The sequence below is a fragment of the Saccopteryx bilineata genome, chromosome 8 (genome assembly GCF_036850765.1).
Source record: "Saccopteryx bilineata isolate mSacBil1 chromosome 8, mSacBil1_pri_phased_curated, whole genome shotgun sequence".
Classification (NCBI taxonomy): domain Eukaryota; kingdom Metazoa; phylum Chordata; class Mammalia; order Chiroptera; family Emballonuridae; genus Saccopteryx; species Saccopteryx bilineata.
This window is the reverse complement of record NC_089497.1, coordinates 5,025,735-5,095,695: the sequence shown is the minus strand read 5'-3', so window position 1 is coordinate 5,095,695 and position 69,961 is coordinate 5,025,735. Positions and strand designations below refer to the sequence as shown.

General features: G+C 50.8%; 2 protein-coding genes across 3 annotated transcripts; one reads left to right on the top strand and one right to left on the bottom strand.

Moving 5' to 3' along the window:
• Positions 1–17,758: 17,758 nt before the first annotated feature.
• On the bottom strand, positions 17,759–24,591 carry ZIC1 (Zic family member 1). The gene is made up of 4 exons (XM_066241641.1): positions 24,521–24,591; positions 20,740–22,036; positions 19,128–19,291; positions 17,759–18,420 (listed from the first exon to the last, which is right to left on the bottom strand). Exons 2-4 carry the CDS (start codon positions 21,719–21,721, stop codon positions 18,223–18,225), a joined length of 1,344 nt encoding a protein of 447 aa, XP_066097738.1. The 5' UTR covers positions 21,722–22,036; positions 24,521–24,591; the 3' UTR covers positions 17,759–18,222.
• Positions 24,592–29,388: 4,797 nt separating this feature from the next.
• On the top strand, positions 29,389–45,727 carry ZIC4 (Zic family member 4). Of its 2 annotated transcripts, XR_010726900.1 has the most exons (5): positions 29,389–29,467; positions 35,680–36,297; positions 40,730–41,054; positions 43,241–43,363; positions 43,982–45,727. XR_010726900.1 is itself a non-coding variant. In XM_066241642.1 (4 exons), coding segments are annotated over exons 1-4 (1,014 nt in total). In that variant the 5' UTR covers positions 29,389–29,397; the 3' UTR covers positions 43,242–45,727. The 2 variants fall into 2 exon arrangements, 1 of the variants encoding a protein (XP_066097739.1); XM_066241642.1 differs by having other exon boundaries at positions 43,241–45,727.
• Positions 45,728–69,961: the final 24,234 nt, after the last annotated feature.

Sequence of the window (69,961 nt, the reverse complement as noted above, 5' to 3'; positions counted from 1 at the left end):
ATTATATAATGTTAAATGCAGATTCCTGGTCAACACCCTATCCCAGACATTCTGGTTTATTACACCTGAAGTGAAGCCAGGCAATATAAACTTTTACAAACCTCTCCCTAATGATGCTCATACAAGCCCAGTGACAGCTGACCTCACTGCACAAGCTGGGCCGCATTGGTCAGTGAGAAGAATGGATGGCTTTCTCTGTTTGGCATGTTCTGGGATGGTTTGGTCCCAGAGGTCTGGTGCCACAGGCATAACACGGTGAGGAGAAAAGCCATTGTCTCTGAGTGACGTCGGAAAAGCCACTGCTGCTAGAGGAAGACGGACCACGATCTAGTCCCAGGGAGGGACCATCCGGGAACGTTTTGATGTCCTAATCCCAAGGTACAGTCTTGTTTGTACCCTGGGGGAGATTTGAATCCCAGGCGGGTACACCTGGCATCATCAGCACATGGGATAAAAACAAACAAACAAACAAACAAAAACTAAGAATTCCAATCTGTGGGAAGAAAAGGCTGAGGAGAAGATCCTTTTGCCACTTTGAAAGATTTACTTCTTCTCATTCCGAATGTTCCAGGTCTGGTTAACAGATGGGGAAGGGTAACAGAAGCTAATAGTAAAGGCCCCCTCTGAAAACCCAAGTCCTGATTCGATCTCAAGTTTCGTAGCGGCGATTTGTTTTCGACCTTCAGTGGAAAGGGCCCAGAAATGACGTCTGAAGGGTGTTTTATAGAAAGAGAAACAGTGAGTCAGGAATTCACCCTGAAATGCAAGAGTCTATGTCTCTCGCCAGGAAACGGATGACCTAGCATTATCCCGTCTCATTTTAAAATCCAAAGCCATCCTTGCTCTCCTCACATCCCGAGAGAGGTGCGATCGCCATCAGTGCACAGAACAAGTAGAGCGTTTATTTTTCCACAGATGTCAGAACTCTTCGGGGGCACACATTCAAGTGACTGCAAGCTCACATTAGTCAGCAACATTTTGGTTTGCAAGGTGATAGGAGTTGATACCGAATATATCAGGGCCTCTGGAAAATTATGATCTGGTTTATTTAAACCAGAGGGAGTATTTTTGAACATGGGAAAGCCAAAATGGAGAGGAGTTCGCTGGCTCTTTCAAGTGTGCTCACGCGCGCGTGCGCGCGCGCACACCGGTTGTCCAAGGTGAAGGAAATAAGCTATCTTCTTTCACTTTAAATTCCATTTTTATTCTGCCTTCTGGCTGCCCTGCTGATGGGTAAATGGCTAGGTAGACACTTTAGTGGGACTTTTCCTGACATTTTTACAATTTCATGAGGAAAATCATTTTAAATATATGCAGAAGTCAAATATTATCATGAACCTCAAGTAACCATTAATAAGCAAAAAAAAAAAAATCATTCTTCTTTCACTCACTCACCTCCCTCCAAGGTTATATGGAGCAAATTATGGGCATCATATCATCTCATCCGTAAATAATATATAGTTTGGCTCAAATCTCTAAGAGATCAGTACTCATTTTTTTAAATGAACTACAATGTATGGCTTTATGTAACTTGCTTAGATTAAAAATATTTAAATTACAGTGCATTAATTCTTATTTATTATTTTATTAATGATCGGGGGCCCTGGCTGAGTAGCTCAACTGGCTAGAGTGTCACCCCAATACACCAAGGTTGCCGGTTCGATCCTTAATCAGGACACATACAAGAATCAAGTAATGAGTGCAGAAACAAGTGGGACCACAAATCCATGTTTCTCTCTCTTTTTCTTCTTTTCTCTCTATAATCAATAAATACAATTTTTTTAAAAAATAATTGAGGGTGCCTTTGGTGGTAAGAAGCTGAAATCCAGTGGGTTTTTAGAGATAGTTTTTTAAGTGCAATAGCATTATCAGATTAGGTAATTTTTTTTTTTCATAAAAGAAATTCCTAGTCATTACATTTTCCCCAACTCAAAAACTTTTGAGTGAATTCGTCTGATTCCGTTATGACTCCTGGGTCCTGGGAACTGTGAGATGTCCCACTTGAAACTTCTATCATCATTGATTGTGATGGTAATCAACTGAAGGATACTTTTCCTCTGGAGGAGGACAGAGCTCCTGATTCCAGCAGCTAATAGAGGCTGTGGCACTGGAAAGAGCACTGTCCGAGGATCCAGGACGGCGAGCAGAAAGGCCAAACCAGGCAGCAGTTCAGAAAAACAGAGGAATCGTCTTGGGGGGGGGGGGGGGAGGGGAGTCACTCTGCTCTTAGCAAACATGAACTGTATATTAAAGAATAACTACTTACATATTAAATAATATGATGTCTAGGCTTTGCTTTAACATGCTCTTGGGGGAGAACAGTGAGTGAAAGCACAGAGAAAACTGAAGGGGCTGTAAGTCGATGAATGTGGAAGTTGAGTGATAGAGCTTTATTATTCTGCTCCTCCTTTGTATAGGTTTGGGCTTGTTCAGAATGGCAACTTTTAATAAAGAGTACAGAAATCACGTGGAAATGGCAACGCAAAGACCTGAGACACTCTTCGCAACCTGTTCTGTCTGAACGGACTCACCCAAACAGCCGGCCGGTACTAATCAGACTGGTCTGGGTGACACACACCACTTCCTGATTGACCCAAAGAGCAGCAACGAAGCAGAACGAACAGGAGCCTGGCTAATACACAAACTGGGCAGTTATTTCTACCCCTTTGCTAGTTAGTTACAGGTTAGTAACTAACTGAACTAACCTGAAGCGGAGCCTCTGAAGAACTTGGGTGCAACCCGTTTTAGAAAACGTGAATTATCCCTTGGTTTCGTGGGGGGTGATTATCAAATATTACAAGGAGGACCTAAAATTCCTTTGGAGCATAGTACCAGAAAATCAAATCAGCCTCAGGGTAGAGAAAAGTGTGGCTTACTATTTCAGAACCGATCAAAATTCACATACAAAAAAAATATTTTTTTAATGGGATGTGGATATTTATAGTAAATATTTTTAAGCTGAATAAAATGAACCATAATTTTTAAAAATATGAGAAAGAAAAGAAAAAAAATGGGCTTACTTGTTAGTGACAAGGGAGTCTGGATTTAGATCAAACCATTAAGAGAAGAGAGTGAAATTCCGCACGGGGCCGCGATGCGTCAATGTCCTGCTGAACGGGGCATTGTCCTCTCTCCAAATATTAGCCTGCAGTTGCCAGGACTCGGTCTCTGGATGAGTCTGACCCACTTCCACCATATAAATGGGCGCCCTGTTGCCCTCAAGCCCTGACCAGCCCCGAGGCCCACAGTTCCCAGAACCCCCCGGTTACCCCCGAGAGCCCAGGCTCACAGACTGCAGGTGGGTGGGCACGCTGAGAAAACTGCCCCAAACCACAAAGGCCTAGCGAGAAATCAGGCAGCCAGCTCACGCCACCTCTGCCATCACCCTGAGGACGTCCTGTTGAAAATTTCATATTGCCTTAGGTTCCGAAGCCAAAGAGAGAACAGGAGAGAAAAGAAAAGGTGCCCAGGGGCAGGGACAGGAGGGAAGAGAAGGGAAAGTGTGGGACGGGGTATTTTGTTTTGATTTTCTAAGTCAGCAAGTGACATCCCACATCTTCTTCAGAGAATCCAGAAGTTAAGCATTCCCCAGTCACATTTTGTTATGCCTCTCTGATGACCAGTGCCACGTCCTACCTTATATATTCTGGAGCACAGGACCTGTCTCTCTTTTGATATTTCTGGAACGTGTGTGTGGGGTGGAGGCATTTGGAATTCATTTTGGAAAGACCAGAGTCTCAATAGCAATGACCATATTTGTCTTCAACGTTTGTTGGGTTAATTAATGAACCCGTCCACTCAAGTGCAATCAGCTGATAGGTAAGTAACAAGCACCCTCTGCAGAGCCTGTGGACTGAATAATGCACTCACTATATTTAGCTCCTCACGCGGATCCAGCAATCAGAGAGCACAAGGAGACTTGTGTCTTCTTCTTAGTTCTGATACTTTACACGGTCGGATTTATATAGCTGTCAGGTAATTAACACATGTAGCAAATATATTTTACATCTATTTATCTATGACTAGAACTTTAAGTTCTGCCAAAATGCATGTTCATTAAAAAAAAAAAAGGAATTTAATGGTGTTTTCATCTCTTATGCACCCTCGGCCCTCTGTGCATGAATACATTCTTTAGACTTTCCATAAGCAAAACAATAAAACAATGTATTTTATTTCCTTTTCAAACTAATAAAGAAAGGTAGGTTTCCTGTATCCTCCCTTGTTTTACAGAATGCACATGTCTGAAACAGGACTCTCAGAAAAGGGGAAAAAAAAAACCCTTCAGATGAGATTACATGATAGAAGTGGTTAGTCAGTTGCATTTATAGCCAAGTGAGGTAAGTAGGATTCCCTGATTTAACTTCTCACAAATAAAATTCTACCTTTAAAGGTTTTGAGTTTTATCTCCAGACAAGAGTAAATGAAATCACTGCTTTAGGACTAAATAAAACTGGAGCAAGCATCTTGTCTTGGGCATTGATACTCACAAGCGAAAAATGCTGGAAGCCAAGGATATCAACTGACCTCACCAGGTCAGCAAGTGAAGTAACTGACGGAGGCAGCATCAAACATCACATAAACATAACCTCCAGAGGATATTCTCTAAAGCACACAAATCACTTATTTGAGATACACACACACACACACACACACACACACACACAAGGACCTTGACATTTCGCACTTCCATTTAAGTATTGCCGTAATTCTGTAACTATATACTGACTCAGAAGCTACAGTAATGCTGGCTAACTCTTTAAATCTAACGAGGACCCTGAGACTTTTCTCAGCCAAAGCATTAGAGCCACAGTCTGACATGTATCTAGACCCATCAAGTTGACCCTGCTGTTCCAAAAAGAGCAGAGCCCTCTGTAAGGATGTAGGGTATAGTGAGGAGGCAGTACACAAAATAGAAACACAGCTCACAAGCTGCTTGATACTGATTAACAGTTGTTAATACTCAACTCCAAGTATTTTTTTTATTGCAGATAACACACATTTTTGGAATTTTAGGTAAGTCTAGATATTACAAGCCATAAACATAGGTATTAGTCATCAAAGGAAAAACAACCATTTCATACCCTCTACTGTTGTTCGTTTGGTTTAATTTACCACAAATAAGATTCTTTTTCCATTTTCTTTCTGTGTGTAAGTTATCTCTTTTCCTGATACTTTTAACAAACAATTCCTTTGAAAAAAATGTATGGGTGCCTGTTTGTAGAATGTTTTGTGTATTTATTAGTGTGACCTTTTAAACTTTCAAAATTCTTCTTTGTAAAGATTTCGGTACTAGAAATATACGGGTTCCATGTTTACCCATATTTTACAAAATAAGTATTACACACTTCCGAGGAATCAGTGTGTATTTGCTAATTGTTTACCTTGTTATTATTGGTTAAAATAAATTACTAATTTCAAACTAAAATGGTCACCATTCCAGTTCTAAATCACAAGCTGCTTACAGGGCTCTCAAAGTCCCGAAAGTAAAATTAAAGTTCAGTTGCTTGTTTTTCTCTCTGAAACAGTAAACAAATTATCTGCTTTTTCGTGTACTTTTCAGGATGTTTCTACCTCCTATAGATATAACAAGAGAGGCTTTTTAATATGGCCCTATGAGTATTGACAAATGCATTTTACATTCATATGTATGAAGAAAACTGTACTTTTTTTCGGAGCTGCTATTTATGGACTATATGCTATGACTCATGTAAGTTATGTACAGAATCTACCAAATGGCTGACTCGGTTAAGGAATTGCAAGGAAAATATTAATGACAAAGAAGACAATATTCAAGACTTTTGAACCTGAAGGTTCTTGTTTCCACCTACATAAAAATTGCCTTAATTTGGATAAGGGTTATGTTGTCTGTTTCATTCTAATTCCGCTTTGTTCTTTTTCTAGAAAATCACTTCACCATTACCTGTGGCGTTCCATCATCTATGGCATGATTTTTTTCTTCCTTTTACAGGGGAGAGCCCAAGGGCCAGTTCCCCTCACAATGTCCCTTGCTGTGCCCTCTGTTCCCCCCACGGTGATACTCGAGAAGGGAGTTTGCAAGGATGTTAGAGTTGGAACCCAGAACTGGTGGGATTTTAAAGGTGCCATTGATGCCTAGAATTCTAATTTTAAGCCATATATAAATGTAATTCCTTTAAAAAAAAAAAAGGTATGCCACATTTGATGTTACAGATGATACTAAATTTCACTGTTTGTTTCTTTTGGCCCTATCTTGTGTAGCACAAGCTGGTTCCTCCCTCACCCCCCCCCCTTTCCTTGTACTCAACAACAGCAGTAATAATAACAGGCGGCGTGGACACACTAGGTCTAGCTTTATAAAGCAGTGCGCACCCACCCCTTTAGCTGGTGGAGATGATTAAGCTCCTCAAGCTTGAATCTGCAGGAAGGTTGTAGCGATTTGCAGGTCCCACTTGAACAAATATTAACACTTCCACCAAGAGTCCTCCCAAATCACATAGGAAGTGAGAATCCCCAGATCTGCAAATGAATGGACCCAGGAGGCAGACGTGGGCAAGAAGGGTGCAAAGTTAGGTAACATGTTGTGAGAAACAGAATCACTGTTCCTCATCCAACATGCACTTTTTTTTCTTTCCTTCTCCCTATTCAAACATATATACATGTGTGTGTGTAGAGAGACATATATATGTATATATCAGCTCCCACCTGAATTTGAATAGCTTGAGCCGTGAGCTTTCTTTTCTGCATTTAGTGCCTGATAATCAATCATGCCCGCGCCAGGCGCCCTGTGGCCGAGGCCGGGTTTCCAGCCACCGGAGCGCCTGACGTCAGCGCCCCCCCGCCCCCCCCCCCCCCCCCCCGCTGCCTCCGTCAGGTCCCCTGTGCGGTCCCCCGGTGACCTGGCCCAGGACCGCTGGGGCTGCAGAGAGGGAGCTCCGGGCAGGGTTGGATGACACCCCAGAAGGGGGGAAACAGGGCTTCCCCTTTGCCCGCCAAAAAGTCCGGTCTCAGAACCGCAGCGCCCGCGGCTCCCGGGCACGCGCGCGCTCACTCCAGACTCACGACCTTGTCTGGAGGCCCCCAACCACGTGGCGTTCCCAGGGTTAGAGACCAGGGTGGGGTTCTCGAGAAGAGAGCCAGAGCGATTCCGGGCGCGTCTGCAAGCTATGCGCGCTGTCTTCCTTCCCCTCTTCCAAGAGGCCACGTTGTATTGTTTCCACTGGCTCCAGAAACTGGACCCTTATAGAGAAACAGACCCACTGCTTTTTACCTCCACTTGACACCGTCTGGAAACTGGCGGTCCTGGGGAGTTTCTCGCCCCGGCAGCTGGCGCTGGGGATGGCAACGTGGGCGAGAGAGGGATACTGGGACCCGCCCCTGGGGAAGATGAGCTCGATCCAGGCACAACCTTCCCTCACTCCTTCCTCTCAGAACATATTCCTCCCCCCCCCCCACTCTCCTCTGCACCCTCAGACCAGGTTTTGCAAACCTATCAAAGCCGAAGGAGTTCTCAAGTTTATGGAAAGGTGTCCTTTTCCCAGAGGGGCCAAGGCCATATTGTGTCACAGAAAAGTGCTCAACCGCGCGCACCTGCCCTTGCCCTCGGGTGGGGGCCCGAGTTCGGCGAGCGGTGGGCCTGTGCGTGGCACGGAGTCCACAGAACTCGTCTGGAATCAGTCCCGTAGCTCTCTCCGGGCCCTGTCTGGATTTCTCCCGCGTAACCTTTCAGGGAATTATTTCTCTCCTTTAGAATCCTTTTTTTTTTATCTCTCCTTTTGTTTGTTTGTTTGTTTGTTTGTTTGTTTCCCCATGTGAGGTGGTGGCGTTCTCGTGTCATTTTCCATCTTTTCAGCGACACTTAGAAGAGACAGGAGAGTGGAGCCAGAGTCCCCTCGTGCGAAGAGTTGAGGCCAAAAAACTGTTTCTTGTTACGTTTCCGCCTGGAATAAACTGGGGTCCTGGGAACAGCCTCTGCTCAGCCGCAGCAAAACCTGGGCGACGGAAGTCAATGCTCAGGTCCCCCAAACGGCCACCGCCGCTGGGGTCCTCTCCTCGGGACCCACGCGGAAGGAGGGATCGGCTGCAGGGGCGCGGGACACAGACCCAGAGCAAGGGCTGGGCCCCGTCCTCTCGCTCGCGCCTTCACGGTACCGAGGAACTCGGGCAGGAGCGAGTTTCTACACCCTCTCCAGCTGACAGCAGTTACCGGGTTCAGTGACCAAGAGAAAGAAAAAAGAAGCATTTTCTGGGTGCTTTGCGGGGGGAAAAAGAGAAGTTAGGACTTTAATGTCAACTTAAATAAAATGACACCTTTCTAGAGTCTGTCCGCCAATGCCGCGGGAGCCGCCGCACTCCCGGGAGTGGCCTTCAGTCCTGCGGGCACAGCGAGCTCCCCCACTCCAGCCTCAGCCGCGAGGCCCGGGTGCTGCGGCGCAGCCGCGGCTCACCGACCCGGGGTGCTTCTGGCCGGCCCGCCGGTCCTTTCTGGGTTCCAAAGTCTGGAGACAAGTCGAACCCAATTAAATCCGGACGGGTCAATTTTGAAACGGCTTTTATATCAGTGACACTCCCCTTTGTGTGTGCCCATTGCCTGGCGGATGTAAATTGTCACACTCTAGAATCTCCAGATAGTAAACCAGAATTATGTGTGTGTATATATATATATTCCCCCCCCAAAAAAAAAAAATCTTGCCATACTATGACACTGAGGAAACAGCCTTTCCTGGTGTTAAGAATGAACACAACAGAATTCATTAGAACAACGTGATTAGCCTTATTTATAAACGTTGCCTTGAAGTGGCAACTTGGAGAATTTCAGGAAAGAGTCAGATATGTTTTGTTTGTTTGTTTGTTTGTTTGTTTTATTTTGTTGTTTAAGAACCTGGGAGCCTGCCTTGTACCCCGGGTTCTTCGCTGCCCTTTTCGGGTAGCGATCGGCCCTCCTGACATTTGGTTAAGCCTCCAGACTTAAAAAGATCATTTCCTCATACACAAATTTGAGCGAAATCTGGATGCAGAGTGTGCGGTTTTACACGCCCAGCTCGCATGTCTAATGTATCAAATCCTCGTTAAGGAAGGGCCCGCTCCGCGGCCGTGTCAGCCAAAGGTCAGCCCTGTGCAACAGGGCAGCGCGCTTCAAAAGCGCTCTCCCCGTTCCCGCCCCCCCCCATCCATCTTTCACATTTCAGTAACAGCGCGGAGTTTCAACGAGAAATGCCAAGGCTGTACGTCTGTCCTTCTCTCTTCACATTAGTGACACGTAAACGACGTGTCCTAAGGCAATGACTGAAAAATTAAGTGTTTTTTTTTTTCCAGTGGGAAGGGAGTGGAGTGAGTGGACAAAGTTAATTGTCGAAATGGCCTCAAGAGGCACGAGTACTAGAGAAGCTGTGGCTCTTAAAAAGCTTCACTTAAAATAGTGATAATAACAATAATTACTAACTTCACAGAGCTGACATAGAAACCATGAGTAAACTTCACTGGAGACCTTAGGGATTAGACAGGACTCGGGGAAAGGGACAATCCCCCTCCCCCGCTACCCCCCTTCCGTGTACACACACACACACACACACACACACACACACACACACACTTTAGAGACCAACAGAAAGCTTATTCTTAAAAGGCGGCTTTGGTGTCCACAGGGACAAAGAGGATCCAGGACAGGAGAGCGAGGTTGGACCCTTCGCGCTCCCGCCTCACTGAGGAGCCCCGCGACATTTCGGACTACCTCGGGGTCCTCGGTGCTCAGCACACCAGCCTCCCAGGCCGGACTGGCGCGGCTGCGCCATATCAGCCCAAGTTCTCGGCGCGCGCCTTGAGCCACGCGCGCGCACGCAGTCGCAGGCCCAGTCGTCTGGGAAGGTGACTGGGCCGGGTAGGGAGAGAAGGAGACTTACCAGTCTGGGGTCTAGGTTTCGGGCAAGGTTGGCAGCAGAGAGAGGCCGGAAAGCTAGTCAGTCCTACTGCAGACGCGCGACTAGGGCAGGGGCTAAGGCACTAGCGGGGAGAAGGACCGCGACTCTCTGGTTTGGGGTCCTTCTTCCTTTGGCTCGGGTCCGCACCCCACGCTGTCGGCTCCGCAGACTGAACTTGCCCTGGCCTGGGGAGGCCCCAAAGCCCGCCTGGCTTGCGCCGACCCCAGGAGCACCAGGAGTGTGGGGAGGGGGGTGGGGGGGCGGGAAGGGCATCCCTACTGTCAGACCCAGGAGAGGGCAACGGCACGGCCCTGCGCGGGCACTGGCGGCCAAGTCCTCCGCCCAGGTCCGCTGCCTTGCAGACCCCGGCCCGCTCCCGCCCAGCCCCTCCCTTTTCTCAACCCCCTCGCCAAATGAAAAGGGTTCTTGGGCCTTGGCCTTGGGGGGGAAGAACGCGGGAACCCACGCTGGGTGTGTTCTTTCTGCCCAGAGCCAGCCGCTCCGGGTCTTCGTCATTAGCATGGAGTCAGTAGACTTTCGATTGCACCTCCCTCAACAAACCAAACACAAAAGGACCCAAATTGGGAAGGGACTTCCTGCGGGGTGGCCCTTCTGGCAGGGGTCTGGTGGATCAAGAGACTCCGAGCCCCTGACCGGAAGCCTGAGGATCAGGGTCGGGGGACAAGAGAGCCCTCGTGCTCCCTCCCCTTTCTGGACACTCGCAGGGAGCGGGGATGAGGAGTTCTAAGCTTCCGTGAGCCCAGGTCCCCATGGGTCCTCTGGGGCCATTGTCGTGTGACTGAGCACTGAGACTCAGAGGGTGTGTGTCCTGGCAGGAACGTTTCCAAAAGCCCTCGGCCTTACCCTCTGGTTCCAAGCTGAAGACTTGGCGTTTGGCAGCTGTCAGGTGAAATGATGTTCTGGCTTCCTAAGCTAGCCGGATTGGAGCTGGCCCCGGGTTAGGCCGCAGTGCCAGCTGGGCAGTGACCCAAGGCCTCTCCTGTTGGCACCGGGGGAAACAAGGGGGTGGGTCTACCATGGAATGAGTCTACCCAGAGAGTTTAAAGTAATATCCAGAGGAGGATTGGAACCTGTGGGCAGCCATTTTCTCAGGTCCTGGCGCCTAGAATTTTGACTAAAACACCCAAAGGCAAAACTAGTTACTCAGTGATCCTCCCCCCCCCCCCTTTTACTCTTCCCTTTTGTTTACAAATGTTGCTCACTTTATCAGACTGGTTCTACACTGCTCTGGAAATATCAGTGCTCTGGCCACAAAATATCCTGCAACGTGTAGAAACCTCAGGAATGTCACCAGGAGAGAAATGCAACATAACTGCGCCGGAACCTTTCCAAATCCTCCGTTTCCCGGGTTTCCGGGCCAGGGCCCTTCCTCCAGCCGTCATCAGCGTTGCCCTCTACACAAGCACGTTCGCATTTCAGAGAAGTAAATCGGCTCCTAAAGCATGAGAGCTGACGACTATCATTTGAGATGGGCCCAGCGAAAACCCCTAGAGAAGCCATTCAAGCGGCTGCTAGTTCTCCGAATAGGGTAGGAAGGCCCGGGACACAGCCAGAGACTGGGAGAGGAACAGCGAGAGAGCAAGCAAAAGGAGAGACAGGAGACGGAGAGATGGATGGAGAGATGGATCCGATAAGATAGATGACAGATGATAGATAGATAGATAGATAGATAGATAGGAGAGGGACATAGTCAGATGGACACTCAGGCCTGGAGATGTGCAAAGAAAGAGGCTGGACGCTAGGACAACCACTAGTGTGCTGTTCCCCTCACCCCACACACCTCACTCAGGCCTGGGCTCCGTCTAGGGGTCAGGTGAGCGGGAGTGGGAGGGGGTGTCCCCTTCAAGAAGCCGAGGGATATGAGGACAGCCGGGGTGCCGCCCGTTTCCAGCTTGGAAGAGGACAGGAGGGAGAGAGAGGGATTTTCAGTGGCGTGGCTCGGGGTCCACGGGGGCCCTCGCAGCCTTTGGGATAGAGGGGTCCGCCGAACCCGCTTGGCTGGCGATGCCGGCGACGGGAGCCGCACATTGTGACAGCCTGCTGTCTACCTGGCTTTGTGAACTCACTTTTAAACCACTGCGGTTTGAAAACAAGCGCGTGCAGCTTCACCGCCACCCTATTTGGGCAGCAGGGCCGGGGGATTGCACAGGCCGGAGCCTCTGAACGGTTCGCCCCGCCGCCCGCGTGGGCGGGGGGCGCCTCCTGCATATTCATCAGCACGTGGAACCGCGGGTCGCGGGCTGCGCATGCGCAGTGCCCTCCCAGCAGCAGCTCCAGCGGGTGGCAGGGTCTTGGAAAACACACCGCCCGGCTGCAGGGTGGTGCAAAGGGTCCCCCAATAGCTGACCGTCTGGCCTTCTGTGGACCTGCTGTGGGGAAGTCTTGCCGTGTACACACAAACACACACACACAGCCTGAGTTTATGTATCTTCAAGAATTTCTTCAGAACAAAAACCTCCATTGAGGAACAGACTCACCCACCCCAGACCCTTTCTCGCGGTTTTATCTTCTTCAACAACTTCTTCTTTGCCAGAGGGTAGGATTTTCCCGGATAAACAGAAAATGTTTAAAAAGGAGAATCAGTATGTGAGTTTCTTTCACTCTCTTTAGTTCCTTATGTTTTCTGTGGCTTAATGGGAATTGTTACACAAAGGACAGACATGTTTTATATATACATATATATACACACATACATATACATACACACATACTGAATGTATGTATATGTATGTGTGTATATGTTTGCTAAGGCTGCTTGCCTTCGAAATGTTCTGTGTGTGTTGTGCTATTTTTAAGATGTGATTCCCATATGCTTACACCCACGCTGCATAGTTGACTCTTGTGTGTGCTGTAGGTGAAAATGTCACGGGGTAAGTTTCACACACTGCACGTACTTACAGAGATGCCCTGCAAAGCGTCAGAGGCAGCCAAAATATTGTTGTCAGTCGTAAGTCTGGCATCTTCGCTGCCAAGGTAATATCCATGCTAGACTTCTAATTCCGCTTTCTTATTCTTGAGAAATCCACCTCCAGTATAGCATCAACTGGAGACTTCATACTATTTTAGCTCCTCGCTCTAAAGTGGAAATACATGTTCGGAACTAATGCCAGGATTCAGCCAGCACGGTAAAAATAACCCCTGGTTTATCCTGATCGTATTTCCTCCTGCGCAGGCAAGAGGCTGGGGCGTGAACCAGCCTTGCATAGTTCAATGGAGAACATTGACCATACATCGTGTATACCATGCCATTACATTTGCAATAAACTTTGAGAAAAAAGGCTCAACTGCGACTGTGTTACAGAAACTTAACACGTTCTTTTTTTTTTTCTTTTTGGTCTCAAATCAGAAAATCTCATCTGAAAATCTATATTATTGTATAGTTAACCCCACAAAGTCTTATTCTACCCAGTCTAAGTGGGTACGTGTCCGTGAGGGTGAGCTGGGTAGTAAAAAGCTGAAAAAGAGAACACCGTGAATAATGTGAACCTCCAGTGGCTTGACGAGTGTAGAAGGCAGACATCTTTCCATCGACACTGTTTCCAAGAACTCTAGTGCCGCAGAGTTTCAGCTGTGACCATCTTTCTGAAAACAACATTTACGTTCCCCTAACATGAACACATGGTGAGGACTCTCCACCTGGAGAGATGAGTTTCTAATCCACATTTCAAGTTGAAAGAAAGAAAGAAAGGATAGAGAAAAGAGAGAAAGAAAGAAAGAAAAGAAAAGAAAAGAGAGAGAAAGAAAGAAGAGAGAGAAAAGAGACAGAAAGAAAATAAAAGAGAGAGAAAGAAAGAAAGAAGAAAGAAAGAGAGAGAGAGAGAAAGAAAGAAAGAAGAAAGAAAGAAGAAAGAAAGAAAGAAAGAAAGAAAAAGAAAGAAAGAAAGAAAGAAAGAAAGAAAGAGAAAGAAAGAAAGAAAGAAAGAAAGAAAGAAAGAAAGAAAGAGAAAGAAAGACAAGTAGAAAGTGGTGTCTGGAATCTGATGGCTTCATATCTAGTTCACAAATAATCAAATGCACATGCTCAGTGTTTTCATTTTGAGTTTGTCCAACTACCTATAGTTAGTCTTCAACCCATCCTAAACTGATGCTGCTTTTAAGGGACCAGGGCCTTCTCTGATCTGTTTCCTGGAAGGCACTGTGCTCAGGTACCAACTCTACCACACTTGTTTCACAAGGGGTCCAGGACACCGGTTACATCTTGGCCTTAAAAAGGGAACATCTGGAAGGTTTCAGGACTGGGCAAGGTAACTGGTAAGTACAGTTTTGTTGCCAGCCTTTATAAAGTTCTGAGAAAACTCCACAATCAACAAATAAAAACATCTAAATGCCAGACCCATCAGCAAAGAAGGTTAGTGCTATTTTCATTGTCAGCTAAAGCAGAAAGGGAGGAGGAGGGAGATAAGCAGATGGGGCAATTGAAAGGTTACATCTTTCTTTTGGAGGTGGTTTGCTTCTTAAAGGTTAACTTGAATGCTTGACTTTAAAAAATCAAAATCATCAGCTGCAGATGCTTAAAGCAGTTGGGGGTAGCTTGTGAAGAAGAAAACAAAGGGTCTGAAATGTTTGAAAATTACTTAGCCCCCACATAAATGGTGCTCGTATATTTACATGCTTACTCTATAAATGTACACGCCCACATCACAATTCATTTCTCAGATATGATTGCTAGCACTCAGGCATTTTTTTTTGTCGACACAATATAACTTTTTAATAACTTGTTAGCTCCTCTAATCATTTGACAGGACCCAGAAAACAATGCAAATCGAAATAGGAACCAGGACAGGCTTTCTGCCTAAATCAAAATCTACAGCTACACACAGAACCAGTCATTTGCAGCATCCTCAGCTTCTGCTAAATAGGGTCTAACCATATATTTTGCTGTTCACATTCATGTATTTCAGAACCTAATAGCCCATGAAGAAAAGTATGAAGAATACATCTCAAGAAGCAGACATTAAAGGTACCAGCAAAAATAATAGACTACATTGAAGTTTGAAGCATTATTTTAGGTGACCCACATCATTAATGACTTCTTCTTTGTGGTGGGTGTTACAGAGGAGAAGGCATAAGGCGGGTTGGCGTAAATATTGGCTTCTACTATGAAAGTTCCCTTTTTGTGTGAGAGGACTTACAAACACACACACAGTACTTCTCAAATCTTTTACAAAAAAAAAATAGTTGGCCTTCAATTTCTAAAAGAAAAAAACACACATTTAAAATATAAAGTATTTTAGAAGTACATATTTACCTCTAAAATTTCCCTTTAAAAGACCCTACTGAAATCATACACCATAGTATATTTAATTATTATACTATGATATTGACATTTTTAAAGGTACCAGACACATAACAAATAAGATATTCATATTTCCAACTTTACGATAAACTGCATTTAGGGAAAAATGCCCCATTCAGTATCTTCCTAAATGCACTAACAAAGTTATAGAAGTGCTGTTGTATTTTGTCCTTGTTATTATTGCCATCCTTGTAATCGCACTCCCAGACATTTTGATCTCTAACAACAACAAAAAAAAAAGGACTATTCATCGAGTTGTTTATCTTTCTTTCCTAGAAAGACGTGCTATCTTTATTCCTTTTTAAAATTTCTGTTAATTATTGGGCTTATGTCTGGAGTCACTTCCAATGCTACCCTGTTCATCAATTTCAAATCTCCAAAGCCAATTGGAGACAGCTTTGGGTCTCACAAATTTTTTGGAGCAAGCAGCAATCCTGCTTTTGGGTGTTTAACTTCCTTAAATCTGGCCAGACCTTGCAAGGTGGCGCTCTTTTCACGAAAGGTAGATACCTACTCTCACAATCACAGTAACATTTTTTTTTCCAAAAGTTAACCACCACCATTTTCAGCCTTTGATGTCCTGTAGAAAGTTCACCAAATCCCCTCAGCCACTAAAGCTTTGACGACTATCAGTGTCAAATACAAATAACGAGATGCCAAGACAAACCAACAAATAATTTTTAAACAGAACTTAACATCTTGGTGTTGTATATTCTAAAATAAAAATTGTCATTTTTAAAAGATACCAGGATTTTAAGGAGTTGTCATACTTTTTAAGGGCTTCCCCACTTGTTTTCGCCCCCCCCAGAGCCATTTCCTGAACTTTCACAGCATGTTAAAGTCCCAGGTCCGGACTCCCCCTTGCCCACAGTGAGGTCAGTTTCTGCCTCCTGCTCTGACCACATCCACACGCCTGTGTGCACAACAGCCAGGCCCTGATTTGTAATCTCCAGCTACGCTGTCTGCTTAATGGGGCGATCATGCAGACTACAACCAGAGACAAAGAAGCCGGCGTTCCTACCAGCACAGATAACTTCGAGGGAGCAGCATAGCTTGCAAATCTATCAAACTAAACTGCAAAAAAAGACAATCTGATTCAGAGAAAAGGCGTTCCGCTACAGTCATTAAGCACAAGTAATTTAGATTTTTTTATATCGTCTCCTCATTTACAAATTTACTGTATCAACGCCAGCCAATGGAACGAATTTCTTAAGTAAATGAGAAATAAATAAAAGATAGAAAGATAATAAAATTACATAAAATAATTTTCTTCCCTGGATGTATTTTTTTTTTAGAGAACTAATAACAGTAGCAAAATTATAGTAATAATAACATATCATTGGAAGTAATTAATTTAAATTAGCATCACATTTGAAGAAATACAAGTCAAACGCTTTATGGACATTTACTTTGGTACGAAGAAAGAAGGCCTGGAAAAAGCGTGCATCGATATCCTGAAAATTAGTTATAGCCATAAATGGCCTAATTGAAGACAGCAGTTTAAAATATGATATTGTAAATCTGCAACTTGGTTTCAGCCTCGGGAATTTAATTTGGGAGCAGCGGAACCATCAGCTGCTAGTTCATTTGCAAGGCTGCAGAGTGAGTCCCGAGCTTCTGACAATTCGTCTACATTAATATTGATGTCGCCTGTGCAATCTATTTCTGTTATTTTTATGGTTGTTATTCTACGTCTGCAAAGGTCACTTAAATTATACTGCGGCCTAAAATTTGTTTCATAAATTTTGATATAAATACTAATTACACCCTCTCGGAGAGCCAGCAGGGTAGTCTTCATTTGTCACGGTTATACAGCCCGCGGTGACAGCAAGGGAAGGCTTTCAAGGGGGCCGGAGAGCTTTTCCCAAGAACCAGGGAGGCTGGGCAGGAGAGGCAGCAGGTTGCCGGGTGGACGGGGAAGAAGAAATTCCTACCACAGTCACTGAGATTGAAGAATCTTTAATAAGGTACGAAAGGTTACCAAACAGTTCTGGAAACTAAAGTGTACATAACGAGTTCTTCTAGCCATAAATATTGAAGAGCTGTAACATGAATAAACCGGCCCTTTACATGCGGATAAATATGGAAACTAGGAATTATATACATTATGTGGTTGTATCTTTTGCCAAAAGCAACTGACAGTTATAGTTTATATCTTTTTTTAATATCACTTTACATAAACAAATGGAACAGTGTTGACACGCAGATCCAGGCTCCTACTATACGAATTTTTTGACAGGACGTGAAACAACATTTTACTGCACTAAAAAGTACTTAAGACTTTGGGACAAAATGTTTGCACTTTATACAAAAAAAAAAAAAGAAAAAAAAAAGCACATTAATACCAATAATATTCTGTTAGGTCGACGTAGAGACTGTAATCGTACAAAGTAATTCACATTTTGGTACACATTTACTAGAACATTCTGGCCATTCGGTACAAACAGTCGGCTTTGGGCCGCCCGCCCCTCCCCCACCCCACCCCCCGCCCTCCCGGCCCCTCCCCCCAATGCAAAGACCACGACGCCACGATCCCACCCGCCCCGCTCCAATCGAGATATAACTATTTACAGAATCCAACAGTACAGTTTTAAGCTAATAATTCTGTATTTACAAGAATGCAAAGAAAGAAAGAAAAAAAAAAAAAGCCGAAGCTTAGAGAGCCTGTTCCAATGCTCGCAAGAAACTGGCCCTCGGGGTTGGCAGCGTTTGGTCGGGTGGCCGCCTTCTCCTCGACCCCCGGTCTGCCCCTGGGCTACCAAGCCTTTGCCAAAAGAGAAGGAAAAAAAAAAGAAAAGAAAAGAAAAGAAAGAAAAGGGGGGGGGAGATTAAAGGTTTGGTGCTCTCTCTCTCTCTTACTCGGTCCTGGGTCTACTGGCAGGTTCAGGAAATAATACGATTGCGGGGAAGGGAGCGGTTTGGATCCGCAGGGCTCTTTTCAGTAACATTGTGCATACGGGCTGCGTTCCGTCTCTTAAATAGGGCTCTCTGCTCGGCGCTGTGTTTCTGGATTTAAACGTACCATTCATTGAAATTGGAAGAGAGCGCGCTGTGGCCGGCCGTGTGGTGGACCGCGGAGGACGAGGGCGACAGGGAGCTGGTGGCCGGGTTCTCGGTGGAGGGGGACACGATGGTGGGCGGCGTGGACGACTCGTAGCCGGAGCTGGCGGCCGGCGAAGGCTGCGAGCCCTGCGAGGAGGATTCGTGGACCTGCGGGGATAAAGCCGAGTTTTTACGGAGATAGAGGGCCCGGAGCGGCGGCCGCCGAGGACAGGGTGCAGGCAGCGAGCCAGCCACCTCTGCCGGGAGCCCTGCGTGCCCTCCTCCTCCGGGGAGGCTTCACCCACGCGGCGCGGACTTGGGTGAAGAGCTTGGATGGGCTCGCTCCGCCGCGGCCCTGCAGGGCGTGGGGGGGGTTCCCCACCGAGGGTTCACGCCCCGCGCCCCGCGCTCCAGAACAAGAAACAGATCTGGTGTGGGGCTGGGGGTGGGGGGGACGGTTTGAGGCCGGAGCCCCAGGGGAGGGGGTCCCCGCGCCCGGCCCGCAGCTCGGGGCTGCTCACAGGACCCCGGCTCAGCCACCACCGCCGGGCGCCCCGCGGGCGCGACCCACGCGCCCTTGCTGGACCAAACTCAAACGCACTGGCTGCCTCTGCTCCAGCGCGCGCTTCTCTCTCCTTCTACTCTCCCGTTAGTTAACGCATCGAGAACGGCCGGGGACTCCCCACCCCCTTTTCCAGCCCCGGCCGCCTCTGCCCAGCCTCCGCCAGCAGAGTGGAGCGTGGCCTCCCGGCCTCCGCCCGGCCCTGGCCCTGGCTCGGCCCGGCCGCCACCCGCCGCGGGCCCCCGGTGGGCCGACGAGCGGAGCCGGCCGCCGCTGCGGGCTGGAAGGCGGGCGGCGGGGGCGCAGCGATTACCTTCATGTGTTTGCGCAGCGAGCTGGGGTGCGTGTAGGACTTGTCGCACATCTTGCAGAGATAGGGCTTGTCGCTCGTGTGCACGTGCATGTGCTTCTTGCGGTCGCTGCTGTTGGCAAAGCGTCGGTCGCAGCCCTCGAACTCGCACTTGAAGGGCTTCTCCCCTGGCGTGAAAGGCGAGAAAGAGACTGACCTTGATTAGAACAAATCCCGCCGTTGTATATATATACATATTTTTTAACGTAAACAAGTGAAAAATGAAAACAAAATTTAAAAAGGTGCAGGCTCAAAAATCCGGGTCTTCAATCAAGTCACATACATGCAGTGTATTTACAAATATCCTAATCAATTATTGTAACTATTAATATAGGTAGATATAAAATCTTATCGTTGTGGCTAGTGGTGGTGGGTGGTAGATTTTCTTTTTTTCTTTCAGATCCCGGATTGGTGGCAGGTTTTTCTGTCCGGGGATATCCAAACTACTTCAGGCGGCAATCCCTGGCTCTTGGTTTTCTAATTTTCTCATTGGGGCTGACCTTCCCGCTGTGTTTCTCTCCTCTACTGCCCCCCACCCCTCCCAGACGCTCCTCACCCCCCCCCCCCCATCGCCTTCCCCAACCCACCCCGACACACACATTTTATAAAGTAACCTGGGCCCTGAGCTCGGCGCCGCCAAGCCTTTCCTGACTGCGGCGATAAAGCCAAAGTTCCTAAAACGGTTCTCAGAAACCAGCCGGGAAAAGCAGAATAGGCCAGCAGACCGGACTCTTGGTCTTTATTGGAGCCAGGGGCCCAGAACGGCCCGACCGACCCAGACGGCGAGCTCGTCAACGTAACTATTCCCAACCAGCCTCTATTTTAAAGGCCGAAGCAGGGGATTCGGTATTTTGAAAACCACCTCATAGAATCTAATTGACAAAAAAAAAAAAAATTAAAAAAAAAAAAAAGACTTCTCTGCCTTCTGCCGACTCTCGCGACTCCTCCAGCCGACTCACAAACAAGTCACTACTAAAGCCGTGCTCTTTCCACCGGCGCAAGCCTGCGAAAGCCGGCTCGGGCCCGATGCGTCTGCCTGAAACTGGTGAACCACTCACACTCCCTCCTTTCTGTCTCTCCGTTTTTGTCTTTCTGCGCTCCTTCATCCTATCTCCTCTCATTTCCCATTTCCTTCCTTTGGGAAAGTCCTCCCTACGCCGCAAAGAGAGGGATGTCGGCCGAGAGCAGACGTTTAGATTTAGATCCGTCCGCCGGCCGGAGCCGGAGCTGCCGCTGCCGCCGCCGGGCGCCGCGCGCCCCACCGCTCCGCACAGCGCGGTTTCTCTCCCGGCTCTCCCGGCCTTTTCTACAGCTCATTTTAAAATCTATATCCCTGGAGCCTTTCCGACCGATAATTTTGTGCTTTTTTCATCATTTCAAGCCTGAAACTAAAAAAGCAAAAACAAAACCAGTGTCCGCTTCCGCTGCCTGCCTGCCGGAACCTGGCGCCCAGACCCCGGGAAGGCCCGCTTTGTGCGCCAGGACGCGGCTGTTTCCATTTCGGGTTCCAGGCTCGAGAGACAGTGGGAGGCGGAGGAGGGGGGCAGGGGCGGGTCAAAGAAAGAGTTTTCCGTACCTGTGTGCGTCCTTTTGTGGATCTTTAAGTTCTCGGAGCGCGCGAAGACCTTGCCGCAGCCCGGGAACGGGCAGGGGAACGGCTTCTCGCCCGTGTGCACGCGGATGTGGTTGACCAGTTTGTATTTGGCTTTGAAGGGCTTGCCCTCGCGCGGACACTCCTCCCAGAAGCAGATGTGGTTGCTCTGCTCGGGGCCGCCGACGTGCTCCACGGTGACGTGCGTGACCAGCTCGTGCATGGTGCTGAAAGTTTTGTTGCACGACTTTTTGGGGTTGGCCAGCTGCTCCGGCTCGATCCACTTGCAGATGAGCTCCTGTTTGATGGGCTGGCGCATGTAGCGGAAGAAGGCGCCGGCGCCGTGGTGCGCGGCCATGTTCACGTTCATGGGCCCGTAGCCGTGCAGCTGCGGCGCGGCGTAGTGCTCCGAACGCGGGCTGGTCACCTGGCCGTACTGCTCGGGCCGCGGGTACATGTCCCCCGAGAAGCCGAGCCTCATCTGCCCGTTGACCACGTTGGGCGACGCGTGGCCCGCCGCCTGCTCGTGAAGGCCCGGGAAAAGAAGGTGGCCGGCGGCGTCCGTGTGGCCGTGCGGGCCCCCAAAGCCCCCGGCCGAAGCGGCGAACAGGCTGTGCTGGGCGCTGGCCGCCGCCGCCGCGTCGCCAAAGCCCCGGTTGCGGAACAGAAAGTCCCGCGTGGAGTTAAAGGCTGCGCTTGAATAGGAGCCGACGTGGCCCGGGTGGTGGTGATGGCCCAGGGCCGCGGCGGCCGCGTAGCCAGGCGCCTGCGACGTGAAGGCCGTCTGGCCGGCGGAGGCCAGCTCGTGCGAGCTGGGGTTGAGCTTGAAGGCTCCCATGCCGTCGGCGAACGGGTTGATGCCCAGGCCCACGTCGCGCTCGGACACGTCGCCCGCGGAGTGGTGGCGGGACGCGCCAAAGGTGGTCACGCCGATCGCGGGGTACTGGGGGCCGGCGTCCAGGAGCATCGTGGCTGCTCCGGGCGAGCCCGGGCCTCCCCCGCCCCCCCCCACCCTCGCCCGCCGAGGAGGGAAAATCAGGAGGAGGAGGAGGAGGAGGAGGAGGAATAGGAGGCGGAGGAAGAGGAGGAAGAAGAAGAGGAGGGAGGAGGAGCCGACCCACCTCGCGAAGTCCTAGCCCGCAGGCAGCCGCTCCGCGCGCCGGGGAGCCCGCTTGGCCGAGCGCGGGGACGCCGGACGGCTGCGGGCCGCGAGCAAGGCGGGCTCCAGCGCGCGCCGAGCAGACCCCGCCGGCCGGGCTCGCGCTTCCTCGCCGCTCAGTCTCTGCCGAGAGGACCCCGCGTCAAGGCCGCCCCGGGAAAGCCGTGGAGCATCTCAGCCCCCCAGAAAAACTTCCTCCCGGATCGGTCGCATACAGGAAAGTGAGCTCACGAGCCGCGGCTGCTCGCTCTCCCTCCGCCCGGCGCCGTGCGCCCCGCCTCACTTCTCCACTCGCCCCTCGCCTTTCTGTTCCCTCTCGCTTTTCTCTCCGGCTCGCCTCCTCACTCCTTCACTCTCCCTTTTCCCCCTCTGCTTTTTTGCAAAATTAAAAAAATAATAATAATAATAATGAAAAGGGGGGAGCAAAAAAGAAAGAAAGAAAAAGCCAAAGAAAAGGCGCAAATCATGCACAATATTGTCTTTTGCGGTTTGTCTTCCTGGGGAGAAACTTTCACCTCCTCAGCCGGGCGGTGAGCGCGAGACTGATAGCAGCAATCATTCCTGCAGATAAATGAATTGAAAGGACGACACCGTTCCCCCCCCCCTTGATGAATGGGAGCAGGGGGAGGCGTCACGTGCTGCGGGCGCGCGCGCCCATTGGTGCGTCCGCGCTCCCCCCGCCCGCCCGCCGCCGCCGCGCCAACTGCGGGCGAGCCGAGGCGCCGCGCGCCGCTCATTGGCCCGCCCGCCTCATCAATCCCAGGTATTGTAAAGCGCTTGACGTCCCCTTTTGACAAACCCGGCTGCCAGGAGTGGCAACTTTTTTTTTTTTTTTTTTTTTTTTTGGCCAAATTTTTCCCTCTTCTTCTCATGGAAAAATAAATGTGTGTTTTTTTTCCACGATTCCTTTTTTTCTTCTCGCAGTCATATACACGTTTCTCTCTCTCCTTAACCCTCTTCCTCCTCGTCTCGCGCTCCTTCCTCTCTCCGTCTCTGTCTCTGTCTCTCCCTCTGCCTCTCTGCCTAGCTCGGTCTCTCTTGCTCTATCTTCCCCTCCTTCCAACCTGCTCTTCGCCGAGCGAGGAGCGATGTCGGGGGTCTCTCGGAAAGGAGGAGGCGGGGTCGGGCTGGTCAGCCCAGCAAAGGCACTTCCAGAAAGTCCCGATTCAGCAACTTTCTTTTCTTCCATTCCCCGCTGTCCTCCACCCCCTTCCAGGGGAGCAAAGGGAGGCTTTTGTTATTTGCTCCTTTTGAAGTTCGCTTCCTTCTTTTGCCTCGTCCCCCTCCTGTTTACCATTTAAGATCTGGGGAGCGCACGGCTACTCCACTCTCTCTTGACGGGAAATGGGATTTATCAGGAGAACCGGTTGCCTCGATTTTCTTACTTTTTTTTTTTTTAAATCAAATCAATCAGGTTTCCTGGGCCCCTCCTCTTTGGTCCCCTTCCTCCAAATAAATAAGCACAGGTGGATGAGAGATCTTAACTTTCCAGGTTATTGAGGTTTGGTTGAGATTTGAGGGGTTTTTTTGTTTTTTTTTTTTCAATGGCAAATTGGATACATTGTTGCTGTTTCTCTCTCTCTCTCTCTCTCTCTCTCTCTCTCCTGTGTTATTCTCCTTTCTCCTTTTTTCCTAGTCTCCCTTGTCTGCCCCCGCTGACCCCCTCCTTCTGAACTCCTGTTCCCATCCGGGCCCCCCTTTCATTCAGGTAAAACTGTAAATTTCTCAACGCGCCATTGTTCCTCATGACTGTCCAAAGCTCCCTAGAAATCTCCGAATACGTTTTTTGTTTTTTTTTTTTGGTATTTAAATCCACGATAGATAGAACCAATGTAAATTTTGTGACATTCAAACCTTTTTTTTAGTTCACAAATCAGTCACCCTTGTCACAGTTATTGAAATTCCGCAACTCGCCACACCAGGACGGTGGAAAAAGCGGGCGCCGTCTTTGTTGCCGACCAGGCTTTTGATCGCCAGAGAAAATTTACTTACCTTCAGATGAGTGAACAGAAAAAGAAATAACACTCCCTTTGATTTAGTTAGGAAAATGCAGACATTTGGATTCAGTGCAAACATACAACACTCGCTTGTTTTCGCGGTGCGGCCCTCGATTAACCTGTCTTTGCCCAGCGCAAAGTCCATTCAACAACTGCGCCTAGTTGCTTTTTGTCCCGACCACAAAGAGCCATTGGCCATATATTAAAATGATTGTTGAAAGGTAGAAGAGTATGGCACTTAAAAGCAGGGGAAAAAATCCCTGTGACTCAATCAATTAAGGCGAGTAACATTTATGCATTTCAGAAAATGCACACGGATGCCGGGGCTGGGGGGTGGGGGGGTGGGGGGAGGCTGCGTTTCTCCGCAACTCGGTTGAAACCCAGCGGCCCGGGCTGAGGGTTTTTTAGCTCAAGCGTCTGCATATTCATTAGGTCTAATTATTTTCTAGTAAGGAAAACACAAAAAGCCAAGAGTCGGAATCCTTCAATTTGCCCTTTGTTTCGAAGTGCATTTGGCTTCTTTGCAGCTGAATCCGAGCCCTAAACTCTTTTCCGTAGACAAAGAAACCTCAACTCATCCTTTCACAGGCGGCCCAGTTAGGAAACTCACCAGGGCTGGGGAGAGAGGGATACGAAAATGAATGTGTTTGGCCCGGCCGGGCGCCCTCGCCGCGCAGGCTGCAGGAAGGCAGGCCTGGCTCCGGCCGCTGCGCGCCTTCCCGGGTCTGGTCTGCGCGGCGACCAGATTTTCCACTGGGGTTGGCGAGCTCAGCTGCCTTCTCCCTGGGCTCTGCCCGCGCACAACTCGACTTGTGTATCTGGGATGCTTTCCCGGTGTGTCTGAAGGGACCTGGCCGAGGCTTTGCGCTTGTGCTGGGAAATAGAAATTTGAAAAAGAGAGGGAGAGAGAGAGAGAAGAAAAAAAAAAAAATCAAATGCTCTGTGTCTCTAGCAACAAGTCTGAGTGCAGCCGCCTAGCATTCCCACTGGACCGGGGATGGAAATCGGAAGGAATGGGCTCGGGGTTGAGGGGTGGTTTACCACAAATAAATAAATGAATACGGTTTAGAAAAAGATGATAAGACACTGTGAGTGGCTCCGATACACCTTTTCTGAACCAAGTGTTCCCTACTTGCCTGCTAGGGCAGGGTGGACCCTGACTCCAGTGCTTTGGTTAAAAACCTGATCTGCAGGAAGTTTCCTCCCAGGCTGTACCGCTCTCACTGGGGAGAACAGATACTGAACCCACCTCTCCAGCGTCTCGCGTTCAAAAAAAAAAAAAAAAAAAGGAGGGGGGTGGGGGCGTGAGGGGGGAGGGTGGCTACTGGGAGGGGGAGAGGAAAAGTAATTCTGCAAAAAAAAAAATAAAAGTCAGGCTTCTCCTCTGCAGTCCGTGGAAAATGCAGTGGGGACGTTGACAAGAGAGTGTTTTTAGGAAAGGCGTCCAGATCCACCAGGTTGGCGGGGACGCGCGGGGAGGGGAAAGTTGTGGGTTGTAGAAGTTATCAAGTGGGATTTGCGGCGCTCTCTGCAGGAAGCGAGAGCGGCTCCAGTTCAAAGCCACATGCACCAACGTGACATATAAGCCATTAAAATATCATCCTGACGGCTCATTTCTGCTTCATCATACATTCCCTAACTGCTGCCCGGACGCCGGAAGAGAAGAAATGAAGGATGACCGCCTGGCTGCGGCCGCAGAGGCCAGGCTCGGAGGGGCCTGCGGCCTCCCCTCGGCCGCCCCCGAGTGAGGCGCAGAAATGAGGCCGAGCCGGCAACAGGTGGAGCGGGGTAAGTGCGTGGCTCCAGGGGGCCGGCGGACGGGGCTGGGCCCCCAGCCGTCGGGGGGCAAGCTCCCTGTTCGGGGCTATTAGCACCCAAACCCCGCTGGGAGCAGAGGCCCATCCAGACGTTCTGCCCCCAGGCCCCCTCCCTCCTAGCCCCCCAGCCGAGGGCATTGGCCCCACCCCACTGACACTGAGGGGCCCGAAGGGCAGCCTTGGGGACGAGGAGTCCATTCCTTCTCCCCAGAAAAGGGGGGGCGAGTGCAGCTCCCAACGGCCAGGGGACCGAGGGCTGCTCTCTGCCCGCCTGCCCTCCCTACCTCGTCTCCTTGTGAAGGGCCCGGGTGTCCCACCGAGGGGGCAGGAAGGGGAGCCGTGGCCTTGAGCTTCCCGCGCCGGCCGGGGGGCCCTGCAGGCCGCTTCTCGGCTCGGCCCCCACGACGCTGGCCGGAGGGAGGCGGCTTCCTCTCCCCAGGGTCAGAGGAGCCAGCTGGCCGGGCTGGAAGCGAGAGGAGGGCACTGTCCCCGCCCCGACCCGCCCCGAGGGCGGCTGCTGGTTGGGTCAGCGGCGGGGCTGGACCCTGGCCTTCGCGCGTCGCCGTCCTGCCCCGGGACGCTGGCTGCTGACACCTGCTCTCAGCGCGCTGCTCGCCGTGGGTTTGGGACTTCGCTTTCTTTCTCTCAGGTGCAAACGAGGGCCAGCACTAGCTCTCCCGGGAGCAGGCCGCGGCCACCTAGGATTCTGGGCATCACCCGAGACACTTACACTGTAAATTAGGGACAGGAGAGGCGGGAACGGTGTCGGGCCTGAAAGGAAGGAGAGTGCCTCAAAGGCTTGGCCGGAAAGCCTGGGGCCGATGAATGGTCCGTGGGGACAGCTGGGTCCCAGCGAGGTCTCAGGAAGGGAGAAGGGGCGTTGAGAGGTTGCAACTTGGCTGACACCGTGGGCAGGAAACCCCCTTTGGATTCCAAGGTCATTTTTCTCCCCCTCCCCTTGGGGAGGAAATTTCCAACAGCGTTGGTGCCATTGCGACCCACGGGGGGACACACCACCTTCCCTGCCTCCATCTAGCCGCGGGCAGATGCAGGGGGAGGCGGTTCAAAGGATGGTTAAATAGCCAGGCTGGTCCTTCAGGGCACTCACGGATGCCCAGTCTACTGTGGACACCCAGAAGTCGCCCAACCTTCAGCCCGGGGCTGGGGAGACCCGAGCTCTTCCCTCCAGGGAGCAGAAGAATGAGAAAAGGCCGTCACACAACCCAGCCTCGCATCCCAACATCCTGGTCTTCGAGGGACCGGTGGAGGGGAGCCAGGGAGGTGCTGACAACAGCGGGTTGCCGGCAAAGGTGGGGAGATGGTTGGGCTCTGGCTTTGGGGCTCCGAGACAGTGCCCAGGGCCCCTGCTCTGCCCCCGCGCCGGCTGAGTCACCAGCGCTGTGACCGACCGCCCGGCGGGCATGATCAGTGCGGAGCAACGTGGAAGGCTTGGGCACTGGGGCCCCTAGCTCGGGAGGCAGGCTGCAGATGACCTCTGACCTCGACTAGGCCCACACAGGCTGGGGTGCGGCCACGATGTGCAGCCTCTGTGCTTCCTCAAAAAAAAAAAAAATGGTGCCCTTTGCACGTACCCTCGGCCTACCCTCTCGGCTGTGCCCCAGCACGATTAATTTACTGGGGTTCACTGGCACCTCTTCCTCTCCTCAAGGTGTAGAAGAGCCCGCAGCTTCCAATAAGTGTCCTGATTGCGCTGCTAACTGGTGATTCAGGGCCCAGGGCTGGTGTGAGAAGACAAGCCAGGAACAATCATTTGTGTGTGTGTGTGTGGGGGGGGGTGACCAAGCCTGGCGTTTCCGGGGCTTTTAAATCCTTGTGCTTGGGGATTTCAAGCCCTGGGGCCCAGGGACTGGTCCCCAATTCTCTCATCCTTCCTTCAATGAAATGACTGGTTTGATAAGAGGGTTCAGGATTTTCACCAAAAGAGTGGATCTTTACTCTTGTTCCCTGCAAGGGCTGGATGGAGCTGCTGCAGAGAGCAGGTGAGGTCCCAGCTGCCCACCCGCAGTCCCCGCCCTGCGACACTGTGCACCAGGCGGTGGGTTTGTGATGCACAAACTGCGGCCAGGACCTGGGCTAGCAGTGCCCCAGGCTTCTTAAACGGAGGGCTTGGACATCATTGTGGGTGGGCAGAGTTCTCGAAGGAAATTCACACCCATTTTTTTCAGAAGCAAAAAAAAAAAAAAAAAAAGTAAATTCTATTAGTTCCAACCAACCAGGACTTTTCCCATGCCAGAGATGCTGCCCTGAGGGTATTTTCGAGTAAAGACCTCAGCCTACCACCCTCCTGTAGGAATGAGAAGTTGGGTCTCCTTTCTCTGCTGATTTGTGCGGGAAGGAGCTTATTCCCTTTGGGGACGGAGGCCTTTGGGTTAGAAAGGATTGCAAATAAATAAAACCCTCTGGAAAACGGTGAGTCGACCCCCCACCCCCACCCCCACCCCGCCACCATTCAGGCTTGGACCTGGAGGAGAAGGTGGAAACACCCAAGCTAGCTTCAGCCCAGGCTGGGGGTGGAGGAAGAGAGAAGGAGATCTTTGAATGCCGAGAACTGGAAAGGCTTTGAGATAGCAGAGCCCCACTTGGGTTTGGCCTGTGGTTCAACAAGTTAAACAACCGCTTGTTCTGTGGGCTGGAGTGTGTCAAGACAAGCAGACTTCCTCATTGACAGAGGGCTTGCTGTGTTTGTCCAGCCCGAGACCTTTTCAATGACTGTTTGTCTTTCTAGGCCAAACCGAGGGCTGAGGCCGGGTGGATCGCCTCCGTTTGGCTGCTCCGCTGCCTGTCCTGGCCTGACAGATGCAGAGGTCCTGAGGGGCGGGCGAGGGTGAGAGGGAGGGGCGGGGGGCTCAGGCTTTAAGATGCCCAAAGGCTTGGTGGTTCTATCTGCAAAGAGAAAGAACAAAAATATCTTTTTTTTTGAGGGAGGGGGGGAGGCCTATTTCTGAGTTTCTTAAATAAGAAATGAAAACAGCCAAGACCAGATGATAGACAGGATACCTGTCTCTCCAGCCCTCCAATCTGGGGAATTTTATATGAACTTTGAAAAAGCAGTCAGTGAGGGCTTCCAAAGGGATCGGAGGGTAGGAGCCCCCTGAGGGGGTGCCACGCCGTCAGGGCAGAGCAGGACCCAGGAAGCTGCAGCGAAACTCCTCTCCAGTTTCAACAGTTACAACTCAATTTTTCAGCCGCTAACCTCCAAGTCCTGCCCCTTAGGTCTCACTAACTCAATTAATAAACCTTAAAAAAAAAAATGGAGGATCTTCATACAATACATTCAAATCCTAAAAGTTAGAGATGTTTCAACACTGGCTAAGAGAAAGAGTGCTGAATTCTACCTGCAAGGGAGATCAACGAGTGAGTGTCAGATTTAAAAAAAATTATTGGGAAATTATGATTTTAATATTTATTATCATCAAGGATACATTGTTTTACAATAAACACAGGGAGTTCCCAGTAGAGTTGTTGGTTTGTTTTTTTTTTTTCACTGACAAATTTGGAAATGGTCAAAGAAAGATTGGAAAACTCTTGAGACCAATACTGGCACTCACACACATGCAGGCCACAAAATCTTGTCATGCAAACAAGTATAAAATTATTTAATTAGTGACATCTCTCCTCCCCCCCCCCTTAACAGGCTCAAAGTCAGAAAATGAGATACAAGACTTCCTTGGTGGTGAGGAAACGATTGCGACTTTACCGGAATGTTCTGAAAGAGTCAAGTGAGTTAAAAAACATTCTTTCGAATATTGGTTGGCTAACTCCCCCCCCCCTTTTTTTTTTTGTAGGAAGTTTTGTTCGGTCTCTTGCTTATGTTGGTTGTGAGTTTGGGTGTGTTTGTTGGGTTCAAGTGAAAATTAGAGCAACACCTTGGTGTCTGATACATTTGCACACAAATCAGCCACTCCAAGTCTCACCAGCAGCTGCCTAATCTCCCTCAATGCCTACTCATCTGGACATTCTAGAATTAATATTTGACGACTTTCTCATTGAAACAACCACCCCTGACCTTCTGCAGTTCCACTGTCACATTATTCTATGACATATTCATCTTGAATTCATTTCCAGACGATTTGAGTGGAATGAGGTTTGACATGTATTGGCTTCCATGAAAGCAGCAGACTTTGATCTTGGTGATGGCGTTTACATGATAGGCATCATCTTCACCAGGGACACCAGCCTTCTGCAATGTGGTGGTGAGGACGTTCCCACAATGTGGCGTCTGAACAGGGAGTGACTGACAGCCACCGGGTCAGGAATACCTTCATTGTGCAGAATTTAATTGAATATTCCATTTAGAATAAGCATATGATTTAGGGTTGGGTGTTTCCCCTTCCAGGCATCTCGTTTTTCTCATTTCAACTGCACCACCAGTTGACCGTGGCCTCCAAGGTGCCTCTTTGTTGGTAGGAGAAAGCAACCTTCTTAAACAAAAGTTAAATGACAAGTCAGGAAATGGCTCTCTTCTGTGATTTGGGGATGATTTGATGGCATCATTCTCAAGAGAGAGAGGTGGTTATTCTGTAAACTCGGTTGTTTTAGTTCTTTCTATGCTGTTCTGGGAGATCCTTTAGCCGTGTTTCTTCATTTTTTTTTTTGTCAAAAGATGTTGTGTGGGACCATTGTTTGAAAATTCAGTCCTATCCAAGTACATTTTCTTTCATACTCAGTTCCATCAATGATGAGTAAAGCCCAAACTTGCACGACGAAGGGGAGGAATGTCTCCAAACTCCTGAGAGATCTCATCTCCTTTCTGTAATTTGGGCCTGGACCTATGGCAGCCTCCTGGTGCTTAAGTCATTTAATTCCCCCCTCCCCCCCCATAAGAATAGAGACAACTTCTCCCTGCAGGCATCCTGCTGTCTGCCAATCGCCTATGGAGAGATTTGGGCCTAGTTTGGGGTGGCAACCTGGTCAGAAACAAGGAAGGAAAGATGGAATAAGTGACTGCAGACCTACTTGCCGAACATGTAAGCAATGAAGCTTCTGCTCGGCCATGCTCTGCGCAGTGTGGCCCTCGGCCTGTGAGACATGGCTTTGGGGCACAGCCTACCACAGGGCATCATCATTGAGCATGGGGGCACAGCCTACCACAGGGCATCATCATTTAGCATGGGGGCACAGACTACAACAGAGCATCATCATTTAGCATGGTGTAAAAAAAAGCAAAATTGAAAAATAGCCCAGTTATGGACGTGCAAGTTACCTCATTTCTTTCCTTTCCCAGAGAGGGAGGTCAGACATTCTCGCTGTTGTGCCAGGGACGTAAGGAGCTCTGGCAGATGGTAGTATCATCAAACGTCATATTTCTATACAGCAGAACCAGAAGATTGGTTCAGTTTATGCTGTCGCACTGGCCCGGCTGGGACAAACCAGGGCATTCAGGCCATGACTCTGGGCACCAGAAGGCTGTTGGGGGGTAGATTATGAAACATGCTCTAAACAACCGCCCCCCACCCCAGCTTCTTCCAACTCTGCTGAAATTTTTTTAGCTAAAATGTCCTCTAGACTGCAGGATATGTCATTCTCCTCCCCCCCCCCCTGCAAATCAAACAGGAAAGTGGACTCAACAATGCTCTAGACCCCAGAATGCTTAGGGAAAAAGAATGGCCCAGCCGAAACATTTGGTGTTGGGAGCAAGTGTGGCAAGATGACTTTCTGAAAAGAAATTGCCAATGGCCACTGAGGGGGACACTGCTCTTCACCCTGCCCAGTCAATGGTCAATGAAACCTGAACTTCTTGCTGCCTGGCATTCCTGGAAGACTCAAAGGAGTGTCTCTGAAAACTAAGACATGCTTCCCTGACCCTGCCCCTCACCCCGCCCCCCGCCTTTGTGGTTAGCTGATACTGCTTTGGTGCTAATTCAGAGATATGCCTGGAAGGCTCTTATGGAGTCACCCCAAATTTCCTGTTTATAAATACCAGTGAGTGGAACGGACTTCTCCCTCCCGACCTCTTTCCTTTGGGAAAGGGCCCTGCAGGAGAAGGCCTGGGCCACGCTGCTGTGCTTTGCCAACTACAGTGTGAATCACGTGGCACCAAGGCGATCCTAGTGACCTGCAATGCAGGTCGGTGGACCCCGGACTGCCCAAGAAGCATCCACCCAGGTTAGGTCCAGGTGTTTTCAGTGCTTTAAGAGAAGGTGCATCTGGGAGCGAGCTCCATGGGGCCAGGGAACTGCTGGTGAATTGGGCTGAGTCAGATGTATCTGCCTTTTTGCAGTTGGTGCAGAAAGCCGTACACATGTTCAAAGCTTTTCCAGGGAAAGTTAGTAAGAGCGAGTGTGTAGTGTGCTGAGGAAGAGTTTCTGTGTATAAAAACCTCGACTTCTTATCCTTGGAGTCCACGGAGTCAATGCTTAGAGTTCAAGGAGTCTCCACACTTGAATGGGGGTGGGTGGGTGGGGTATGTGCATCTTTATTTTCAGCACCTTCTAATGGAAAGTTATCATTTTCTTCTATTTCGAGTGTGGACAACAAATGCAGTACAATATTATTATCCACTAGCTTCACCAGGGCTCCAAAAGGGTCCCCAGCTTAAGACAACTGAAACCCCCTTGTTCTGCACAGTTATTCAAAGCCATTGGTGCCAGGGAGTCACAGTGTACAGATGAGGAGATCCAGTTTTGTACAAAGCAGGATGTTAGTGCACGTCCACGGGGACGGAGAGTTTGACAGACATCCTGAACGGTGGCGGGTTGTCGATTGCCTAGGTACAGGTGGGAAAGAAAATATTTTAATTTCAGAAGTGCCCTGGACTTAGGTCTGAATGCTACCAGAAGAAATGACTGAGCTGTGTGTGGAGGGATGCTTAGGAGAATCAACTGAGCAAGGGGTCCCAGGGAGAAACACACACGTTTTTTGGGGGGGGGGGTTGGGGGGGAGGGTTAGTCTTTGTTTTGTTCAGAGCCCCCTGCATGGGTCTAGCCCAGACTGGCCGAGAACACTGCATCATTCAACAGACACCGGCACGGCACGGTGGGGAGACTTGAAACCACTCACGGAGACATAGAAACCCCTCACTGGAGGTAGAGCTCCTGCCTGACCAGGCTTGGAGGAAGGGACCACAGGACAGGAGACCAGAGAAGAGGCGTCTGTAGGCAGAGGAGTCAACCCCAGAGAGGGAGAGTGTGGGAGAGGGGACAGCGGGAAAGGGAAGGGGACAGGTCCTCAAACTCGGTTCTGAACACTGCAGAGGAAGTAAGTCCCTGGTTTCTAGAGCAGGCAGGGCTGGGCTGTCAGATGCTCTCCTTCAGCCTTTCTTCTTCTTCTTCTTCTTCTTCTTCTTCTTCTTCTTCTTCTTCTTCTTCTTCTTCTTCATTAACGCGAACGCAACACCTATTGGCAGCGTTGCTTGAGCTCTGCCGGCGGGAGGAGTAGAAAGACCTGCGCTTGTCAAAGCCAGGGGAAATGGTTTGGGAAGTTAATCCACCACTGAAATGTGCCCGGAGTGGGAACAATGCACGAGACTCAGAGAGTCTCAAAGAACCTGCCAACCATGATAAAGAAGTTAATTATTTTTAAATTTTTACAAAGAAATGCTTATTTACGGACCAGAAAGTGCCTAAGAATAGCCCTTGCTGCTGGGGACGGGTGGGGTTGCTCAGGAAAGCCTGAATCGGAGCTCCTTGAGACCTGTCCGAACTTCTCACCTCTGCTAGGAGCACGGGGTCTTCTACTCAATCCTTAAAACTTCTCTGAAAACTTTTTCCCCCTGCTTTGCGGTGCTTTCTATGGCCTCCAGGGAGGCCCAGGTACTTAGGTTGGCATTTTCTGCTAGAGGCCAAGGCAGGGGTCGAGGCCACAGCCCTTTTTAACAGCCGGGCGATGTTGCCAGCCCGGGCCCTGGCCGGTCGGCGCGAACAAAGGACACCTTCCCTCCCACCCCCTTCGCTTGCGTTTGCTCCGCCCGGCTGGCCCAGAGCTGAAGGGGTGTTTCCTTGTGTGTGTTGTTATTTGTTTGTTCGTTTGTTTCCACCTGGCGCCCCCACCCCATACAGTGGCACCTGAGGCAGGGAGGACGCCTGGCCGTGGACTCACAGTCCCTCTCACTGCCTAGGCCAGGTGGCCTCATTCTTCAGGGCCCTGAAGACAAGCGAGGAGGGAGGCAGACACCCCAGGCCATGGGCAACAAGTGGAGGAGGTTGAGAGTGGAAGTGACCCCTAAGTCCCCTTTCCCAAAGGCCTTTTCTACCGTACAGCCCAAGACTGGACAGAGAGAGAGAGAGACCGGGGGAGTGGGGGGTGTTCCTTCTTGCCACGCTCCCCTTCGTGGCTTCAGCCAGTCCGCCTCCTGTAGGTCGCTGTGACCTGTGGCTGGGAGGATTCTTAGCTTCTTCCAGGAGGGCTGTGAGGGTTCGAAGCCAGCCTCTCCAGTCAGGCCATCACCTTCTCCGGCCCACTCCTGGCTCTGGGCCGGGATGGGTTCCTGGGTTCACGCGTCTGTGAGAGCGCCAGGCACCGGGGGGGAAGGGCCGCCAAGGCTAAGTGGAAAGAAGGGATGGGGGGGAGAAGAAGAAAGGATACAAGTTGGAAGCCTAGTCTGGTCTGGGCTTTGAGAGAAAAGTGTGTGTGCGCGCGCGTGCGCGCACGTGTGTGTGTGTGTGTGTGTGTGTAAGAGAAAGAGAGAGAAAGAATTTCGAAGAAAATAAAATTAAGCTCAAGGGCTGTTATCCTAGGCGTTCTTTCCTCACTGCACGCCGTCCGCACCTCCTCCCGACTCCGGGACCCTCTGCGGAAGCCGCTCTGGTGCGCGGGGCGCTGCCCGGAGCCCCGGAGCCCCGGAGAGGCTGGGGGCGCGAGGTGTGCCCGAGCACGTGTGCAGCGCAGCCCCCTCTCCCCGAAGCGGTGGAGAATGGAGGCGTACTGGAGCCCCGAGCCCTGCCCGGAGCAGATGCGCTCAGCGTTCGGAAGAGGAGGGGGAGGAGGCTCCGGAGCAGAGAAAAGAATCCGTGCCCGGGTCAGAGCGCATGAGCAGTAGAAGCAGGAGATGCTGGGGCGCAGCGGCGGGGCGGGGGGAGAGGGGAGGAGGAGCAGGAGTGTGTGTGCGCGTGTGTGTGTGTGTGTGTGTGTGTGCGCGCGCGCGCGCGCGCGGGTGTCCCCGCGGCGGGACCTGTCATCGCTGACGTCGGGCCGGGCGGCGGGCCAATGGGCAACCCAGACAATTGTTCGTCTCCGCCGGCCCCCGCCGTGGCCCCGAGTCCCTATTCACGTCCTCACGCGCCCCGCTGCTGCCTCTGCAGCGGACGGGTTTCAAGTAGGCTTTAAAGACCGAGTGAGGGAGGGGGGAGTCAGAATCCCAAACTTGAGGGAGAGGAAAAAAAAAAACAAAACTTTGCAGAACTTTTTTGGTGGTTGTTCTTGCCCCTCCGCCCTGTCAGGTGACAGCGGCCCGAGCGGCCCGGCCGGGAGCTCCGGGCAGTCTCAGCGCCAGGCAGCCGGCCGCCCCCTCCCAGAGGCGCTGGGCGCTAACATGACAGACTGAAATAAGACACCCGGCCAGGGCGCCCCGCCGCCACCTACAACCCCCCTGCCTCCGCCCCCGCACGCCCCCGCGGGGCGCCGGGACCCCGAACGCCCCAGGGAGCCGGCCACCGACGCGCCCTTGGGGGCAGGTCGGACCTCCCTGGAGCGGAGCCCGGGGCCTCCCCACAGCGACCCCGACTCCGAGCCGCGCGCCTCCCGGCCCGTCCCCTCGCCGCGCCGCCGCCATTGCTCTCGGGCTCATGGAGCCGCAGGGAGCTCTACCCCGCCGTCGCCCAGCCCGACGCGGCGGAGGCGCGCGGCCCCGCGCGGTCTGCGGGCTGGGTCGCGCCGGCGGGCTGGCTCCACGGCTCCGTACGGGAGGCAGAGGCTGGGGTGCGGCGGGGCCGGGCCTGCCCCCCGGGCAGCTCAAGGCGCCGGTTCTCACGCTCGCTATTTGTCTCAACAACAGGTAGTAGCTCCGGACACCATGGCCCCCAGCTCGCTGCAGCCTCCAGCCCCTCGCTGTTCCCTGGCCTTCACGAACAGCCTCCCCAGACTTCCGCCAGCGGCACTCTGAACGGACTCCTGCGCCTGGGGCTCCCCGGAGAAATGTACGCGAGGCCTGACCCCTTCGCGCCGGGACCCGTGGCCCGCAGCGACGCCCTGGCGGCTGCCGCTGCCCTGCACGGCTACGGGGGCATGAACCTGACCGTGAACCTCGCCGCGCCCCACGGTCCCGGCGCCTTCTTCCGCTACATGCGCCAGCCCATCAAACAGGAGCTCATCTGCAAGTGGCTGGCGGCGGACGGCCCCGCGCCTCCGCGCCTCTGCTCCAAAACGTTCAGCACCATGCACGAGCTGGTCACGCACGTCACCGTGGAGCACGTCGGCGGCCCGGAGCAGGCCAACCACATCTGCTTCTGGGAGGAGTGTCCGCGCCAGGGCAAGCCCTTTAAAGCCAAATACAAACTTGTAAATCACATCCGCGTGCACACGGGCGAGAAGCCCTTCCCCTGTCCTTTCCCGGGGTGTGGGAAGGTCTTTGCTAGATCAGAAAATCTCAAAATACACAAAAGAACTCACACAGGTCAGTATTGGGCACTATCTCCTGCGGATCCCCTGGGAAAGCAGGCGGCCTCCTCCGGGCCCTCGGGCTGGGTTTCCCAAAGCTCCACCTAGGGAGAGGGGGGATATTTGGTGCGTTTCTTGAGCCAAGTCCATAAAATATTAATTACGCCCTTTTATTAGAATCACAGAAGTTCCCAAGGCTGAGTGCGGGGAGGAGAGCACAGGATTTCTGCTCCAGGGGGGCGAGGGTGAACGTGCTTGGGTCTCCGTGTGTGCAAATGCGTGCTCCCTGCCAATGAATTTGATTTTAAGGTATTTAAAGTAGCACTGTTTCCCCAAAGTCTTCAAGACAGAGAGGAACAATTTAATTTCCCCTCGGTTTCTTTGGCGACCACTCTCCTTCAGCCTAACAACCTAACCGTCGCCTGAACTGAGGGGTCACCAGGCCCTGGACGCCTTCTTGAGGATTTGGGTCTCCGGGATAACTTTGGCTCTGTTTTGGAGCCTGGATGACTCGACACTTGGGGACGTCTGACAAACCCTCCCCTCTGCTTTTAAGCAGAGATCCAAGGAGACTCATCCGCCTTAAATGTCATTTACCGAGAGCTGTTAAGTGAAATGGGGACATGTGTCAACCACATCTGTTCGTTCTAGTTAACAGAAAGAAAAGGAGCCAGGACAAGAGCTTGCAAAGAAGTTGCCTTCTTCTGGCCAGAAGCATCTCTCGTTAATGCAATTGCAGTCGCAAGGAAAAAAGTTTTCGCACTTCCCAGAACAGCCTGTGAAGTTCCATTAATTAGTTTAGCAGCCTCCCCCGAAGTTTAAAAAGTCAACATTCCCCCTTCCCTGTTGTTGTTGTTTTTTTCTCCAGAGGAGAGGGGGAGGAGAGGGGACCGGGGGCGAGACCAGGGGGTGAGATACAGTCTCACTTGGTGCCCCCACTTCTCCTGCTCCCTGGCGCTCTGCTTGTAGCCGCCTCTATTATTGGCGGAAAACATTGGCAATGATGAAGAGTCAAAGGACTGCCCCAGGCTGGCATTGCCCGGGAAAGAAGCTGGCTCAGTCCTGTCTTCTCCCACAAACCCTGCGATCTGGGGAAAGGTTCGTGGCCAGGATTCGGGCACACGCGGAGGCCAGACCCAAGTCTACTTTTAGCCTCCCGCTTGATTTCCGGAGCATGTCTAGAGAGGTATGGTTTTCTGCAGCTGTTTCCCGGGTGCCACACAACCCCTCCGCGCCCCCCCCACCCCGAGTTTCACGGGGGTGGGTGGGTAATGGGAGTGGAGACGGAAAGAGTTGAGGTCCTGATCACCGCCTGCAGGCGGCCGCTCCGAGAGCTGGCGGCCTGCACCGCGAAGGTAGACAGACACACGGTCCTGAGCCAGAGAAGGAACTCATTCTTAATGGCAGGGGAGTTTTAAACAAACAAAGTTTTACTGCTCTTTGCCGGCCTACTGTTTGAAGTCTGTGAAGCAGAAAATGGTTAAATTCTCAGTGCAATCGACCTACAGCAGAGAAAAGCAAGTTCAGTGCGCCCTGGCTGGCTCAGGTTGGCTTCTCTTCAGGACAGAATTCTAAGTGCGTCCTTTCCACCGGCCGCCCTGATTCATTATCGCCGGAGTTAAAATAATAATAATAAAATAAAATAAATCAGCAGAGCCCGGCCTGGCCGGCTCCGGCGGTTTCTCTCCACCCCCCCCTAAATACTGAAAAGACGGGGGGAAAACCCAACAAAATGTTTCTCAAATGGCAATAGACCTCACTACAAATTATTTATGAGGACAGTTCTCTATTCAACAGGAAAATAATTGCCTTTTCAAATATTAATGGCGTTTCATTCCCTCGAATTGCGGAAGCCGCGCGTAGGAGCTGACGATTTCTCGGGACTTGAAATTCGTCCGGATCGGAATCCCGGGCCTGGCTTCGGCAGCGGCGGCCTTAAAGCCACGCCGAGAGGTTTCCTTCGCGGCGGTCACAGCCCGGTCCCCGGAACAATGGTGGCGCCGCGAGGGAGGCGCTCTGGCCTGTCCCCGCCGCCTGGCGTCCCTCCCGGGCCCCCTGCGCTGCGGACCCACCCACCCCTCCTCCCAGGCCGTGGGGACAGAGAGGCGAGGCGAGGGGTCCGAGCCAGAGAAGAGAGCGCGCCCGGGCGGAGACACTCGGACACCCTGGCCCAGCCACAAGTGCGAGAAAATGGCGCTAGCGCCTTGCCCCGCCGTGGCAGAACTTTGCCGGGCGGGCCGGGCTCGGGCTCGGGCTCGGAGCTGGGGATGGGGCCTTTCTCGGTAGTCGAGCTTCTGCAAGGAGACTCCGGGCCTTTCATGACTCAGCCCCAGGACCCGGCTGCTCGGGGCGGGCTGCAGGCCCCTGGACCCACCCTGCGTCTCCACATCCACCCACCAAAGGCGCAGAGCCCAGACCCGGTGGGAGGGAGCGAGCGGGAGGCGCGGTGCTGGGGGTGGGGGTGGTGGGGGGCGGTGGGAGACGCCGGGACCCTGGCGCCTCCGGCAGCGGGGGCGAGGCGAGGGGGGCGCGGCCTCCCTTGGCCTCCCGGGGGCCTCGGAACGAGCCGGCTGCCTCAAGCCCCTTCGGTGCCCTGCACTTTTCCGCCTCTGCTCCTCGTCTGGGACGAAATCGTTGTTTCTGTTTGACGTGACTGTCCAACGAGGCGCTCAGCAGACGGGATAAGTGGGGGAGGGGGGATATTTGGGAGGCGGCGGCGGCAATCCATCTTCACTTCCATTCCTCCTCTGTTTTCTCAGAAAGTCTTCTTTCCTTTTGCAGGCCTTGGGTTGCATGGCTTTTGTGATTTTTAGAAAGAAAAGTTTTAGTTTGGCAGATACCAACAGGAATTCGAAGGAAGAAAACGAGGGGCAAATAGGAACACTAATTTATTCTGCTTATTTATTTACTTTATATATTGCGGGGGGGGAGGGGCGGGACGCGACTGCCGGGCCGGGCCCGGGTCCCGGGCTCACCAGCCGCTGCGGCGCGGAGGCGAGGCTTGTGCGCAAACCTCTGGCTCAGCCTCCGCCTCCGGCAGGGTTCGAAAACAGGGCCTTTGTTCGTCGCAGTCTGCCCCGAAGCGCCCGACTTTCCTGGAAGTCGCGCGGGAAAAGCGACCACAAAGGCGGCAGCCCTCCAGCGGCGCACCTCTTTCTGCGCAGCCAGAAGCTCGAACGCGGTTCCTTCGACCCCGGGCGCCCTGCGGCACCCGAGGATTAGGAGCGCCCGCACGCTTGCCTCCCTCCTCCCCGCGTCATCTGCGGCGGCGGCAGGAGCCTGCGCCTGCCCTGCCGGCTCTCGGGGTTCTTTCCTCCCCACCAGCCAGCCGGCCGTGAGCTCCCGCCTTGGAGCCCGGTCCTCCGCCAGAATGTCCACCCCAGTGCGTCCTCGCGCCTTCCCGTGGCTCAACAGGGCATCGCGCCGGGGAGCCGAGTCCCCGGCGGGTCTACGCGAGCTGCCCGCTGCGGACGGGCTGGGCCTGGCCGCCGCAGCTGCTCCCGTACCGAGGCCGCCATGCTCAGGGGCGCGACTGCGCTATAGGCCGCGGATCCCGTCTGGCCCGGTCAGACCCTGCAGCGCTTGCTCTGCGACTCGGGCCTGCGACGCCCAACTCCTCGGCGCGGTGATCTGGGGCAGCCATCCGGGGCTGGGGGCGCTGGCAGCCCCGCGGCGGCGTCTCCCCGAGGCCGCCGGAGCAGCGAAATAAAAGAGTGTTGGCGGCGCGCGCGTAGGTAGCGGGATCCGGACGGTTTAGGCAAGATTTGAGGAAGGCTGCTAAATGTTTGCCCTCAGGGGGTCGAAGGGAAAGGGGAGGGGGCTCCATTTCCTGGAAAAATCGCCTCCTAAGTGAACCGTGGCTCAGAAAACCTTTCCGTTCGTTACAGCGCGAATCCGCGTGACGCACAGGCCTTGTGCAAACCGCCGGCACATCTTTAAATTATCCCATCACCTTGGCGTTTACACAAAACCTACTTTAGGAAACAATTCGAGCCGGGATGGGGTTGTGTGCCGGGTGGACCCCGGGGCGGGGAACAGAGACGTTTGACTGGAACAGGGACTTTAAACTGAGCGGAGGAGTCCTCCCCCGGCAACTCGACTCTCCAGGCGGAGGAGCTGACGGCTCGGAGGGGAAAGAATGTGGAGGAAAACAGTCGGAGTAGATCAGGATTTTCCAGAGTGGAAACTCGACTAAGATGGAGTCTCCGTCGCCCCTCCTCCTACCCGCCCCCAAACCCGGGCCGGAGAGGGGGCGGGGGTGGCGGGCCGCGGGCCGTCGCCCCGGGGGCGCGCGCCGAGCCGAGAAGGGGGGGGCCTTGGAACACAAAGGCTTCTAGAAACCTTTCCTGCTTCTTCTCCCAATAACTGAAGAGAAACGGGGGGAGGTTGGTGAGGCCGAGGCGGGCCGCGGCTCCCACGCACTAACGTTTCTGCGTTGCCTCCGCCAGGGGAGAAGCCCTTCAGGTGCGAGTTCGAGGGCTGCGAGCGGCGCTTCGCCAACAGCAGCGACCGCAAGAAGCACTCGCACGTGCACACGAGCGACAAGCCCTACACGTGCAAAGTGCGCGGCTGCGACAAGTGCTACACGCACCCCAGCTCGCTGCGTAAGCACATGAAGGTGCACGGGCGCTCGCCGCCGCCCGGCTCCGGCTACGACTCGGCCACGCCGTCTGTTCTCGTGTCGCCTTCGTCGGACTTCGGCCGCGAGCTCCCGGGGGCCTCCTCCGCGGCGGCGGCGGCGGCGGCGGCGCGTGGCCCGCAGCTGAGCGAATGGTACGTGTGTCAAGGCGCTGACCGGGGCACGACGGCCCTCGCCGCGCCCCCCAGTCCCGCGCCGGCACCTGGCCCTGCCGCCGCCGCCGCCGCCTCGGGCGTTAGGGCCGCTGCCGTGGTTGCTGTCCTGAGTACACTGACTGCTAGTCTAGGCCCGGTCCTTGAGGCTTGAAGAGAAGGCGAGGAAGGAAGAGAGGAAGAAAGGAAGGAAGGAAAGAAGGAGGGGAGAGAGGAGGGGACCAAGGAAGGAAGGAGATCATCACCAATATTTGTTAGAGCTCATTGAACATGCTGATAAAATATCCATTCTTCTGACACGTAAATATGGTCCTCTTATTTATTCTACAATCACACCGAGTTACTCCCCCCCACACACACACCCACACACCCACGCACACACACACCCACGCGCACACACACCCACGCACGCACACACCCACGCACACACAAGGACACCATCAGGACCGGGCAGCAAGAAGCCAGTGTCCGGAGAAAGGAGGTAGAGAAAGAGACAGGCAGAAAGAGAAAAGGTGTATATTAGGAGAGTGTGTGTGCAATCTTGGCATCTTCGAGGAACAACATCAAGACCACAAAGTCTTCTTAACGGGAAGTGTTTTCCTGGAGGCCGAGCCCCTCGGGCTGTCACGCCCGGCTCCTTTCCCGGGTCCCCGCTGGAGCCTCGCCTCGAGTTGGGATCACTTATATTTCCCTTCCGGTTTCTTTCCTCATTTACTGCCTTAGAATTCCTCACCACCAAGCTGCCCTTTGAAGCAAAAATACACGAGTTCCAGGTCGCAAAATTTCCAAGCAGTTGTCTAAAGGAGATAAGAGTGTTTGAGCACCACCCCTGGGGACCACACGCCCCCCCCACACACACACACCCCATGGGCTGGCCCAGGCACACAGATACATCTGTCTGCTTGCCTGCCTGCTTCGTGTTTATACATTATATAGCTGGGGTAGGGGGTGAGTCCAAACCACAGGAAATACAGACAAAGGAGGGCTCGAGGGGCCTGAGGATTCCATGCTCCGAGGAGGCCTCCCCAGACCAACCCCCTCTCCCCACCCCCCCACCCCTGTCCAGTCTCTGCCTGTGGAATCTTGGGGCTGCTTGGCGCTGATGACGTCACTGAGCTCGGTTTCTACTGCCCACAGATCTGACCTAGTAGGCGACAGTATCTGGATGAATCGCGTCAATTCTGTGAGAGTCTGTCAAAAATCACAGGGTGTTGTTGTTCTTCTTATTTCTTTTTTAAAGGGAGAAGATGGGGACAAGAGTTCAACTGCAATAGTAAATGTTTTAAAGGCAAACACCCACCGGGTCTAGATTGAATGTGTATGTTATGGGCTAGTTCCGAAGTCCCCAGAAAGAGAACCAGATGTGGGGGGTGGGGGGTGGCGGACAAGACAGAGGAAAACCTTGGCAATTCTTTGCAAGGGAGAAAAATTGGGGCCTATTTTCTAGTCTGCCACCACTAGGGAGGATGGGTCTTCCCAGAAATCCTTGTTGAGATTTGGAGAGAAAAAGAAAAAAAAAAAAAGAAGGGAGGAAAAAAATCTGGAGCAGACCCCTCCCAGCCCCCCCCCCCCGAGTTTGGAGGTGAGTGAGGTATGCTACTCTCACCTAGGGGGAGCCCCTCCAGAGCGCAACTTTTAAAGGTGAGCCCAGCAGACAAGTCCTGGCCCTCACTCTGCTGGGTTTTCTGCTGTCTCTTTCTCAGACACATTAGACAATTATCACTCCTGCGCAGAAGGCCCACAGTTTCGTCAGATAAATAATGTCTTAACTGGAGTGGGACTGTTTTCATTATGCCAAATAAAACACACACACACACACACACACACACACACACACCCTGTCCCTGTGGAGGGAGGGAGGACTACAACCCCCTCCTTCCCCCATTACCATCGGGTCCAGGGGCTGCCTGGTCAATGGCCGGGTGGGCCAGCAAACCTCGCTCCCTTTTGAGAAACACCTGCCCCACGGCCAACGTGCAAAGGGCGTCTGGGAAATGTGCGTCTTTGGACGATGTTTAAAAATTCTCCCATCCCCAAACGAGACTGGTTTCTTTCTCTTCTATTGCTAGACTCTGTTTTGCTTTCCGGCCCCTCTACAAAATAATAAATAAAATAAAAATGTTTGATCGGCCACTAATCGCCTTAAATTTTTCATTTGCTTGTTACAGATGTCCACCGCGTTGCTCGCAAGGTAATCTCGCCCCGCGCAGCTGAGAGTCCGCATCTCGCGCCTGCGACATCAAAGGGCCCGCGCACAAAGCAATGTTTCTTCGCCACGGTGCATCTTCACGGTGAGTTAGGATTTCTATGGCAATGGGCAAGTCGCACTGCAATCCTGAAAGGCCGAGCCTGGAGCCCGTCCAGGCTTTTCATTAAGGACATAATATTTACGTCTAACAGGCCTTTTTTCTTGTGTATACAAGTATATATTTTTGTTTGACGCGGACTAAATCATTTTCATTTAATTTCCGGTAAACAAAACCCACGCGAATGGGCACTTGTTCCCGATCATAATAAAAATGGATAATAATGTGAGGGAAGAAAAAGGCCGCTTGAATCGCCGCGCAGACCCCTTTGTTTCTGCTTTCTGCGGTGATCAGAGGGCGCATTTGGGTTTGATGGCGAGTTTCTAAAGGCGAGGAAATGGTTTGTAAGAGGGGAAAGAAAAGGAGAAAGGTCTAATCAAGCTCGGGTTGTTCAAAGAGTTGGGTTTTGGGGTTGAAAGTGTGAGTTTGACGGTGCGTCAGCATGCTGCGTTAGTCTCGCCATGGAAATGCGCGCCGGGAGCGGCCGCTTCAAAGGCGGCACACTTCACGGCAGACACTCTATTAAGATACATTTGCGCTGACCTTTGCTTTCACGCCATTAAATACTGTCACTACGTTCTCCAGTATATACTTCCCCCTTAGGACGTGCCTCGCCGACGTTTAGGGGTTCAGCCCGCATTCCCATGTAGTGGGGCGCTTTGGCACCAGGGCCGCGGCCAGGAAAGGGAGGAGCTGGACTCTGGACATCGTGGCCGCGCCACAAACAGGCTCCAAGGTCAGGAGTAAAATCACGTTAGGGCAGCCTCAGAAGCTGAACAAATGAGCATCCCCAACTCGGTTGTATGCAAAGCACCTCTCTGCATCTTGAGTCAGGTGAAGGCCTGAACTGGAATGGGACTTGCAAGGCAAGGGAGCCGCCCTGGATGTGTTTGGGAAGGTCAGACTGTGGCTTTGGGACGTGTCCACTTTGGCCCCCAGAACAGCCCACTCTACCCCTCTCTCCCAGAAGTCTTTTGCAAGCCCCCCCACCACACACCCCAACTTGCTTCTCCCTGGAGTGGTGTGTGTGGTACCCCCCAAGCCTGGGCCGGCCCTGGGCACGAGCTCCTCCGGAGTGCAAGGCCAAGGGGGTAGGGAAGATGGCAGGGAAGTTAGAAGTCCATGTTCCCTTAATTGTCATGTTGTTTATTTTATCCAAGTACCCCAGTGAATAGGGGAAAAATAAACATGGTGGAAAAAAAAATCAAACAGTGGAGTCTTCTTTAGTGCCAGTCCTTGTGGTTGAATAAAAAGGATGGTCCGCTCTCTATTGAGCTGAGAAATCTTTGAAGTGGGAGTTATTATCTGAGACATTCCTGCTTGTCGTCCTAACAACGCTGATGAAACGTAAAAGGTCCTTTGTCAGCGATTTGTTCTCCTCTCTGTCAAACTCCCTCTGCCCTGTTAGTTTCAAACCGTTTCTAAAGAGATAAAAATCAAACTTCTTTTTTTAAAAAAGAAAAAGAAAAGACATGCACACTAACTGATAACTTGAGGAGTAAGTCCTGCTTAGGGGCAAACAAAAGTAATGCAGACGCATCAGGTCCCAGGCCTGTGGAGGTGTACAGATGTTGTGGGGCCCTCGTCCCGGGTTCTGACACATGCGTGTAGGCTTCCCTATGCTCCGGCCTGCGCTCAGTCAGGTCACCTGAGCCTCCTTCTGGGGCCCCCTCGAACTCCCCATATTCTTGCCTGGGGTCCTTGGAACCCAAGGCAGCAGCCAAGTTATTGTTAATATTTCCCCGCTCCTTCAAAGACCATTCCTGCTAAAAATAGACCCCTTGTGTGTTCCTCCTCACCAGCGGCAACCAGCAAGCCTTTTCTGCCGGTAACAGAAAGGAAAATGGCTTGAGAGAGAGAGAGAGAGATTTTTATCATTTCCTGTTTTCTTCAGAATCTTGGCAACTAGAATTCAGAAGATGCAGTGTATAAAATAGTGACCCCAAAGCGCATGCAAATGCCCCCACTCCCCACCACAGACGCAGTTTGCTCAGCTTATATTATGCCCAGGAAAAAACAAACAAACACCTTTCACCCCCATCCAGCTTGTCTCAAGTCTCCTAATGTGGTTTTAAAGGTGGTTTAAATAAACGAGGATGTTCCCGTCTCTCCACTTCATGTGTGCTGACTAAATGATTTGTAAAGAAGTTTCCCCAAGCTGTAACCCATGCTGTTATTATAGTTGCGACAAAATGTTGTCTCTTATATTGATTTCCAGTTGCTTCCTTGAGGTCCCCATATGTTTATTTATATTGCTAATTTATGGGAAAATGTAGTGATTACAATGAATGTGAATTATACAAACAGGCAAATGTTTTGTAATCATAATTCACGCACACACACACACACACACACGCACACACGCACACAAACCTAACTGAAACCTTAGATTGTGAGTTATAAAAACAGGCAAATATTTTGTAATCATAATTCACACACACACACACAGACACACACACACACACACACACCCCTAACTGAAATCTTAGACTAGTTACTGCTCTACCCACGCTGTTTGTGATTTATCATCTGTCCCCTTAGCATCCTAAATTATGAACTAACTTGAAAGGAAGAAAGTTGTTACATAGTATTTGACTGAAAGTGATCGTTAAATGGAAACACAGTGGAAAGTGATGGCTTCATCTTGCTGTACATATGTAAAAATGAATGAAACACCTGTGTTGTTTTTCCCTCCAAAGGTCTTTGTGGACCTGGAGCTCCATGTGGCTATTTTCTCTGGAAATAAAGGCTGTGATGTTTTCCTTCCTCTGCGGAACCTGAGTGTCTTGTTCTTGCTTCCTGGTCCCGGGAAGGTTCTGGGTGCCCCCCACCCCCAGCCTCCAGGCTTCTTTGCTTCCTTCCCCCGCACAGCTTCCCAGGGACGTCCCTGAGGCCCAGCCAGTTGTCCAGGATAGAAAAACATAGGGAGCAACCCCAGTGGCCAGCGTGAGGAAGACCTCCCTCACCCCCCATGTCACCGGGGGGCCATTGGCAGTTATCAACAGCTGTCCACCGAGGGAGGGGAGAAGGTAAAATGCTCTCGACGCCCCCTCCCGGGACAGGCTGCCTTCCCGTGGCTCCGCACTGTGCGCCCTCTCCCCAGCCGCCTCTGCCTTGCAGGGAAAAGCCTTGGCGGGAACCACAAGGAAAAGCGGACGCCAGGCAGGCTGGCTGCAGTCTCTGCCCGGGCCGGTGGGCCGGTGGGCACGGTGGGCTGCAGGCTCCCACCGGGGTCCCTCCCCGCGCTCCGGGAGCGGAGGACGCTCAGAGAGCTGCGAAGGGCCAAGCCATTCAGACTGTGTGGCTGCAGTCCGCGCCCCTCTTCCCTGGCCCCCCGATGGGGACCCTCGGTGGGGTTTGGCACCTGATGCCAGAGCCCTCTTCTCTGGCCCCGCCCCTGCAGAAACTATTTCAGATTTTTCAGAATCCCCGGGATCACCAGAGCCTTCCCCCCCCCCCTTTCCCTGGGCGGTCCGGTCCGGAAGCCTCCAGGCTCTCGGGTCCCCTTGTTCCCCCGCTCCCACTGCGCAGGCGCAGAGGCCACTCCGCGGAGACCCCGGTGTAACTCCTGAGAAGTTGATTCTCACGCGCCCGGCTGGGGTCCCAGCAGGGGTCCCCGCCGCACTGCGTGAAAGGACGGCCTCCTTGGGGTCGGCCTGCAAGGTCTCCTCGTAACACACTTTGGAGACCCAGCTCCCAGGGGCTGGGGCAGGGACCCTGGCGCGCAAAGGCGAAAGAGCCACAAGGGGAAGGCCCCAGGACCACTGTGACACCTCGGGTCGGTGGGAACCACGCGGGAGGAGGTCACTGGACATTCGTGCTTGCGAAGGAACAAGTTGGAGGGGGTGTTTCCGGTTGCCGGTGTCCCCGACCCGGCCTCTTGGCGAAAGCACGCTCCCTAAGGCCCGCTGCGCGACAGAACCGGCGTGGTGGGGAGCAAGGGGCGGAATGGCGGAACCCGGGCGTCCCCTGCGCCGGCTCCGGCTCGACTGCCCCCCCCCCACACACACACTGCTCCCTGCTTTGCGGCCCGGCTGTCCCGAGGGCTCAGGGCCGCGCCAGAACCGATCCCCGTCCTTCCACCTTCCTCGCTCCGGCCCTTTAAGACTGCGTGGTGCCCTGGGCTACGGGCAGTGGCGGCCTGGACCATTTCTGCTGTCCGCCGAGGGACAGCTGCCCCTGGCCTCCCAGGCTGGCCTGGGGGAGAGAAAGGCCTGCCTTGCACTTTCCTAGTCAGAGTCAGGGCAGGGGAAGCTCAGGGAGAGACAAAGGGACGTGCCCTGGCACACCTCAGAGCCCCTGCCACTGTACAGAGTTCAGATGTCCTTTGAACCATTATCTTTGGCAGAAAGTGGAACCGTACAGCCTCTGGTGGAAGGTTGAATTCACTGGTTCTCCAGCGCCCATGGCTACCCTCACCCTAGAGAAAAAAAAACCTCCCTTGTCCCCTGGGGAAGTGGCACACGTCCCGCCCCGCAGTGGAAGCGCCCAAGGCCGTCTGGGTAAACCTTAGCCAGCTACTGATGTTTGCCGGCCTCTCCTTTTCCCTACTTGGTATAAGAGCGCCAGGTAAAAGCCGAGGGCACGGTGGGAGGATGTGGCCAGAGGCCAGAAGTCTGGGAGGCTCGTCCCCCTCTGGCTCTGTGCCTCTGGATAAGCAATGAAACCTTCTCATGCTACTTTCCTCATCCACTAAAATAGAATTTTAAAGTTTGTTTTGAGTGTTAAGTAAGATAATCCTTGAACTGTTCAACAGCGACATGTTAAGTGCTTGTTATCACTATTATTATTTACACCTAGCCTCTTCCTGAATCAGATCTCCTGACCCTCCTGGGCCCTGTGGCATTGCCAGGGGCCCAAGCTCTGCCCAGAAGGTGGCTGAGGGCCCTGAATCCACTTGAGTTTATTTTCTTGGAGAGTTTTGGCGCCTTATGCAGCAGGGCAGAAATAATCACTTATTTTCAAAAAGGTTCAAGAAAAAAATGGGAGGAATCATGTGTATTTGGGTGCAGAAGGAAGCTAGAGAAATCCTACGGTCTCCATGTCACCATCCTCTCCTCCCTGTCTGGTTAAGACACCAACAATGCAAGAAACTCTCAGTCCTGGCCGGCCCAGGCATTGAATTATTTTTATTACAAATCTCTGCTGTTAGTGTGAGTCCCTTGCGGGGCTCTTCAAAGCCCAGGTGTGGAGGGGTAGGGACACTGGAGTGGGACGGGGAGGGAGAGCAGTGGTAAGTGAGCACTTACAGAGTGTTGGGCAAACTCACACAAAAGTACATTCTTCCCAGGAAGACATCAGCTTTTGTCTCATAATAGTTTTCTGTTCCTGAACCCCCATTTCAGGAAAATTGATAACCTCTTAGTCACCAAGTTGCCTAGGAACTTACAATACTATGTTCCACTTGTCACAAACTTCCTGTCAGGACCTCAGGTGGCCTTGCTTTTTGACCTAAATATATTCAATGAGGAAAATTCCTGAGAGTTTTCTAAGGACTTTATCAAGTCCAAGCCCCCAAACCATTCAAGAAAACAGAGCACCTCGGTGGGCTATGTTGAGGAGGCTTAGGGGCGTGCCTCTAAAGCTCCCAGGGGCTTTGCAAATATTCAAAAGGGCTGCATTTTATTTTCAATGAAGAAAAAATTTACCTCAGGATTCAAGTGAATCAAATCTAAATGTGGCCAGGGAGGAGGCCTTGAAGTGTGTTCTTTGCTTTTGACTTCCTGAATGCCAGTATAAACTCTTAGATGAGCCAAAATGCAGGACAAAAAAATGGATTGATGGATGGATTGACTCAAAACAAGCAGAACAAGGGCAGGCCTGGTTCTGTACCTCAGTGAATCAGCAGCCTTGGAAAATGTCTGCAAGAGGAAAGACACCAAAATAGGGTAAATTTCTGTGGTTTTGGCTGTACCATGAAGTTGTAGAATAATGGCAAAAGAAAAAAAAAAGGAAGAAAGAATAAAACGACAGGGAGAAACAGCAAGAATGTTATCAGATGGTTTATACTGACTACCAAAAAGATGATTCCGTTTTTTTTTCTTATCTGTAACAGACCACTCCCCCCTCACCCCAAAGATCAGCTTAGCCAGATGAGGACGGTATGTTTTGCTGAAGTTGGTGGGAAAATGCAGACAGCTCAAGGTTCCTGGTTTGGGCCACTGCAAAGTCTCCCTCAAGGTGTGACGGGGCCTTTAGCTTTCGCACTCTTCAATGTGCAAAAAGTGGTTAAAATAAAGTACACCCAGCATCTTAATGAAAAGTGTTTTTGCCTGAAATGTGCATATTTCTAAGTTCTGAAAAAAAATAGGCATCTGTCCCCCAAAGCTTGGCTTATTTATTTCCTCTGAGAGAGATTAAGGAGAGTTGCTGGACAGGCATTCAGCGAGTTCTGAACCACACTGTGTCCGTTTGCACCTGAAAAATGTAAGTGTTTCCATTGTGCCATAAAAAACTTCTTTACACTTTCTGCAGCTGTATTTAGTAAGGATTTCATAGTCAAAATCTTCTCTACCGCTTAAAACACCTGCCACTGTTCTTAATTTAAAAAAAAAAAACTGTTGTAGAAAAAAAAAAGCTTCCTTTAATTGTGAAATATCACTTCATTGTAAAAAGTAAAAAAAAAAAAAAAAAAAGAGGCCGGTAATCCAACTTCCGGATACTGTTCTGAATTATTTCACCAGACCCTTTTAAAAGGGGATTAGCAGGGCTTTGGAAGAAAAATGCTGTTTTATTCAATCTCTGATTTTATGTTATAATTACTGGTTGTAAAGGCTGTGGAATTAGTATGCAGGCACTGTCAGGACAGGGTGCAGGTGCCATTCTAACGGTTCAGCTTTTTAATTAAGAAAAGAGGTAAGAAAATTGAATCATAGAAACACTTTTGTGAGCTCTGGGAACATTGCAGGGGCTGCCTGAATGAAGCCTTTAGACTTTCCCCTGACAGGTCCGCGACCGAGGCGTTGACTTCCGACCTTTCGGGGCCAGACAATACTTGACAGCTTTCTCACCTTGTCCCTGCCGGAGGAACCTTTCCTTCCGGGACAGATCTTACAGAAATCGCCTTAAGGGGCTTGGCTTTCACCAGAGACACTGCAGTGAGACTAGATACATATCCACACTGCGATGCCTGTGCTTAGGTCCCGACCACAGGTCTCTGGCTCCGTTTTTTGGGGGGTCTCTTCTGGCGGGTGTGGGAAGAGTGCCCGGAAGGTGCGGGGAGTGTGTGTGTGTGTGGGGGGGGTGGGGCCCACGTGGGGGGTGGGAATGGAACCTGACCTCAAGTGCCCACCCACGCACGCCCCAGGACACAGAACCAAGGCCCAGGTGGACCTCCCTCCATCCTTGGCAGAACAGACAGGTCAAGTGCCGAGCAAGCCAGGCAGGACCTACAAATGCTTCTGTGCTTCTCAGAAACGGGCTCTTCTGGAAGCAGGAGAGTTTTGGCTTTGAAGAGGGGAGCCTTCGCGGAGGCAAGGTGACCCAGGGCGGTAGGTGGGTCACACGCTCCTTCGTCTGTCTCTCCAGCTCTCCAGCTCTCCTCAGACATGATCACCTGTGGATAAAATGGTCCGTGGCCAGGACACGTTCAAGACAGAGCCTTCAGCTCTTCCGCAGAAGGAACACTGGGGCCGCTCCCAGGTCAAGGTCCCGGTCCCGGTCCCGGACTACCAGGCCTGTCTGAGGCCCGCTCTCTCTCCTGACTCTCCTGTCCCAAGCTTTGCCAAAGCTCTGGTCCCAGACCTGGGTTCTCAGGCATAGACCCCCCCCCACACACACACACACACTCGATCTTTCTTAGACCCCAGACCAGCCTCCAGCCACCATCTTTTCTTCCAGGATCCGGCCTGGGTGTGTGACTACGGACCACAGCCCTGGGCCCGGGCTGCGAACAATGCGAGTATTAGGATATCAGCCGCCCTCGCCATGATCACGCGTTCAACGATTTTGTTTTCCCGGCTGAGGGGCCTTCCCACCCCCCCCCCCCCAATGTAAATCAAGCGCTTTAGTTATTAAGGCTGAACACTAATCTCCAACAACCTTGACATAATGTGGCCGAGCGCGCCGGCCCACTTCGCACCTGCAGTCTGAATAGGGTGCCTTGTCAATGGGGGACACGCTTGTTGCCCCGGCTTGCAAAGGAGGGGACTGAATAAGTCCAGCTTTGTGACTGCCCATGCGCGCTCTCCCTCCCGCCTTTGATCACGGAAAATGTCTTCTAATTTGTCCCTTTTTCATTGTAACAGCGTTTTCAAGGCTCTCTCTCTCTTTTTTTTTTTATTTTTTTCCAAATCACATTTTTATAAAGAACATACATCGCCCCCCACCCCCAAACAAAAGGGGCGCGTCCCGGCCAACTGGCGCCATCACGCTTCAGTGTTCGTGGCTCTGGAAAGTTTGCTGCTTCTTGAAGAAGCTGTCCTCACAGCCGACATTGGCCTGGAAGGCCTCATGTCTAGATATCTACACCCGGGCTTCTGTGAGGAGGGCGGTGACAGGCTGGGGCCCGGAGCGATAGGAAGGACCCCCTTTGGGGGGAGGGGAGAAGGTCCCAGCGTGAGGTAGGCGATCAGAAGGATCCTGAGACTAAGATTCCTGTGGTCATGACCCAGGGGCAGATGTGTCCCTTAGGGATGTGATGCCACTTCCTGGCTCTCCAAAACTCAGCGGGCAGTTCCGGGGCTCCGTGAGAGCAGGACAGGAACGACCCACCTGTTCTCACACAAGGCAGATGCCGCTGCTCACTCCTCTCTAAGCACAGCATTGCAAGACCGCCTTGCTCCCTCCCCAGGCCGCCCGCCCCGCCACGCCACCACTGCGACGCAGTGCTCCTGCGTCCTCCGAAGCGCCTGGGAGTGGGCACGGGGTGGGGGGGCGTACCTGCAGAGCCTTCCTGTCCGTAGACAGTCCCGCAGCTCCTTCGCGGGGAGACAGCATTTTTAAAAGAAAATGAGAATGTTACAAGTAAACAGAATTCGTGCCATTTTATCCCGGGCTATGAAGCAACCTCTTTGCAGAATGTGGCTTTTATTTGGAATTGCAATTTCTTCAAATTCTCTCTCTCTCTCTCTCTCTCAAAACACACAGGCATTAATGACTTTGATGTCTTATTTGGTGGGATATTAATTATCATGTTTTGGGAGACCTCTTGCTTTTATCCTAGAATTGTAAATGTCTCCCCTTCTCCTAGAAGATCAGATATTTTTTTATATATATATGAAAGAGGCAGGCTAAGACTTTTCTCTTTCTTTCTTTCTTTTTTCCTTAGTTATTACTTTAACGCAGGCTCTGGGTGAGAGAACTGACATAACCCATTAATACATTTTAAAACACTTTGATGTCTTGCCAAGAAACACACTTCCTTCAAGAGAGAAGTCAACATTTGTTTTTCACATTAAATGGCATTTAGTTGCCAGTGGAAAAAAAAATAATTCTAAAGACCACTTTTTAATTCGACGGATAACAACCGCAGGGGTCTAAAAGAAAATAACAACGATAGCTATAGACACAAATAACTAAATTACCAAAACGTTAGTATATCTCTCAGCTTCATTAATATGTAACAGACTCCCCAGTTAATCTCCAAAAGCTAGTGTTCCCCCTGTAAAATGGCACTCTGGGACGAATTGTACACGAGATCAATCACTGCTAACGTAGGAAGGTTTACTGCAGGAAAGGGGGGGGAAGCTATTTACACCTTCAAATAGAAGCTTTTCAGATTTAAGAGTAAGAGCCATACATCACCAAGAATAAATGATTATGAAATGGTAAACGCGCCCTCCAGCGATTAGCAATGCGAAGCTATTTATCATTTCTTGGGTGGCGATGGTGGTGGAGGGTTTTTTTGTGTGTGGGGGGGGGTTTTTTTTTTTTTCCTTCCTTTCCTTTGCCTTTTTTTTTTTTTCCTCCCTTCAAATTCATCTGTTTGGAAAGACAAGCTTGACAAGCAGAGGAAAAAACAGTGAAGGGAGAAAAAACCACCGCGGGAAAGTTTGTTTTTGTATATATGTAAGACATCAAAACGTGGCCCTGCAGATAGAAACGGGGTCACGTACCGGGAGCTCAACAGGAAACAATGCAGCCCTTTCATTGTATCATTTGTTATTAGAAGATTGTTTTTCCATTGAAGTTGACACATCAGCAGGTATTATTTTTTTAGTCCCCTCCCCTCTCTTAATTAATCCTCTCCCTCATTATATTTCCCCTTTCATCTACTCCACGTATTCAGGTGGTGCGCCCTCAGTGCAAGGGCAACTCAGTCCCTCTGTCTGTCTGTCTTTCTCCCGTCTGCTCCTCTGTCCCTCTTTCCCTCTGAACTTTCTTTGTGTGCGCGGAAGGCGCCGGGCGCGCGCGCGGGCTGGCGCAGGAGTGCGGGGGCGCAGGAGTGCGGGGGTGCGTGGCAGCGTGCCCGCGCAGGATCACCTCTCGGAGGCCGGCTCAGCCACAGTTGTCCAGGGAAACCGCGCTCCCAGCAAGGCACGGGGTCAGGGACTCCTGGGGACCCTGCTTGCTGTTTGCAACACAAAAGCATATGCAGCTTCTAAACATTCCAACAGAGACAAAGGCTGGAGCCAGGACTGATTTAACCCTGGTTAAAACTAACCCCCAGCCTGCCTCCTGGGCCCAGTCCCGCGCTGGAAGCAAGGGGGGAGACGCTGAGACCCGGCCGGGGTCAGGGGCGAGTAGAATTCTGCCCCAGCCTTCGCTTGGGGAGGTTTCGAAGGCGGAGGCGACTCCTGGTGTTTAGGGAGACCCTGCTTGAACGCTTGGTGGAAGAGAGACCCACCCCGCTGAAGGCGTGGGCGTGGGGCAGGGTTACAGACCTCTGGTGGAGCAGCAGCGACGCTAGCTTCGCCTGAAGGTGGTAGGAGTGTCAAGCCCTTTTGGTCGATTGTGACACCCAATGTCTCGCAGAAGGGAGAGGGTAGGACGAAAGTTCTTGGGCAAAGACTTCGGAAGTCTAGGCCATTAGGCCTGGGGCTCACCTGCCCGCCGCTCTGAGAGTCTGCCACCTTGGCGATACCTCACCTTTGGTAGCCGGACAGATTCCATGGTCACGCTTCAAGGGCCCCAGCATTTCTGCATCCACCTGGGGTATTGGGTGTTCGAACTTAGGAAGAATGGGAAGCCTTGGGGACCAGGTATTGGGAGCTGTTGGGACCCCCAACTGAGAGAAAAGATGCCAGGGTAATTGTTGCATGCTCCTTAAGACCCACAAATTTAGATTTGAGTGGTGTCCGGGGCCTATTTTTTTTTAGGCTGGAGAGATTGAATAGGGGTGGGAGGGAACGTGTGGCTGGAAGTCTGAGCACTGACTCAAGCACAGGTCCAGAAGGCCTCAGATCGTCTCAGGCTGTGAACGGAATCCAAGGCCTGACTCCCAGGCGCAGGAAAGGGGTCCGTTGCACGAAGAAGGCCTTATGATTGACTGTCAGAGCGAAAGCACTGGCAAAGCATTGCACCTGTAAGCACAGAAGGAAGGTCCTTGACCTCCCCCCCCACCCCAAACTTGACAATGCTAGTTGGAGGCTGAGTCTGAAGCAGCTAATCATGCCCTCTCAGTTTTATGTTATTGCAAAAATAAATTACTATCTGGGGGATGGAAGGAGAAATGAAATGTACCTCATTTTTCTATCATGCTTTATTATGTAAAAATTTCTCCCCTTTTACCCCATGGAATTTTCTCCCATTTTGGTAACTCATGACACGCTGGTGTAGGAAACCTTCTTGAAGGATAATATGTTCAGGCAGTATTGACCTCCTGCTAATGAATTTCTCATGTACACGGCAAGGCTGGCCCAGTGCTGTAAGGAACAAGATCAGAAGTTTGAAAGACAAAACAGACACTCATTCTTCTTGTGTCTCCTCCCAAGGAGCCTTTAACACTTTACACCTAACGTTGACTTCAGAAGGTGGGGGGGGGGGAAGAATTGCCACTCTAACAAAGAATATTATTAATTTACTTTCTAGTCCACATTGTATTCTCAAGTTTAAATTGGAATTCCACGATTTTATCTGGCACAACCCATTTTTGAAATAAAGGATTCCCTTTATGATACGTTTTCAAGAGCGAAGCTCTCCGAAGATCTATAATACTATTATTTATCTGATTTTTTTTTGTCGCTCTGAGGGCTGAACACACGATGTAATTGCTTTACCATGTTTTCATAAATTACATTCAGAAATGTGTCATAGTAAATTACCTTTGTAATAAAATGTAAAAAATGCAAATGGCTGTTGTCTTTATTACGTTTTAAACCATTGGTTTATCTGCATTATTTCACTTGTCACTTGCACAATGTGTTGGTTAAAGGGGCGGCACAGTTTGATAACAGAGTGCTGGGTCCTGTGTGTAATCTTGCAGGCATGTACAGTTTGGGTCATTTCCTCATCTCCCGCAGAAAAGACATTATCCCGTCCATATTTACATACTTTTCAATATCTGTCAAACAATCATAAATTATAAATTAATGAAATGTTCGACAGTCTTCCGAGATCAGACTAATGAAGACATTTTACCTTTTTGGTGATGTTGAGTGTCATCTTTGTAAGTTTAATGACATTTGGACGCTCGTGCTTTATTAGGGGTTTATTAGGTTGGTCCTTCACTCCCGCTGTCATTCAGATGTCTCTGCAGAAACATTACCTGCTTCTCAGGTACAAGAACAAATCGCCTTCGATCAGGAAGCCTTCAAAACAGGGTTCTCGGGAGCCTGAGCTTTAAAAATGAATGTCCAGTTGGGTTTAAAGGATCACTGGGAATTTTTACCCTTCTTAAAATTTGTAATGAGCCTGCTGTTACATCTATTCTGCCAGCAGGCAATGGTGTGGACACGCCAGTGAGGTGTACACTGTCCTTGCACCGTGATTCACACCCGTGCTATCGTGAAGAAGGGCACGCAACTCTGGTCAGGATGTCCCTTTATGGGACTCCATGAAATTTCACGCACCGTCTGTAAACCGCCTCTTGAGTCTAAAGGCAGAGTGCTCCTTTAGAACTTGGCCTGAACTCAGGGGATGGGCCCCGTCTTACCCGGCTGTAGTCCTAGGTAAGCGCAGAACTGCTTTTCCAAAGATGCCACCACCCATTGATTGGTGCTGCCCTGATTTTCGGTCCTCAGAGGGAACCCCAGGTAGGTGCCCGCGCAGTCCAGGGCAGTAAAAGGTTGTTGGTGAGGTTGACACGTTTTCTTGAAAAATATTAGCTCCCCATGCTCTCATTATGATTGATAGCCATGAGGGTTTTTTTAAATATAAAATAATAATAATAAAACTGGAAGTGATGAGTTTAGTTCAATCCAGAGAGGTCAAATGATCAGCCTTGACTTAAGATTCAAATAGCAAGTCACACGGAACAAAGGCTCATCATTGCCACCCATCCCGGGCCACAGTAAAAGGGCCCTGCTGGGGCTTTGGTACCAGGTTACTCTAAACAAGGGCAAGGAGCCCAGGACGCTGGAATGTCGATGTCGTCACCAGGCTGGGTCATTTTATTAGCCCTCCTGGAAATTTTATCAGCTGTGTTGGTCTACTTTACCCCCCAGTTCAACAGACGTTCTGCTTTTCCTCAGTCTTGCCCACGAGGGATTTGCACCCTTTTGGACACAGTGGCATTCGCGGAGGTGGAAAGAGGCTGCCGTAAGGAAGAGGCACTCATCGTCCTGGGTCGTCTTTAAGTAAGAAATGTGTATGCACCGTGTACATGAGGAGGGGAGAGGAGAGAGGCCAGACAGGAATTTAAAGGCGGCGTGGCTGCCCTCTGCTGCGGCCTCCGTACTGGCCCCTCACCTCCTCCTCCGCCCGCCCGGCTGGGGCAGGAACAGAAGACCTGCTCCGGGAAGGGGGACCCCCGGGAAGGGGAACCCCATTTCTCTATGGGAGCACTCACACTGAGAGCTTAGCCTTTGTCCTTTTATGAAATAGACATCAGGAATAAAACGGCAGCCCCTGAAAGGTCCCAAGCTGAACCTATAAAAATGTAGAGAGTGACTTCAAAATATTTCCAAACACTACTTTAAAAAACAAAAACAAAACACACAACAGAGAGTTATTAAGCAGCTCCTTGGTGAAGCGAGCATTGCTTCTGCAATCATCAAAAATTGACATGTACTGCTAGTAAAGTAATTGCGTGCCACCCTGAAGCAGGGAGCGGGCAGTTGTGAGTCCACTTGCACACCCGTTGACTGGCAGCATCAACATGCAAGGAGCTTAATTAAGTCATACATGTAGACTAACCATATCGCTGCATTGCATCATGCGCACTGTATCTCAATTTATTGGCACAGTTCATGGGACTGCTCCACCTCAGGTGGGAATGTCATCCACCCTGCACCGAATCTTTTTCCTAGTGATTCTTGACCCACCGGGAAAACCAAGAACAAATGAGAATCAAGAGAGAAAAAAGAAAAGATGCCCGGTTGGGAGCGAGGGTGGGATTTGTCGGGAGCAAACTGGCTCAATGGGGTTGAGAGAGGAGGTGACACCAGGGCTTTGGACAGACTCCCAATTCGTGTCACAAATTTAAGTGGGCAGCGTCCCCATTAGATTAATTAGAATTGTAAAGTGCAAAGCCAAGCCCATTCATCAATCCTAAGAAATGTTCATCTCAAAAGGTCAGGGGTCAGTTGGACAGCTAAATGAGTTCCTCTCTATTCCCCTTCCCTTAAGTTCTGGCCACAGGCTGTTTATTTGTTTGTTTGTTTAATGCAAAACTACAGAAATCTTCAGGCTAAATCCAATCGACCCCCCCACACACACACTTACAAGCGTCAAGACACACATTTCTGTCCAGGAATGCCACTCTCTTCCATCTCCATTCATGAAGGTTTGCATTATTGCAGGTGACCCGCGCTAGCAACGCAGTCACAGGCACACTAAGGGTCAGTGGAAGCCGGGAGAGCCGAGTGGGTGAGGGGCCGACTGTGCCCCAGCGAGCAGCCCTCGCTTCCAGCTCCGGGGACAGGTGTGAGGTCGTGCGGTACCTCCTTCTAGAGTACGGGGGGGGGGGGGGGGGTCCTGCCCTGTTTCCACTTGGGTACCAGGCAGGGTTCTAACTTGGCTCTAAGGAGTGAGAGACGCAAGGCAGGCAGAACGCTGGCAGAAAGTCTAGTCCTCAGATGGGGTGGAGACTACGCAGTAATCTTTCTGTATTTCAAACATCTCAAGTAAGTGGATGATAACTCCACTCGGTGGTGAAAGAAATTCTCATATATCTGCCAGTAAATGCTGGTTGATATGAGTGAGTCAGTCCCAGGCTTGTAGACTGTCAGCTCATTTGCCCCGCAAGATGAGGACATGAATTTGACAGCACATTTCAGGGGTCGGTCTCCCTTCCTTCCTTCCTTCCTTCCTTCCTTCCTTCCTTCCTTCCTTCCTTCCTTCCTTCCCTCCTTCCTTCCTTCCTTCCTTCCTTCCTTCCCTCCTTCCTTCTTTTTTTCTTTTCTTCCTTCTTTCCATTCTTTTTCTTTCTTTATAAAAAGATTTTATTTATTCAATTTAGAGAGAGGAGAGAAAAGAGCGAGAGCGAGAGAGCGAGAGAGAGAGAGAGAGAGAGAGAGAGAGAAGGGGGGAGCAAGAAACATTAACTCCCATTTGTGCCTTGACCAGGCGAGCCTGGGGTTTTGAACCGGCGACCTCAGCGTCAGAGGTCGTTCTTGACTTGGAGCTGTTGCTGTGTCTTCTCCCCCCAGGGGTCCGTTGCTCGTACTGGAAGGCCATCTCTGCCCCCTACGGCCCGGCCGCAGGTCCGCTCCAGAGAAAGAGGAGGTTCCCTCCCGGCATCCCCTGCGGGAAGCCCTGGAGCGGGAAGCCCCGAAGTCTGGACTTGAAGAGCGTGGGGGAGCTGGCCTGACCTTTTCGGAGGCCTGGGCATCCTCCTCCGGTTCTTTTCCTGTTGTTTTCCCTTTGCTTCCGGAAGATACAAAAGCAAGCACCTTTTCCCCAAAGGCCTTCTCCAGCCCAGCTTTGGAGGCTTTCTCCAGGGTTTGGGCACCTTTGAGGGACCAGGGTTGGGGACACTCCAGCCCTCTCCAGAGATCCCTGGGGCCCTTCAGCCTCACGCAGGGAGAGCGGGGAGCGAACGGGCACCCACTGGGGCTAGGCCGGCGCGGGCGGGGAGGGCTGGTCCCGTCCTGGGGCCGTCCAGATCGACGTTGGGTTTTGGGGTCCCAGTCCGGACCCTGGGGGTCTTCAGGGAGAGAGAAGGAGGAATAAGGCCGGAGCAGCGCTGGTGGGGAGGCATGTCTCGGGGGCACTGTTTGGCGGAGCCTACGCCGGCATTTAGAGTGAAAACAGCGGCCGGGGCAACGCGAACACGCACTGTTTACCTTTTCCACGCGCTGCGCGTTCAGTCTTACTTAAAACGAACGAACAAAGCCATCGAAACACGTTCTACTTTTGCGCCCATTTTAGAGATGAGGAAACAGAGGGCAGAAGGTTTTGAGGACTTTGTTCAGGGTCCCTCCGCCAGCCTGCGAGAGAACGGGCCCCCGGAGCCGCGCGCCGCGGAAGGGCCCCCTGGTCTCGTTCCCGGAGCTGCGTCTCCTCGCGGGAGGGTTGGGGCAGTTTAGACGCCGCCTCCCCTTTTCCCGCCCGCAGCGAGATCGCCGGGGCGGGAAGGTCTCCAGCGTCCATCCTTGCTCTCAGGCGTCACCCCTACTCTGTCCCAACCACGCCCCAATCTCTCTGCTCGTGGGCAGGGAAGTGTCCTCTGGGTTTAACCCTCGGCCTGCGAAGCCCAAAGCCCCAAATCCTCCTGAAACTCCGCCCCTTTACCGCACCCCAGTGACTAAGGCTAGTGAGTGCGGTAAGTCAGGCTAGGGATAGAGTCCATCCGGAGGCCTTCCTGGAGGTGGTGACCAAACTGGCAGACCCGACTAAATCCGGTCAGGATTAACGCTGAGGGATGCGATCCAGGGTGGCTTCCGACCCCTCCCCAATCTCCAGGGGCAGAGCCCCAGGCGCTAAGGCCTGACCTCTGTTTCGACTCCTCCACTTCAGGTCTCTGCTGAGCCAGCTCCCGCCTTCAGGATAGTGGCTCAAATAGGATGCATATGAATTGCACAACTACCTTTCCAAAGTTGGAACGGAGCCGCTGTGGCCACCCCAGTCTCTGTTTCTCCGATTCCTAAGCATGTTATAGGAGACCTCTAAGAAATTCATCGGAGACATGATTGTCTGTGGGTTGAGATCGAAAGGCAAGAAGCCATGAGGGCACAAGACCCGAGGGATATGCCACGCTTTTCAGATTTTCCGTGGGGACATGAAAGGTGGGGGGTGGGGGTGAGGCAGGAGCGGGGGGGGGGTGGCGGTGAGGAAATGATCTCTTCTCATAGTCAAAAGCCTTAGCTGCCCGGAGGTGGACAAGGCCTAGGCGACTCGGCCAAGAACCCGGTGCCGGCCAGCGAGGAGTGAGCCTACGGCTTTCGGAGTCAGCGTCACACCTGGCCGCGCCGGCTCCATAGTGTGTCTACTATTCAAGGGGAAATTCAAAAGTGACTTATGCAAATCCCAAGCCAGGGTCCCACCAGCAACTTCTGGGATAGGGAGCAGGGTGGGGGGTGGGGTAGAGGACCAGACGAGAGGTGAAAAAAAAAAAAAAAAAAAAGAAAAGAGCGGGGAAATCAATTGCAAAAAAAAAAAAGTAATAGTAAAGATACCCGCGGGATTAAATAAGTTCAGAAGCTCGGCCGGCAGAACTCTCGATCTGGTTTTTGAAATCCAGAGCGTCTCTCTACCTTTGGGCCATCTGGCTGTTTTAAGCTCTCCCCCATGCGGGATGATTTTAGCTGAAAATCTCTTCCGTTGCAGCCTTGCTTTTATTGAATCCATCAAAAGAAAACTTTCCCCGAGTTTTTTTTTTTTTTAAGAAGGCTAAAATAATACGCCGACCACTGTGACATTCTCCGCGCCCGGGCCATTTTTCATAACGCGGTGGACCCTGCTTTTGTGCCTCTGAGGCGACTCAACAGATGAATAACGAGCAAAGTCTCCTGAAAGTAAGCTAGCAGCTTTCTCAGCCCGGAGAAAAAGTTCACTGAAATGAGAGGTGCACGCAAACCCCACACCCAAACATGGGGGCCACACTTTTATGACCCTGAATGACAACGAAGTCTTTTTTAAAAGCAACTAACTCTCGCAGCGGCGGCGCGCGCACGCACACCCCCCCGCGCGCGCGCGCGCGTGCACACACACACACACACACACACGCACACTTATGCACACAAACCACACAAACTTTAAGCCTTGTGAAGCTGTCCAGGTGGTGTTTAGGAAATTCTGTGAAAGACAGAATGAAGTATTTGAGGCAGGTTCTAGCTAGCAACATGTGAGGGGTGTAAAACCCAGTTTTATTTAGTTAAAAAAAAAATTTTTTTTAAACCGCAGCTAGTTTGAAACGGTTTCTGGAAAGAGGAAAGCAAAGGCTGCAGCGCTAACAGAAGAATCCAAGTATTTAAAGGACGCCCAAAATGTAGTGTTGTGGCAGGTGGGGTAAGTTCACTTGTTATTATTATTTTTTTCCTGTTTTCTCTTTGGTTTTGCAACGCAATGAACACGTCCTTCGGGAAGAGTTTTCATGTTTTTAGGAAACGAGAAAGTAATTCCAGGCTCCCACCCGCGAGGGCGGCCTCCTGCAGCGTGGCTTTGGATTTGCGGGTGTGTTCCCGAGAGACGCTTCCCTCCCCGAGCCGCGCAGTCCCAGGGCCCGAGGCCGCCGCGCCCTGAGCGGCAGGGTTTGGAGAGCCGCGGCCCGGCCACCCAGGCAACAAGTCGTGGGCTGCGGCCCCAGGGGGGCGCCGCGCGGTGCGGCGGCTGGGCCGGGGGCTCGCCGGGTTCCCACGAAGGAGTTTTGCACGTGTAAACTAGACTCGCTTATGGACGCGCACAGCTGCGACCCTCGGGTGTATCAGGGGGAAAAACTCTTCCCTTAAATGGACGATTTGGGAAAAGTACGCCATTGGTCCTCGCCAGATGATTATCGATGCAAAGTAAACTGTCTGGGTTGGAGCACGTGCGCGCGCGTTTGTTTAACCCTAAAAGTATTCCCACTTCCGAGTTGCTGGAGTTGACATCCATTCGAAATCGGTCCTGTGTGTGTGTGTGTGTGTGTGTGTGTGTGTGTGTGTATCCCCAGGGACTGGGGGGGATAGTGGAAGGGATTGTGGGAGATGCTGTAGACATACTAGGTGATAGGCGGATTTCGCCCGAAAGAGTTGCGCTGTGTCCTCTGAACTGCAGGAAAGTGGCCTCAAAGAAAACCAAAGGCGGCCTCCAGCGCGCGCGCGCGCACATTTCTGCAGATGGGTGTTGCAAATGCGTGTTTATATGCACTTTTCTGCTACTGACCCGCCGCTCTGAGGTTCGGTTCTGCTGTGGATTTCATGGCGTGGCTATTTTTAGACACCCATGCCGACCGGTCGTTCATTTCATTGCTAAACAGGGACCTACCGGCGTCTGCCTTAAGCCGGATGTTTGTTTACTATGATGAGCTCGCCCTCCCCAGAACGTGGCGTACACACGTGCTGCGCCAGAGGCCAGACGGAGCTGCTCCAGAGGTTGGCAAACACGTTTCCGCCAGTTATTTCGGAGGAAGCCGAGAGACATTGCCGGGGGCAGCCGGCGAGAAATGGACGAGGGAACTGAGCCTTTCTTCCAGGCGATTTTGTTCATTAGCAGACGCGACTCCTGCTCCTGGGTCTGGCGGGCAAGCCTATAAAATGCAACTTTTGCCCCATTGGTTCGCTAGGTGAATTAGCACACACTGGGGCTGAACAGTCCTGACCTTTGCCTTTATGTGCGCGCAAATGTTTGCCTAAAACACAATCGGCCTTGACAAGGGAGCACGCTACCGTGTGACACCGCCTATTCACCAGATAGATGTCCCCTGCCACACACGACCCAGAGCAGCCTTTTAAATAGCTTAGGTATTTGTACAAACCGTATAAATTAATGTCGGGTGATTGCCAGTTGCTGGTTAAATAGAAGACAATTAGATGTGAGATACGCAGCTCTCTCTCTCTCTCTCTCTCTCTCTCTCTCCCCCTCACTTTCTGGTCTTTTTTCTTTCTTTTTCTTCTTTAAAAAGTCGATAACATGATTAGGAAACAAAACTGGTAGTGAAGAAAAATGTTTGGAAGACTCAAAGGCTTCCTGCTTGATCACGTGGACACATGAATGCAGTTTCCTTGCAAATGTCTTTTCCACAAAGGTAGGGAGTGGATGAAGGAAGGGAGAGGACAGTGGGGAGAACTGTGAGGAACGAATGCTCAGAGCGGCTGGGTGATGGGAAAGTTTGGAAAGTGAACCCCAAGATGCTACAGGATTGATTGTTCCTGGTAGGCTGTGAGAGGGGCCCAGGGGAAACCCTGTGGGACTTGGAAACTTATCCCATTCTTGAATTTTACTGTACTGAATACTCCCTCCAATAAAATTAATTACTCTACAGGAGGAGCAAGACATCTTGTAAAAATTTAAAATCGGTTCAAACCTTTTTTAACTCCAGCATTGTAGCTCGGAAATGATTTAGAAGAGCGATTTTCCACCTTTTAATCTCACGGCGCCCATAAATGAATTACTGAAATTCTGCAGCACACCAGAGAAATGGGGGTCACTTTGATTCATTCACACCAGACGGCTATTGTTGCGCTGGCTGTTGTCACTTCTTTTATTTGACAATGAAGGGGAAAGGGTGCCCCTGACTAAACAGTCCGGCTTTGCAGGTTTTAAAAATTATTGTAGCACATGAGTTGAAAATCAGTGATTTAAAGTACTGGCCTGTCTTTCTCTGAACTTTGACATAGGAAAAAAAAACCACACACTCAAATTTTTCTTGGTTGTCATTTTTTAGCTGACTTCAAAATATTACACATTCCTGTCGTTACCAGTGGGATGGCAAAACCTCACCAATTTCCAAGGCTTAATTTCTGGGCAGATCCGAACTGCAGAGGCAGCGAAGTCACCCTAAGAAAAAGGAGGGTGTTTGCAGTATTCGTTCAGGGCATGTCACTCCTTTGGCACAGAAGGCTGTTTACTTTCTTCGTTCCAAAGAATGCATTTGACCAGAGCAGCACAAATTCCAGCCATGGGGTGTGTGTGTGTGTGTGTGTGTGTGTGTGCGCGCGCGCGTGCGCGGGCGCGCGCAGGTTTGAGTGCCTGACAGCTGCTGTCCTTTATCCAAACATTGGCCAGGGCTCTTCCTGGCTTCCTTTAACCGTCTGCCCCTGGAGGGGAGGGTGTGTCACCAGTTCTCCATTGGAAGCCCTTGCTCTAGGTCTCTGGGCAAAATTTACCACCCCTCTGATGGGCTCTGGGTAATAAGAGGGGGAAGTTTATCAAAAGCTGTGTTCTACATAGAGTTTTGGAATAGCACAAAAGTAGCAGAAAGGTACAACCCCAGAATGCAAAAGAAAAAGATCATTTTAAGAACAAGGGACTTGCAGAAAAATTGTAATATGGAGAGGCTTGCAAGAAGATAAACATAAGCGATAGAGAAGAAAATTAAGGAGACTACCTCTATTTTCTTTTCTTTTTTTTTTAATTTAGAAGTTAAATTGGATGGGGTGACATTGATCAATACGTGTACATAGGCTTCAGGTAAACCTCTCTCTCCCATCTGAACTGCTGACTGATTGCCCCGTGAGCCCACCACCCAAAGTCAAATCACTTTCCTTCACCGGATATTGGTCTCTATTTTTCTTAATGAACAGATCAGATTGATTAGTTTACCCTTATGACTTACTGAATAACATGGCAGGTATGTATAGTTCAGAACAGTCTTGTGAGAATAAAAGAAAACAATGTGAAGGACAGCCCGTCTATTTTTACATTAGGTTTAGAAACGCAGGCAACTAAATACGTATGTGCAGAAATTACATTGGATTTCTCGAAGGGTATTTGCCCATTTTTAGTCACAATCATCTTGACTATTTTTCTAAAAAAACTGTTTCATGTCGAAGCACAATAATAACCCTAGCGATTTTCCTCTCCCTCTCCTCATCTTACCACCCCCAATCTCACAGAGAAGTTAGAAATGAAAGACCCAGAAATGCACATTGTAAGGCTCTGTTCTTGGAGCTACTGTACAGGAGCCTGTAGAAAGCCAGGCAGGAATATCCTCCCAGCCTTCAGCAGGACATGTTGAGTGAGCTGGTAGCTGTGCTTGTGGCAGCTGAAACTTCTTCAGGCTTATGGGTGCTTTGAGACAGAATACGCCTCCCATGATGATGACTGGCAGGGTTTAGGTTCCAGTGTAGTCATAAAAAATTTAGTTTATGAATTTTTTTAAAAAACCTCCAATTTTTTTTTTTAGTTTGAAATAGCTATATTTTAATAAAACACATCAGGTGAAAAAGTATCTCCATATATGTCATGTAAAACATATATGGGATGGAGGTGAACTATATCCTAGGCACTAACAATTATATAGTCCACATATTCAATGACTTATTTAATTCCCATGAACTTGACTGAAGAGGAGAGATGATTCATTCACTCTATTGCTGCCAGGCATCTAGACATTGCACATAGTTGTGACCAAAAATTATTGAATAGTTACATTGTGAAACCTGCAGTTAGTTTAAAGTAGCAGTGTTCAGAAGACATATGGGAATTTGTTCAAGACGTAGCCTAATTGCCCAAACCACTCTTATTAAAATGAATAACACATCTAGAATGAGAATAAAGTAAAATTTAAAAAATTATTTCTGGAAAAACTGAACTTTCCTAGGAATATGATTTTTCTCAGAGCAAAAAAAGGTAAAAATTATTAGTTTATAATTATATCTAGAAAATTAAGCTTACTGATTTAGTCTTATGCTTTGAGGGAGAAAAATATCTGCTGAAAATTTCTTTGCATATGAAGTTCGTGTTCATTAAAGGTAAAATGGTTACCTATCGTTGACATGAAAACTTATAAATCTTTTAGATAGCACCTATAGTGTATGTTAACCTCGATGTTAACGATTTTCTCACTGACTTGATTATAAAATGACATCTGCCAGTACGCGTGACACTTTGTACTGTACTATAGAATGGTATAAAAGTGAAGAAGTAAGGATGGGTTTCACGTGCTAGAGAGAGCGCCCTGGGTCTGCCTCCCAATCTCGAGGCTCAAGGTAATTTTCTTCTCCTCATTTATGTAGACGGGGTTCCTATGACTTTAATAATCCTCACTAACTACTTGCTCTTCAACTCCGTTCTACTCTGCACGTGCAAACCCAACCATTAATTCTGGAACCTGAGCTGGAATAGCCCACCTATGCCCCCTCCAGGCATTGTGCGTGCACACGGTCGGGTCGGGCCAGAATCTGGGTCGTCAGGGTTCAGAGACCGGCCCTTCCCTTGCCGATGGCAAGCCTGTAATAATGAGCTTGCTACAGAGAAGCAGGGGCCTCTTCACCTCCATCTGGGTTCGTGCCCCCACGGACTTACTGCCGGCAAAGAGAATGCAGAGGCTGCGCAGTACTGAGCGGGGCTTGGGTTCCAAAGGGCATTTGGAAGGAGCCTTGCCTAAGAACGAGATTTATAACCTGGATGCGTGGAGATTGTGCCTATGGAGCATCAGGGAAACCCCAGAACTGGGGGGAGTCTGGACTTCCATCTTATCCCCTTTGTTGTAAATCTGTGAATGTAGAGTATAAGAAGTTGGGAGTGACTGGCAATGGCATTCCAAGACAGTGAGGGACCTGGCCCCAGGAGAGTGCCCACGCTTCAGATGGGTGTGGACCAGTGTTCACCTGACCTTCCAGGAGTCACAGAATTTGCCCCTAAAGCATAGCTAAGCACCAGCGAATCAGCCAGTCAGGTACCACGGAGGGGTGCGGGCTCCTCTTCTGATTTCTCTGAAAGCAGCCTGGTCAGCGAGCCAGGCCCAGGATGCTCTTGGCTCCCAACTCAGCCACTTCCACAGGTCTGGTCTCTATTTATTTGCCTGCTCTGCCTCTCTGCAGCAGCTGGGCAGCTGCCTGAAGGGGCCCCATCCGGCCCACTCCACCCTCCTGACACCTTCTCCCACCTCCTCCTCCTCTGCCTCACTGCCCTCCACCCTTTCATCGTCCTTTAACCCTTTACAAACCCTCTCTTCCTTACCCATCTTCACAGTCCCTGCCATCCCTCTCACCCCTTTGCTCCCTCCCTTCCGGGAGCAGATAGGAGCCAGACACTCTGGGTTGACTTCTCTGCTCGTAGCCCTGAGCCTTCAGAGACCTTGCCCTGGGTTCTCCTCCCAGATTCAGCTTGTAGAGTTCAGGGAAAATATCTCATAAGTGTAACAGTTCCATCAGCAGGGTGGGTGGTAGGGTCTTGGAAACTGGTGGTTCTTTAACTTGATCAAGCTTCACAATCAGCCAGAGTCTGTTTAGAACAAGACAACCAGAGATTGCTCGGCCCATCCCGAAGTTTCTGACTCAGGTAGGGCCTGAGGGTTGGCATTACTAGCGAGTTCCCTGGGGATGTCGAGGCTCCTGCTCTGGAACCATGTTCTGGAGAGATTTCAATGCTGTCTCAGGAGTATGAGGTGAGCCTGCTGTCGTAGATACAGGTAGAAGGCAGGGAGGAGACAATGAGCATCCAAGTTCAATAGCAGAAGGATGCAGGCTAGATGGGAGCAGTGCCCTAATGTCTTCCCAAGCTGGAAAACGCAGGGTGGGACAAAGTAGGTTGACACTCGTTCATATGGAAAAATAATACAATAATGAATAAGTAATGATACACCGTAAGCGTAAACTCTACGTTTTATGTACTTACAACTGTGAACCTACTTCGGTCCCACCTTGTACTTTGGAAATATGAATGCATCCAAACTACTGATGAGCATGTAGTTTCTCAGTGAAGAACAAAATCACCCCCCCATGGTGAGAGCTTCTTCTATGAGAGGAAAGGGGAAAGAAAGGAGGTTTTCTCCAGGACAGGTCTTTAAGCTCTCACTGACCTTTTTTTTTTTTTTAAAAAAAAAATGAGACTAATGATGTTTAGAATTGGGGGATTGCATCTTGGGTCACTGAAAGTGCTAGTCACTCTGTTTTTGAGCCTGGGGTTGTGTGTGGGTGTGAGTTGGGAGAGTTCTTTGTGGTTAGACTTCATTCTACAATAAATGGACAGGAGGACCCAGGTCATAGGAATCACCTTTTCTAGGCTGGGTAGTGGTTACCATGGTTACCTCTTGCTCCTTCTCCATCTGCTTCTGAAGAGGCCTCATAAACCTCTCCTTTCAGTCCTCAAAAGCTAGAAGGAGGCCCAGAAAATTTTGGCCACTTTATGCTCCACCTTTTCAACTGTTTAGGGAATGATTTGTTTAATTTAGTCAGAACTGCAAAGGTATGTGTATAAGAAAGAAAAACATAAAAAAGAAAACAATTTAAATCCCTCAAATTCAGTGTGTGTGTGTGTGAGATATACCATAAGCAGTCATGTTGGGCAAAATTCTTTGAAATTTTGTATTTGAGTTATTTGACAATATAAATTTCAAAGCCTGGTCACTTGGGCCTAGAATATCTACACATTTATCTCCCAGATAATTTTGCCAATAGTTTTTTTTTTTTTTTTTTTTTTTTTTACAGGGACATAGAGAGAGTCAGAGAGAGGGATAGGTAGGGACAGACAGACAGGAATGGAGAGAGATGAGAAGCATCAATCATTAGTTTTTTGTTGCAACACCTTAGTTGTTCATTGATTGCTTTCTCATATGTGCCTTGACCACGGGCCTTCAGCAGACTGAGTAACTCCTTGCTCAAGCCAGTGACCTTGGGTCCAAGCTGGTGAGCTTTTTGCTCAAGCCAGATGAACCCGCGCTCAAGCTGATGAGCTCGGGGTCTTGAACCTGAGTCCTCTGCATCCCAGTCTGATGCTCTATCCACTGTGCCACCATCTGGTCAGGCTTGCCAATAGTTTTTAATCTTATTTCCCCCCTAGGTTTAGTGACCACGGCAGAAACCTGTAGTCTGCCTTCTGAGATTAGTGTCTAGGCATTAGAGTTCTGAGAACTTCACCAGCATTTGCACAACCCTACCCGTAGTCACAATTCCTTAGCAACAGTTCAACACTGGAAAAAATTCCTTGTATTACAAATAATTATGGCGTTCAAATATGCATTAGTAAAACATAATTGCATCAACACCTTTCTCTTATAATCCTGCATATAAAAATCACTAGCAGTTTGTTAATGTGTGGTTTTTATACTGGTTTAATAAAATAAATCTAAACTTGTCAAACGTCCACTTATGAACACATTTTCTTGGTTGTATTCTAGCCGAAAATATTGGACATTGCTAAAATGATTCAAGGGATCATCAGCACACCAGCCCCTTGAGAAATACGAGGATAGATATTTCGCACCAAATGTGGTTGTCCAGATTTTAAAGAGTTCAAGTTGGTCTTGCTTTTTTTGCTCCCATTTTATGATCTATGTATTTTAGTTTAAATTTGAACTTTTATCTATTTGTATTTCAATTTTTAATATGACAGAAAGGACAGAGGTTATCATCAAGATTGAATATTTAATTTTAAATTTAAACTGAATACATTTTTGAAGTATGTAAAACACACTTTTCATATTAACTGGAATTGAGATGTATGTAATACAACTATTTG

Bases quoted from the DNA above. Each gene is read 5' to 3' on its own strand.
- ZIC1 (XM_066241641.1), bottom strand. From the start codon at position 21,721: ATGCTCCTGGACGCCGGCCCCCAGTACCCCGCGATCGGCGTGACCACC. The intron at 19,292-20,739 runs GTACGGAAAACT...CTTTCACGCCAG, and splicing joins CCACAAAAGGACGCACACAG to GGGAGAAGCCCTTCAAGTGC. The intron at 18,421-19,127 runs GTAATCGCTGCG...TTATCCCCGCAG, and splicing joins CGCTGCGCAAACACATGAAG to GTCCACGAATCCTCCTCGCA.
- ZIC4 (XM_066241642.1), top strand. From the start codon at position 29,398: ATGAGATACAAGACTTCCTTGGTGGTGAGGAAACGATTGCGACTTTAC. The intron at 29,468-35,679 runs GTGAGTTAAAAA...TCTCAACAACAG, and splicing joins GAATGTTCTGAAAGAGTCAA to GTAGTAGCTCCGGACACCAT. The intron at 36,298-40,729 runs GTCAGTATTGGG...TGCCTCCGCCAG, and splicing joins ACACAAAAGAACTCACACAG to GGGAGAAGCCCTTCAGGTGC.